The sequence below is a fragment of the Bufo gargarizans genome, chromosome 1 (genome assembly GCF_014858855.1).
Source record: "Bufo gargarizans isolate SCDJY-AF-19 chromosome 1, ASM1485885v1, whole genome shotgun sequence".
Classification (NCBI taxonomy): Eukaryota; Metazoa; Chordata; class Amphibia; order Anura; family Bufonidae; genus Bufo; species Bufo gargarizans.
The window spans coordinates 107,015,074-107,087,162 of record NC_058080.1 but is presented as its reverse complement, the minus strand read 5'-3'; positions in this window follow the sequence as shown (position 1 = coordinate 107,087,162).

Genomic DNA, 72,089 nt, shown 5'->3' with positions numbered 1-72,089 from the left:
GCACTAAAGTTTAAGGCCGCAGCTAATGGATATATACTATACTTTAGTAATAACTGGACTGGATTTCACTTTTTAAATTTAGTCAAATAGCATTATTGTTTCAGTAAAATTAAAGAGAACCTGTCATGAGATACAAAATGCAGTAGAGCAGCTTGTATTTCAGTGATTCTGGAGCTCATGATTCCACTGAAAATACACAATTCTGCCTGGAGCGTTAAAGAAAACCTGTCACCGCAAAATGCAATTCAATTTACATACAGCATGTAGTAGAGCAGAAGGAGCAGAGCAGATTTATAGTTTTGCAGAAAAAGATTCAGTAAAACTTATAATGTATACATGTAAATATTTTCTCTTTCTGACTTTATTGTACATGGAGGAGGGTGTTATCAGTGATAGCATTCTCTGTGTAACTGTGTATGCAGAGATATATGTCAGTCACTGAAAACTGCACACAGTGGAGGTGTTATCAGTGATAGCATTCTCTGTGTAAGTGTGTATACATAGATAGCTGCCAGCTGTACAAGGGGAGTTGTTTTCAGTAGATGATAACATTCTCAGTGTACCTGTATATACAGAGCTAGATGTCAGTCACTGATAGCAAGTTACAGGGGAGGTGTTATCAGTGATTGATAGCATTCTCTGTGTAAGTGAGTATACAGAGGTAGCTGTCAGTCACTAATAGTTGTACACAGGGGAGGTGTTTTCAGTAAATGATAGAATTATCTGTGTATGTGTGGATACATAGTGGTCAGTCAATGATAGTTGTACACAGGGGAGGTGTTATCAGTGATTTATAACATTCTCTGTGTAAGTGTGTATACAGAAATAGCTGTCAGTCACTGATAGCTGTTCACGGGGAGGGGTCATTAGTGATTGATAATATTCTCTGTTTAAGTGTGCATACAGAGATAGCTGTCAGTTGCTGATAGCTGTACACAGGGGAGGTGTTATCAGTAGTGTTGGGTGAGCATGCTCAGTTAAACAGTAATTTTACTCGAGCATCGCGATGCTTGGAACATCGCGGGGTTCGGCTGAATACTGCGTGTGCTTGAGCATGTTGCCTGAGTCTCATCCCTGCACATTTGTTGGCTGCTACGCAGCCAATAAATGTGCGGGCAAGTATTGCCATTCACTATAATGCCGTAGCCATGTTGGCTACTGGCTAGAGTTGAGCGGACACCTGGATGTTCGGGTTCGGCCGAACTTCACAAAAAAGTTTGAGTTCGGGACCTGAACTTGACCCTAACTTGACCCCGAACCCCATTAAAGTCAATGGGGACCCGAACTTTGGAGCACTAAAATGTCTCTAAAAAAGTCATGGAAAGGGCTAAGGGCTGCAAATGGCATCAAAATGTGGTTAAGAACATGGCAAGTGCTCTGCAAACAAATGTGGATAGCGATATGACTTAAAATAACATGATATGCAAAAATAAAAAATTATAAAAATTGAGTTAACTACAGGGGAGGGAGGGGGGCCCACTGGCCACCAATGAGTTAAAAACGGGGGGGGGTCTGCCCCCTGCTGCCTGGCAGCACCTGCCAGGCAGCAGGGAGCAGTCATGTACACAGTTTTTTAGTATATTCTAACCTGAAGCGTCCCCATCACCATGGGAATGCCTCTGTGTTAGAATATACTGTCGGATCTGAGTTTCACGATGTAACTCATATCCGACAGTATATTCTAACATAGAGGCGTTCCCATGGTGATGGGGACGCTTCAAGTTAAAATATACCATCGGATTGGAGAAAACTTCGATCCGATGGTATAAAGGGACTCCTGACTTTACATTAAAAGTCAATGGGGGATGCATCAGTTTGCAATTGCACCATATTGTGTCAACGTCAAACGGATCCATCCCATTGACTTGCATTGTAATTCAGGACGGATCCGTTTGGCTCCACACGGCCAGGCGGACACCAAAACGACTTTTTTTTCATGTCCGTGGATCCTCCAAAAATCAAGAAGACCCACGGACGAAAAAAACGGTCACGGATCACGGACCTACGGACCCCGTTTTTGCGGACCGTGAAAAAATACTGTAGTGTGCATGAGGCCTAAGGCTGAGGGTTCCTCAATTCTGTGTCAGCAATCTTGGTGTATGTTGTCTTGTCCTGCTCCTTGTTTGTACCCACTCTCCCATGCTGCTGATCCATGGGATCTGTGTCTGTCTGTGGGTTTCCCTACTTGTTCATTGATGTCCTCTTTCCTGTGTTTCTGTATCTGTTCTGCCAGTTATGTTTGTTACCTTGTATGTATTCATGTCTCTGTTCAGCAAGCCCTTGCTGCACCTTTCCTTGCAGCAGAGTGCCATGGGTAAGGCCATGCAGTTTACTACTGGTGGAGCAAGTCCTTCTCTGCTCATTGTCACTCCTGTTTCCTTGCTATGAACTCCTGCTTGTGTTATTAGTTGCCCTGTTTGTATTTGCCTGTCTATGTTATGTATGCCTATGTGCCGTCGGTACCTTCTGGTACCTGTTGTCCATTCGTTTCTGCTGTCACTGTCAAGTTCACGCTCCAGAGTGGACCCTGGCAACTTCCTGCCGCAAAGCCTAACCCTACCATCCGGGGCCCTAGTGAATACCAGGAGTTGCTTAGTCACGCCCCTCTGGAGTATTACTAGACAGTGGCGCAGTGGGGGTTTGCTCCCACTGTGCTGACGCTACATAGAGCTCATGTTTTGTCTGTGCTGCCTTCCCTGGTTTTTGTTTGTGCAATAAACTCTTGTGTGTCTGTACCTGATTTCCGTTTGTTTATTGTTTGACGACGCAGTGGTCTCTCCTGGGACCTCCAACTCGTGACACTCACTGATGTAATTGACGGTCTGTTCTTCCCCCCAGCCACGTACAACACCACGGGTCCCAGATAGGTGACATCAACGAGCACCCTGGGATGCCTGCTGTGGTTGGTCTTCCTCCTCCTCAAAGCCACATTCCTCCTCTGACTCCTCTTCCTCATACTCCTCTTGCAGTGTTGCCGCAGGTCCGGCAAGCGATGATGACAAGGCTGTTTCTGGTGGTGATGGTGACCACAACTCTTCCTCTTCACGCTCATCTACAGCCTAATCCAGCACTCTTCACAGGGCACGCTCCAGAAGAAAACAAATGAGATGAGGTCGCTGATGGTGCCTTTGGTACGACTGACTAGGTTTAACACCTCCTAAAAAGGACGCTTGAGCCTACAGGTATTGCACATGAGCGTCCAGTAACGTGGCAAAAAAATTCCCAGCTCCGCAGAGGCTGTCCTAGCACCCCTGTCATACAAATACTCGTTGAAGGCTTTTTCTTGTTGAAGCAGGCGGTCGAACATTAGGAGTGTTGAATTCCAACGTGTCGGGCTGTCGCAAATCAAGCGCCTCACTGGCATGTTGTTTCGGCGCTGAATGTCTGAAAAGTGCGCCATAGCCGTGTAGGAACGCCTGAAATGGCCACACACCTTCCTGGCCTGCTTGAGGACGTCCTGTAAGCTTGGGTACTTAGACACAGATTGTTGTACGATGAGATTCAACACATGTGCCATGCACGGCACATGTGACAACTTGCCCAAATTCAATGCCGCCAATAAATTGCTTCCATTGTCATGCACCACTTTGCCGATCTCCAGTTGGTGCAGGGTCAGCCACTGATCCATCTGTGCGTTCAGGGCGGAGAGGAGTTCTGGTCCGGTGTGGCTCTCTGCTTTCAGGCAAGTCAACCCCAAGACAGCGTGACGCTGTCGTATCCAGGATGTGGAATAGCCCCTGGGTAGCTGGGGGGATTCAGTTGATGTGCAGCCAGATGCCGCAGCAGAAGTGGACTCAGCCGAGGAGGCTATGGAAGAGGATGGAGTAGGAGGAGTAGAGAAGGTGGCAGTAGGCCTGCCTGCAAGTCGTGGCGGTGTCACCAACTCCGCTGCAGAGCCACGCATTCCATGCTTGGCAGCCGTCAGCAGGTTGACCCAATGCTCAGTGTAGGTGATATACCTGCCCTGACCGTGCTTTGCAGACCAGGTATCAGTGGTCAGATGGACCCTTGCACCAATACTGTATGCCAGAGTTGCCATGACTTCCTTTTCAATCACTGTGTAGAGGTTTGGGATTGCCTTATTAGAAAAAACAAATTTGTCCGGGTACCTTCCACTGTGGTGTCCCAATAGCGACAAATTTTTTGAAGGCCTCAGACTCCACCAGCTGGTATGGTAAAAGCTGGCGGGCTAAGAGTTCCGTCAAGCCAGCTGTCAGACGCCAGGCAAGGGGGTGACTCTGACATTGGCTTCTTATGCTCAAACATTTCCTTTACAGACACCTGACTGTGGGCAAATGAGATGGAACTGCTGAAGGTGAGAGGCGGAGTGGCGGGTGTTTGAGGCGGGGCAAGGAGGACAGCAGTGGTTGCCGTGGCTGAAGATACTGGACCAGGAGGAGGATGGTGGCTTTGAGCTTGTGTGCTTCTACTTGTCATCATGTGTTGATCCCATAGGCGTTTGTGATGTGCGATCATGTGCCTTCGCAAAGCAGTTGTACCTAGGTGGGTGTTGGATTTCCCACGACTCAGTTTCTTTTGGCACAGGTTGCAAATGGCATCTCTGTTGTCAGAGGCAGACACACAAAAAAAATGCCACACTGCTGAGCTTTGCAATGACTGCATTCTGGTGGTGGCAACAGCATGCGTTGATTGGCGTGCTGTCTGGCTGACCCCAGGTGCCGATACATGCTGTCTGACTGTGCCACTAGCTCCTTGCGACGACCTCCCCCTGCTTCCAACTCGTCTCCTCCTTCTCTCTGTCTCCCCTTCTGAACTTTCCCCCTCTTCTTCTCTTCGAGCAGGCACCCACGTGGCATCCACGGACACATCGTCATCATCAACCACTTCACTTGTATCTGACACCTCAGCAAAGGAAGCAGCAGCGGGTACAACATCATCATCATCACACTATACGTCCATGTGTGTAATGCTGCCTGACTGAGACATATCCCTGTTATCTACATCCCCTGGCAATAATGGTTGCACATCACTAATTTCATCCAACTGATGTTTAAATAACTTCTCTGAGAAATCAAGTGAAGCAGCTGTGGTGGCTGTGGTGGTAGTGGTGGTGGTGGCGGCGGCGGGAGAGTGGTAACTTGAGAGCAGGTGACCAAAGCTGAGCTGGAGGAGGATGGTGCATCAAGGTTCTTAGCGGAAGCTGTTGAAGATTAGGTTTCCTGTGTAAGCCAGTCAACAATTTTCTCTGAATTTTTTGGGTTCAGGGTACGTGGCCTCTGAACACTGGGCATTATTCCAGGGCCAGTGGAAATCACAGCACCACGACCATGACGGCCCCTGCGGGGTGGCCTGCCTCTGCCTTTTTTTTATGTCAAGTGGTACTATGCGTGCAAGGTTATGTGCCAACCTATATAAGTGGTGGGCAGTGGGCACAGTACAGTCTGTGTGAGCCTGACACACACGGGCTTGCAATTGTGAAACATTTTAAATATACACAGAAACATTTTAAATATTATTTTTTTATCTGCAAGGTATTTGAGTGAATGACACCCTGTAACAGTATGAGTGCAGACCTAGCCACTAGCAGTATACAGTATGTGTTGGCCTGACACACACGGGCTTGCAAATGTGATTATGTTACAGAAAAATATTAAATAGATTTTTTTTTTTATCTGCGAGGTATTTTCTGTCACACCCTGTATGAATGGTGCGCAGTGCACACAGTGCTGTCTGTGACTGAGCCTACAGCCTCTCACGCACGGGCAGCCAGGCAACTGCTATATATATATATTAAAAAAAAATAAGCACACTGATGTACCAGCCCTGAAAAGGGCTTTTTGGGGTGCTGTCGGAATGCTGTGCTTACAGCAGATGAGTCTGTGGACACAGAACAATGCCCTAGCTAACGCTTTCCCTATTGAATCAGCAGCAGCACTCTCCCTCATCTCACTGTGAATGCAGCTTCCGAATGAATTTAAAATGGATGCTGTCGAGGAGGTGGGAGGGTCTGGGAGGGAGGGTCTGCTGCTGATTGGCTGGAATGTGTCTGCTGACTGGGAGGTACAGGGTCAAAGTTTACTCAATGATGATGTATAGGGGGCGGACCGAACATCGCATATGTTCACCCGCAGCGGAGAACGCGAACAAGCTATGTTCGCCGGGAACTATTCGCTGGGGAATAGTTCGGGACATCACTATTTTGGAGGACGAGGTCCATATGGAGTAGGAGGCGGTGGATGTGGCAGTGTAGGTGGAGGAGGAGGTAGCCAACACAGTTTTTTTGTTAATTTTATTTTTTATATTTTGGGGGTTTAACCCCTTAAGGACTCGGCCCTAATTCACCTTAAAGGGAACCTGTCATGTGGATATTTGATTATAATCTAAATAATTATATACAATCATTAACTACTAAAAAGTACCTTAGATGTATTCACTTACTGGTGTGACAGATGGTTATCTCATAATATACACACAAAGAGGCCACATGCCATATGCTAATGAGCTGATTTGAGTCCAGCATGATGTCATTGAGTCCAGGTTTTTTTTTTATTCAGAGCTATAGCCACTCCCCTGCCCAACTGCTGCTGATTCTTATGGAAAAAGCAGCAGGTGGGCGGGGAGAGTCAGGAGCTCATAAATATTCATGACTCATCATTATCAGCTGGAGCTTTTCAATACAAGATGGTGGCAGATTGACTGGGTCAATTAAAGAAAGTGACCCAGCATTTTGCTAAGAGAATCAGTGACTTATTTATATTGCCCTTAGTTAGGACACCATAAAACTGGTGACAGGTTCCCTTTAAGGACTTGGCTATTTTTTGCAAATCTGACCAGTGTCACTTTAAGTGCTGATAAAATTAAAACGCTTTGACTTATCCAGGCCACATTGTACTTCATGACACTGGTAAAGTGAAGTAAAAAAATAATAATTTTTATTTATAAAAAAAAATACCAAATTTACCAAAAATTTGTAAAAAAATTGCACATTTCCAAGTTTCAATTCTCTACGTCTATAATACATAGTAATACCTCCAAAAATATCTATTACTTTACATTCCCCATATGTCTACTTTATGTTTGGATCTATTTGGGAATGATATTTTATTTTTTTAGGGATGTTACAAGGCTTAGAAGTTTAAAAACAAATCTTGAAAATTTTCTGAAATTTTCAAAAACCCAATTTTTAGGGACCAGTTCAGGTCTGAAGTCACTTTGCGAGGCTTACATAATAGAAACTACCCAAAAATGACCCCATTCTATAAACTACACCCCTCAAGGTATTCAAAACTGATTTTACAAACTTTGTTAACCCTTTAGGTGTTCCACAAGAATTAATGGAAAATAGAGATACAATTTCAAAATTTCCCTTTTTTGGCAGATTTTCCATTTTAATAATTTTTTTTCCAGTTACAAAGCAAGGGTTAACAGCCAAACCAAACTCCATATTTATGGCCCCGATTCTTTACTTTACAGAAACACCCCATATGTGGTTGTAAACTACTGTACGGGCACACAACAGGGCGCAGAATGAAAGTAATGCCTTATGGTTTTTGGAAGGCAGATTTTGCTGGACAGTTTTTTTTTGACACCATGTCCCATTTGAATCTCCCCTGATGCACCCCTAGAGAAGAAACTCCATAAAAGTGACCCCATCTAAGAAACTACACCCCTCAAGGTATTCAAAACTGATGTTACAAACGTCGTTAACCCTTTAGGTGTTCCACAAGAGTTAGTGGCAAATGGAGATGAAATTTCAGAATTACCGTATATACTCGAGTATAAGAAGAGTTTTTGGGCACATATTTTTGTGCTCAAAAAGCCCCCTCGTCTTATACTCGAGTCTAGGTCTTGATTGCGAAAATTTGCAAAAAAAAAAAAAAAAAAAAAAAACCGCATTCAAATTTTCGCATAAAAATTCGCATGAACTGGTATTTTCCCAAAAATCGAATATTCACTTTAGTTGGTTTTTGTACTGATAAAGTTATTATTGATACCATATTGTTTTTTTTTTAAAATAAATATTCAAAAACCTTTAACCTACTGATGCCTTAATTAATGTAATTTTATTGGTATGGTATCTATTTTTATTTTTGAAATTTACCAGTAGCTGCTGCATTTCCCACCCTAGTCTTATACTCGAGTTAATAATTTTTCCAATTTTTTTGCGGTAAAATTAGGGGCCTCGGCTTATATTCGGGTTGGCTTATACTCGAGTATATACAGTAACATTTTTTGGCAAATTTTCCATTTTAATCCATTTTTTCCAGTAACAAAACAAGGGTTAACAGCCAAACAAAACTCAATATTTATGGCCCTGATTCTGTAGTTTACAGAAACACCCCAAATGTGGTAGTAAACAGCTGTACGGGCACACGGCAGGGTGCAGAAGGAAAGGAATGCCATAAGGTTTTTGGAAGGCAGATTTTGCTGGACTAATTTTTTTGACACCATCTCACAGGCTCGTCACCTGAAGGCAGTGCAGATGCCTCAGGAAGGCATCGCTCTGCCTTTTATGCCATCGGGTCCCCCTTACACCCCAATGGGGACCCAATGGCACCACCGCCGCACCAGGTAAAAGCCGCAAACCGCAGGTCTGAATTGACCTACGGTTTGAGGCGATCGCAGACACGGGGTGGGGGGGGTCACGGTACCCCCCCATGCGTTTAGCTGAGATGCCTGTTCAATGATTTGAGCAGGCACCGGGTTCCGATCACCGCTCCCCCGTACCGGTACATCATGGGTCCTTAAGGACTTGGGAACCAAGCCATACCGGTACATCATGAGTCCATAAGGGGTTAAATTAGGGTACACCCCAAAACATTGGGAAATATAACCTGTGATAACCCCCTCCAGCTATGCTAAACAAACGTTCAGACAATACACTGGCTGCAGAGCAGGCCAGCACCTCCAAAGCGTAAAGGGCAAGTTCAGACCATATGCCCAATTTGGAGACCCAGAAGTTGAAGGGGGCAGACCAATTAGTCAGTACGTGTAGGCATGTGCACACATACTGCTCCATCATGTTGCACGTCCCCGTGATATCTACGATCCAATTAGATATCTGCTCTATCAACTTTTGATGTTCTTTTCTGCCCCTACCATGTTGATCACGGTTAGCAGCGAATCAGGGTTCCACGCAGGAGAGGGAGCGTGAGAAAGGGAGACGACATCCAAGGGAGGTCAATGGCTGCAATGTGATCAAGCTAAAATGTGGGACAAATTATTGAAGCCGAAGCTTCCAAGTAAAGGAGGGGGCGCAAGGCAATTTCCCACTCCCGACTCGGGGAGGTAGTAACGATAAATAACAATACAAGACTCTTAAGATGCCCTGTTATTGGAATGATTAATAAAAAATTATAGGGAATGTCACTGGAGTATTTTGAATTTGTAAACATTAGACAGGAGAGGCCCTGCTGCCGCTTTGTTGACTCTAGATAACTTCTGCCTGATCGCACGTCCCTGTGACATCCACCAGCCATTTGAATATCTTCTCTATCAACTTTCGATGTTCTTTTCTGCGCCTACCATGTTGATTACGGTTAACGGCGAATCAGGGTTCCACACTGGAGAGGGAGCGTGAGAAAGAGATACCACATCCAAGGGAGGTCAATGGCTCCAAAGTGATCGAGCGGAAATGTGGGAGAAGCATCGAATGAAAGGAGGGGGCGCGTGTCAATTAAAGAAGAATTTTAGAAATTTAATTATCTGTCACCTATGCAGAGCAGGGGTTTTTCATCGCCAAAAATGGGTTAATGTCACCCACCAATGGAACAGACGATTTAAAAAAAATTCGGTCCCTGTCGCTTCTGAAGAGCAGGTGTTTATTCATGGCAAAAATGTTAAAATGTCACCCAAGAATGTAACAGGTGAAATGTATTTCCTTGTCTACTAGCTAGAGCAGGGGTATATCACAGCCAAAAATTGGTGAATGTCACCCGACAATGTAACAGACAAATTAGTAAAATTTGTTTACCTGTCTACTAGGTAGAGCAGGGGTATATCACAGCCGAAAATTGAGAAATTTCACCCAAAAATGTAACAGACAAATTAGTGAAATTTGTTTACCTTTCTACAAGGTAGAGCAGGGGTATATCCCAGTCAAAAATTTGTGAATTTCACCCGAAAATGTAAGAGACAACTTATTGAAATGACATAAAATACGTACAAATTAAAAAAAAGAATCTTGATGTATTAAGTGGAGGTCCATATGGAGTAAGAGGTTGAGAAGGCGGTGGGCGAAGCGGTGTAGGTGAAGGCGGCGGTGGAGGAAGGCCAACACTAGCCAACACTGTTTTTGTTTTTGAATTTTATTTTTTTAAATTAGGGTACACCCTAAAAGAGTGGGAAATATCAAAAATACAACAATGAGCAATTGCGCTGTAGTATAACAATGGCTGGTAAGGCCGGTATACATGTCTTTTCTGCACAAGGTACAGACAAGTGCTGTGGGATCCATGACTGGTTCATTTTAATTAATGTGAGCTTGTCCACATTGGCTGTGGACAGGCGGCTGTGCTTGTGTGTAATAACGCCCCCCTGCCGTGCTAAACACACGTTCAGGCAATACACTGGCTGCAGGGCAGGCCTGCACCTCCAAGGCATAAAGGGCAAGCTCAGGCCTTGTGCCCAATATGGAGACCCAGGAGTTGAAGGGGGCAGACCTGTTATTCAGTACGTGTAGGCGTGTGCACACATACTGCTCCACCATGTTGCTGAAATGCTGCCTCCTGCTAAGATGTTCCATAGAAAGCTGGTGGTGCTGGTTGTTGTGGCATGCTGACAAAAGCTTTTCCACATTTCGGCCATGCTAACCCTGCCTTCTGAGGTGCTGGTGGTGCCCCAGCTGCGTTGGCGACCTCTTCCTCATCCTCTGCCTCGTGCTTCCACTGTGCCCCCGCTGTCAGGTGGGAATGCCCCCAGCAGCGCGTCTACCAGTGTGCGCTTGTACTCGCGCATCTTACGATCACGCTCTAGTGACGGAATTAAGGATAGTACATTGTCCTTGTAATGGGGATCCAGCAGCGCGGCCGCCCAGTAATCAGCACAAGTTAGAATGTGGGCAACTCGGCGGTCGTTGCGGAGACACTGCAGCATATAATCGTTCATGTGTGCCAGGCTGCCCAGAGGCAAGCTGTCGTCTGTGGGAGGTGTATCATTTGTGTCCTCTGTATCCCCCCAGCCACGCACCAGTGATGGCCATAAGCTGGGTTGGGTGCCACCCTGCTGTGAACACGGTTCCTCCTCCTCCATCTCCTCATCCTCCACCTTGTCATCCTCCAGAGCTGTGCCCTGGCTGGAAAATTGTGTACCTGGCGATTGTGGGTGCAGGAACCCACCCTCGGAGCTACTTGTGAATGACTGGCCGGAAACCCTATGAAATAATCCCTCTTCCTCTTCTTCCATCATCGCCCGAAGCATTTTTTCAAGGAGGCATAGAAGTGGCATAATAATGCTGAGAACGGCGTTATTGGCACTGGCCATGTTGGTGGAGTACTCGAAACAGCGCAACAAGGAACACAGGTCTCGCATAGAGATCCAGTCTTTGGTGGTGAAGTGGTGCTGTTCCGCAGAGCGACTCACCCATGCGTGCTGCAGCTGAAACTCCACTATCACCTGCTGCCGCTTGCACAGTCTGGCCAGCATGTGCAAGGTGAAGTTCCACCTTGTGGGCACGTCACATATGAGGCGGTGAGCAGGAAGGCCGAAGTTACGCTGCAGCGCTGACAGGCGAGCAGCAGCAGGGTGAGAATGCCAAAAGTGCGCACAGACTGTCCGCACTTTCTGCAACAGCTCTCACATAATAGGGTAATTTTTGAGGAACCTCTGCACCACCAAATTCAGCACATGCTCCATGCAAGGTATGTGCATCAAACCGGCTAGTCCCAGAGCTGCCACGAGATTTCACCAATTATCGCACACCAGGCTGGCTTTGAGGCTCACTGGCACCAACGACTCGTCGGTCTGTTTTTCCATGCCCGTCCATAGCTCCTGTGCTGTATGGGGTTTGTCCCCAAACAGATAAGTTTTAAAACTGCCTGCTGTCCTTTACCCCTGGCTGTGCTAAAGTTGGTGGTAAAGGTGTTACGCTGACCGGATGAGGAGGCGGTAGAGGATGAGGAAGCAGAGTAGGAGGAGGAAGCAACAGGAGGCAAACTGAAGCACCCTGCAATTCCCCGTAGTGGAAGGACATGCGCAAAACTGCTATCCGCCTCAGACCCAGCCGCCACTGCATTTACCCAGTGTGCTATTAGGGAGATATAATGTCCCTGACTGTGCTTATTGGTCCACGTATCTGTATTTAGTTGGACCTTGCCACAGATGGCATTGTGCAGTGCACACCTGATTTTGTCCCCCACTTGGTTGTGCATGGAAGGGATGGCTCACCTGGAAAAGTAGTGGCGGCTGGGCACAACGTACTGTGGGACAGCCACCTCCATAAGGCTTTTCAGAATTTCGGATTGACAGAATTTCAAAGGTCAGTAATTTTGAAATGCTGGCATTCAGGGCCAGGGATCGCGGTTGTGTAGGGAGGTACTTCCTCTTCCGCTCCAGTGTTTGGGAGATGGAGAGCTGAACACTTCCGTGGGACATTGTGGAGATTCTTGGTGACCCAGGTGGTGGTGTTGCTGGCAAATTCTCTGTTTGCGGGGTAGCAGGTGCCACTGTCACTCCAGAGATGGATGAAGAGGCCGAGACTGCAGCAGAAAAGGAAGCAGGAGGTGCCAGAGACCTTTCTTTGTTTTTGAGGTGTCTACTCCACTGCAGCTCGTGCTTTGCACTTAGATGCCTGGTCATGCAGGTTGTGCTCAGGTTGAGAACGTTTATGCCTCCGCTCAGGCTCTGATTGCACTGCGTGCAAACCACTCGGGTCTTGTCGTCAGCACATTGTCTAAAGAGCTGCTATGCCAGGGAACTCCTTGGAGCTGGCTTTGGTGTGCTTGGTCCCTTGCTGCATTGGGCAGTAGCAGGCATACTGTCTAGGAGACGGCCGCTCCGCTTTTGCACACTGCTCCCTTTTCTGCTATGCTGGTGGCTCTGTGCGACCACCGCCTCTTCCTCCGAACTAGACAGGTCACTCGCATGACCTTGATTTCATGTGGGGTAGAGGACCTCATTGTCCTCCACATCATCTTCCACCCAGTTTTTACCCCTGCCTTCCTTGTCAGTCTGCACACTGCAGAAAGCCACAGCAGTTGGCACCTGTGTTTCGTCATCATCCGAGACGTGCTGCGGTGATCCTCCCATGTACTCACCTTGAAACATAAGTGGTTGGGCATCGGTGCACTCAATCTCTTCCACTTCTGGGGCAGGGCTATGTGGATGGCCCTGGAAAACCAAGCTAGCAGAGTCATCAAAAAGCAGAAGAGACTGCTGCATGACTTGGAGCTCAGACTGCTTTGCTGATTTTCAAGGGGGTGAGGTGAAAGACTGATGGCCATTGGCTGTAGGTGCCAACTCTGATCTTTCAGCAGAAGACTGGGTGGGAGACAATGTGAAGGAACTGGAGGCACTGTCAGCCACCCAATCTACTATCGCCTGTACGTGTTCTGGCCTTACCATTCGTAGAGCCGCATTAGGCCCCACCAAATAAAGCTGAAAGTTCTGTCGCCTACTTGTACCTGACAGTGGGGCAGGCTGGCACCTCCAAGGTGGAGAGCACCAGTTCATGCCACGTGTCCAGCTTTGACACCCAATAGTTCTAAGGCACAGAGGGATCCCTGAGGACGCTGACACGGTCCTCCACCATCTTCCAAAATGTTTCCCTTCTGTGCTACATACCCTGTATAATGTTTAAGTATCCGAAATATCAGTGACAGCGACATTACTACGTGTGCGCATCCTAAATATCAGTGACATTCATTCAGTGTTCTAACAGAGGCAGGGCAACACTCTCCAAGGCCTGGGTCAGTTTTATGACACACCCTAAGCTCCCTCAACCTGATGTGCGGCCTAGTGTAACTAGAAGGGAAACATTTTGGAAGATGGTGAAGGAGTACGTAGCAAACAGTGTCAGCGTCCTCAGGGATCCCTCTGTGCCTTACAACTATTGGATGTCTAAGCTGGACACGTGGCATGAACTGGTGCTCTACACCTTGGAGGTGCCTGCCTGCCCCACTGTCAGCGTTTTGTTAGAGCATGTATTTAGTGCTGGGGGCATAATAACTGATAAGTGCATCCGCCTGTCAACTGAAAATGCTGATAAAAATGAACAAGGCCTGGATTACCCCTGACTTCTCTACTCCACCAGAGGAAAGCGGCTGAACATAAAGGCACTCTAAATATGGCTTTTATTGTGTATTAAATACACTGTATTCCCATACACCCCTTCCATTACTAAAAAGGGCATATGGTTCAATCTCCCTTTTCTAGTCCTCATTCTCCTCCATCATATCAACATGCTTATTAGGCTGCCCTCACTCCTAATGTTTTAGAGGGTCAGCTCAGCAGCAGGCCCTCACCCATAATGTTTTTGAGGGTCACCAGCAGGTCCTTTCCCATAATGTTTTTGAAGGTGAAAAGCAGGCCCTCAACCATAATGTTTTTGAGGGTCACCAGCAGGCCCTTACCCATAATGTTTTAGAGGGTAACCAGCAGGCCCCTAATGTTTTAGATGGTCAGATAAGCAGCAGGCTTTCGCCCCTAATGTTTTAAAGGGTCATCTCAGCAGCAGGCCCTCGCCCCTAACGTTTTAGAAGGTCAGATCAGCAGTGGGCACTCGTCCCTAATGTTTTGGTCAGATCAGCAGCAGGCACTCGTCCCTAATGTTTTGGTCAGATCAGCAGCAGGCACTCGCCCCTAATGTTTTGATCAGATCAGCAGCAGACACTTGCCCCTAATGTTTTAGATGTCAGCTCAGCAGCAGGCCGTCACCCCTAATGTTTTAGATGTTCAGATCAGCAGCAGGCACTCGCCACTAATGTTTTAGATGGTCAGATCAGCAGCAGGCTCTCGCCCCTAATGTTTTAGATGGTCAGATTAGCCTTTTGTGCCCTTTTCACTTTTCAAAAAGGGTGGGTGGAGTGGGCCTGGTGAGGGCAGGAACATTGCTCCGGGATTATTTATGCCAGTTTTCTTGTGTAAATTATGAGTAAAATCTATGGTAGCTACAATCTATCATAAGTAGCATTCTTGGTGTTTTTTGTAGCAAAAATTATGTAGTACCGCGTTAGCCAGAGAGCCATGATATCATTAAAATAGAGAAAGATCATCAACCCAGGGGATAAAGGTGGTTTTGTTGTGATTAAGAACACATCAGATTATGTTCAAGAAGCACAGATGACACTCAAAAGGATACCTAAGGATGACTTAGACATATTATAAAGAACTTCAGCTTGAAATCACCCACCCTACTGGACAATCCTAAATTATACTGGATATTCCTAAAATGGGAACTTTTTACATGTTACTGACAACAATTAAGTCAGGAGTCTGGACCTTAACCTATGACACCCTGGGCTGGATAGAGAATATTCCTAAACCCTTGATGACGACACCTAGTTATATACAGGACACCACAGATATGCTCTGCAATTTGTCAGCCCTTGGTCCGATAACAAAGGGCACAACATTGGTGACTATTGATATAAAGTCTCCCCATATACTTCTCCACAATTGCTTTTTCATTTGGGAAAGACATATTCCTACATTGTAGGGATAGCACAATGGGCAAAATAATGTTATTACAGAATACCAACCTGTTTGTGGCCAACTAAAAGAGGAGTTTCTATTGACCTGAACAACCAAACTAGCATAATTTTGGTATACTGATTAGTGATGGACAAACATCGTCCGGGACTATTCGCGAATGGGCGGGCCCCATTCACTTTATTGGCAGGTGAACCTGAAAAACCTTCAGGTCATATTTGCAGCCACCAAATACTTACTAGAAGTGCACAAATTGTCCCACAACATGGGCAGTAACATACCAGAGGGTTATCAATAGCAAAAATTCCCACAAAAAATATGTAATTTAATCTGGGGCCATTTTTATGCATCTTAAAGGGAAACTCTAAAAAATGTGCCCTGCTGGAGCCTGAAAAGGTTTTATTTTAGGCCAAGGGAGTACAGGCCCCAAACATTAGGCATTCACCGGACAGAAAAGATCAAGTGATTATGTGGCTGGAGGTATATTAGACAGTCATTGGATATCAATTTTACTGCAGGCCAGTGGAGTACAGGTAACAAACATTAGGCATTCACTGGACAGAAAACATCAAGTGATTATGTGGCTGGAGGTACAGTACAGACCAAAAGTTTGGACACACCTTCTCATTCAAAGAGTTTTCTTTATTTTTATGACTATGAAAATTGTAGATTCACACTGAAGGCATCAGAACTATGAATTAACACGTGGAATTATATACATAACAAAACAACTGAAAATATGTCATATTCTAGGTTCTTCAAAGTAGCCACCTTTTGCTTTGATTACTGCTTTGCACACTCTTGGCATTCTCTTGATGAGCTTCAAGAGGTAGTCACCTGAAATGGTTTTCACTTCACAGGTGTGCCCTGTCAGGTTTAATAAGTGGGATTTCTTGCCTTATAAATGGGGTTGGGACCATCAGTTGCGTTGTGGAGAAGTCAGGTGGATACACAGCTGATAGTCCTACTGAATAGACTGTTAGAATTTGTATTATGGCAAGAAAAAAAGCAGCTAAGTAAGGAAAAACGAGTGGCCATCATTACTTTAAGAAATGAAGGTCAGTCAGTCCAAAAAATTGGGAAAACTTTGAAAGTGTCCCCAAGTGCAGTCACAAAAACCATCAAGCGCTACAAAGAAACTGGCTCACATGCGGACCGCCCCAGGAAAGGAAGACCAAGAGTCACCTCTGCTGCGGAGGATAAGTTCATCCGAGTCACCAGCCTCAGAAATCGCAGGTTAACAGCAGCCACACAGAGTTCTAGCAGCAGACACATCTCTAGAACAACTGTTAAGAGGAGACTGTTTGAATCAGGCCTTCATGGTAGAATATCTGCTAGGAAACCACTGCTAAGGACAGGCAACAAGCAGAAGAGACTTGTTTGGGCTAAAGAACACAAGGAATGGACATTAGACCAGTGGAAATCTGTGCTTTGGTCTGATGAGTCCAAATTTGAGATATTTAGTTCCAACCACCGTGTCTTTGTGTGAAGCAGAAAAGGTGAACGGAATGACTCTACATGCCTGGTTCCCACCGTGAAGCATGGAGGAGGAGGTGTGATGGTGTGGGGGTGCTTTGCTGGTGACACTGTTGGGGATTTATTCAAAATTGAAGGCATACTGAACCAGTATGGCTACCACAGCATCTTGCAGCGGCATGCTATTCCATCCGGTTTGCGTTTAGTTAGACCATCATTTATTTTTCAACAGGACAATGACCCCAAACACACCTCCAGGCTGTGTAAGGGCTATTTGACCATGAAGTAGAGTGATGGGGTGTTGCGCCAGATGACCTGGCCTCCACAGTCACCGAACCTGAACCCAATCGAGATGGTTTGGGGTGAGCTGGACCGCAGAGTGAAGGCAAAAGGGCCAACAAGTGCTAAGCATCTCTGGGAAATCCTTCAAGACTGTTGGAAGCTCATTTCAGGTGACTACCTCTTGAAGCTCATTAAGAGAATGCCAAGAGTGTGCAAAGCAGTAATCAACGCAAAAGGTGGCTATTTTGAAGAACCTAGAATATGACATATTTTCTGTTTCACACTTTTTTTTGTTATGTATATAATTCCTCATGTGTTAATTCGTAATTTTGATGCCTTCAGTGTGAATCTACAATTGTAATAGTCATAAAAATAAAGAAAACTCTTTGAATGAGAAGGTGTGTCCAAACTTTTGGTCTGTACTGTATATTAGACGGTCATTGGATATCAGTTTTATTGCATGCTAGTGGACTACAGGCCCCAAAAGTTATTGATTCACCATTGTAGGGGGATTAGCTCTTTTCCAGAGGTTGCAAACACACGCTTCTTCACAGACACCAGGATTTAGGGGCCAAACTGTGCTTTATTGTGGCACACGGCATAAAGAAAAACACACAAAGCCAAAATAAAATACCTTGCCTGTCTGGGCCCTATCTAAACACATAGGTTTCCCTGACTCACCTAAAGCGTACCACAGTTCACACCCGTGATGAGATGCGGCTTTCCCAGCCCATCCTTCAGCAGCCTCCAGGCTGCTCTCACACCAGTGTCTCTTGGGGGATAGGGGTCTCTCAGCCTGTCCGCCCTCACAGAGCCACTCCAGCCTTCTGTGTTCAAGTCCCCCAAAGTCCAGGCTATTGCATAGCCTCGTGGCCCCTCAGCCTGGCTTATCTGAGACCACACTGACAGAGCCTCACCAGGCCTCTGTCTGCACACTCTCCAGAGTGAGACACACCCAAGATCCAGTAGCAGGATTAAATAGGATCCCTGGACATGAGCATGCCCTAAGTCCCGGACTGGAACCTGGGGAAAACACTTCAATGTTCACATTGCTACATACCCCCCCCCTCTGTTCAAACCTGTGGGGGTGAACACATGTACCAACTGGATGCTCGTGACAGGGCATCCACATTTTCTTGCCATCGCCTGGCTCAACCTTCCCCCTGGAAGATGTGGTCCGCGTCAGAGGCTTCCTTTTATTTTGCCAGACCCATGCCATCAGTGCTAGGTTTGTTACCCACACTGACATCTTGCCCAAGAGACATTGTCTGCAATGTTCCCATGTCCATGTGACAGGCAGACCCTCTCTTTTTATTTTTTTATCTTTCTCTCTCTTTGACTTACACAGCTGCTTCAGCCGAGCACGCTTTTTATGACTCGCCTCTTTTTGTCGTTTTATTTTAACAGCAGATCGTACATTTCTTTTTCCTTTACTCTTAGAATTTCGATCTTGGCTTCTGGAACTCCCATCAGAATATATTTTTATGCAAACGACAGACTCTCTGTTTGACTTTGCTGGCTCTTGCAGACGCTTAGGCCTTTTTTTCTTGTCTTTGCGAAGCTCCATCAGCAGAGCTGGCTTGCACCCGCTCGCTTCTTTTCCAGCAGTGGTTTTCTCAGATGGTGCCTCAGTTTCAGGGTCTTCTGCCTTTTCACTGCCTCTCCCCACTTCGGCTTTACCCTTGATCTTTGGAACATCCAAGGATTTCTCCCACTTCAAGAGCTCGGCCTTAGCTTCCATGGCCTTTACTTTATTAGCCTTCTCACCCTTCAGGGACATGGCATCATATCCTTGCTTTCTTAATTCCTCCTTCCCTTTCGCATCAAGGTTGGAGGCATTGGGGTCTTCAGCATACTTCTTGTCTTCTGGCGTTTTCTCCAGAGGCTCACCCAGGACACTGGTCTCCTTTTGGGGAGGAGTCAGGAGAGACAGCCCATCGTAATAGCCCGGATCTGCATACTGGTCATCCATCTCCTCATATATTTCTTCCCCAGCAGGCAGCTGGCTACTTGGAAGGCCTTGTAGGCGGAGGGGACGTCTTTTGCGACCTGGTCCTGGTTACACACTATCATGAGACTCTTGGCCTCTGCATCGACATCAGCCTCATCAACTGGTTCAGCCGATACCTTTTCCACCTTCTCTGCCTTGGCCAGTACCCTGGCACCACCATCTCCAGACCCACTCTTACCAGGCTCTGACTTCTTGGCACCTTCCAAAGGATCTTCCTTTTCCGGTCTCTCACTTCCTTCCACCTGCTGTGCAGGAGCACGCTTAGGCTTCTCCACCTCATAGATGGCATCTTTTGAGCTCATGAGAGCTTCCATCTCTACTCTGAGTTGCTTGTTCAGCCTCTCTAATTCATTTCGCTCCTCAAGCACTTCTTCAAGGGCTCTAGCCAAGGAGAGGGTCTTGGACTCTTTCTCCCAAGCATCAGCCTCCGCTCGGTCACGTTCGTCGGCATATCGAGCCGATATGTATTTCTCTTCAACCAAGAGCTGGTCAAACTTCTTTTGTCTCTTCTCCAATCTAGATACAGTTTGTCTCTGGTGGTCCAGGTCCACCATGCGATCACATAACTCTTGATAAAGTTGAGCCATCCTGGCTTCCAAATGTCTTTTCTCCTCCAAGAGAGCAGATTTTTCTGAGGCGTTGTTTAGAACCTCATCAGCCAGCTCATCTCTTTCCTGCTCTGCATGAAGTCTGGATTGCTCAGAAGCTGCTAGTTCCTCTTGAAGTTGGAGAATTTCCGCTTCTATTAGTGACTCTAGTTCCTTCAGTTCATTTATCTCTTTCTGTGACTCCTCTGGAGATTCCTGCAGTTGCTCTGTGAGAACCGCTAGCCCCATCTCTAGTGTATCTAGGGACTGTGCAGAGCGAGCGAAAACATCTTCAAGTTTGTAGCTGTACTGTCCTGTCAGGTCATCTACAACTGTCAGGATATGAGCTTCAGACACTAGGCTGTCACCTGACTGAACGCTTGTCTCATCAGATATAACAGTCACCTGGTTGCTACTAGTAACGACTTTAGTTTTGCTGGGTCTTGACATGGTAGCCTCACTCTCGGAGTTGTTAACTGTCACGGCACATAGGCCACTTATACCGCTCGTGTCATTATTAACCCTGGCCTCTAGGGGCACCCCTGAGTCAATCCCCACCTGGGACATTTTATTAATCATAGAAACCTGTGGAGACTGCACATCCACCTCTGGTCCGTGTGGTACACCCTCTAGCCCTGCCACATTGTCTACAATGGGGTCTCCTAGCGGTGTTTCTTCAACATTTATCAACACTTTTATATCAGACACATGTTGACCAACAGGGGGAGCTTTTTCCCCAATCACAGCCTGCAAAAGGAAAAGGCATGTCATTATTATCACATATTTCACATGACTTCACATTTCCATTATGCATTTCGGCAAACATGGTATCATCACTGTTTTCAATGGTCCTTTCCCTTACAGGTTCACTTATAGGTACAGGTACACGTTCTGCAGGAGTTTTTGCACTCTCTGCAGAAGTGTCTCCATTACTCCACAACTCCCAGCATAAGGGAAAAGTACACCCCAACACTCCCTCATGCATAAGCTTATCTGTAACATCAAGTTCATCAGTCTCTGTTCTCATTGGAGTCTCACGCTCCGTGAAAATCAGCGGATAGTCCTTCTCCGCACGACTGTCCAGCACCTTTATTATTTTACCAGTCTCAGGTTTCAATATTGTGCTACCTCTTACCCGGGCTAGCATGGGATCCCGGATCCTTGTCATCCCATGTCTAGCTTTGGTCATGGGCAACTGAGGTAAGACAGAAACCTTCTCCCCTGCAGGTTTCTGTGAGGGAGCAGTCACAGCAGGCTTATCCGCCTGTTCAGACACAGTTTTTTCTCTGTGTGACTTATTACCTACCGGCCCAGCAGGTATCAACTGCCGCCGGCTCACTGTCACTGGCTCTGCCACACAGTTAATAACAGGAACCGTCTTACCCTTTGAAGTCAACCATTCTGGTAAAGCAGTGACATCCTCTCCCGCGGACTCATCAAGGTTGTGGTTGCTCCTAGCAACAGCTTTACTGCACCTCCGCACTTCCTCTCTAGGACTCCGGGCACAGTCACAGGGAAGATATGCACTCCTGAGAACCGCACCGCTCTCCACCTCCTTTTCTTCCCGACGGTTGCCCTTGGCAACGGCATATCTTTGCTTTTTATCAGGAACTCCGCTCCACAACTGCCCAAACAATGGAAAGTCCTTGCCAAGCACAAACTCCACTTCCAGGGTCTTACATTTTATCAGCTCCCACTGCACAGAGCCATAGTCAGTCACAAAGGTCAGTGACACCGCAGTTTTTGTCTCTGGCCCCCTTGTTACAAAGTCCAGAATTTCAGGCAGGACCCGAGACACTTGCTGGCGAGAGTCTAGAATGACCCCCAGCGGGATTCCCCCGATCACTAAATCGCAGGATTTCTCCCATGGGCTATACCATTTTGTAGCCATTTCCACTGATCAGTCTCTTGTACTGGGCTTCTGGCCCTTTAAATCCTGCACTGTTTGCACCACAGAAAAAAAAAATGTCCAGATTAACACCAGCAGTCTCTGCTCCTGCAAACTAGCAGGCTTCCGGCACTTTAAATCACTGCACAGTAACACAGAAATTCCTTGGCAACATTCAGCAGCACCTGCTCTTTTCCGTCAGGTCGTTGCCCTTAGCAACCACGTTGGCTTTTTACTTTTCAGCACGGACGTGTGCCCGCATCCGACACCAATTGTAGGGGGATTAGCTCTTTTCCAGAGGTTGCAAACACACGCTTCTTCACAGACACCAGGATTTAGGGGCCAAACTGTGCTTTATTGTGGCACACGGCATAAAGAAAAACACACAAAGCCAAAATAAAATACCTTGCCCGTCTGGGCCCTATCTAAACACATAGGTTTCCCTGACTCACCTAAAGCGTACCACAGTTCACACCCGTGATGAGATGCGGCTTTCCCAGCCCATCCTTCAGCAGCCTCCAGGCTGCTCTCACACCAGTGTCTCTTGGGGGATAGGGGTCTCTCAGCCTGTCCGCCCTCACAGAGCCACTCCAGCCTTCTGTGTTCAAGTCCCCCAAAGTCCAGGCTATTGCATAGCCTCGTGGCCCCTCAGCCTGGCTTATCTGAGACCACACTGACAGAGCCTCACCAGGCCTCTGTCTGCACACTCTCCAGAGTGAGACACACCCAAGATCCAGTAGCAGGATTAAATAGGATCCCTGGACATGAGCATGCCCTAAGTCCCGGACTGGAACCTGGGGAAAACACTTCAATGTTCACATTGCTACACCGTACAGAAAATAACAATTGATAATGTGGCTGGAGGTACATTAGGCGGTGTTACAGGAAATATGGCTTTCAGCCAGAACCTCATCCTGATGACCACACAAATATGCCTAATAATTGGACCCAGTGGAATTCACCCTTTCAGTATGGCCAGTAGCATTGTGTCCCTTGTTAGCATATCTAAGACAGGAAGTAAAAGCAGTTGAACAACATTCTCTTAACCAAAAGATGGGGGAAGATATTTGGGTGGTCCCAGGGTGGAGTCTATGGTGGGGGGGGGGGAGGGGACTTGGACACAGGAACATATAGGTGAAAGTTGGGAGTGGGGCTTCTCTTCCTGGACACCCTTGGATGAACAGCATTTCAGGAGCAAGCTACGTTATATCTGTGCTTATGTGGGTATGTATATAAGTCTAATATCCCAGTCGACTTTATATGTGTACATATAGATATATGTAGTCTGCAATTGTATTATCAGTAGATATATATGCTGTTTATGCATGAGTCTCTATATGTACATGTACTAATGGTCAGGTACTGGATGTGAGTTGGTTAGAAGAGTAGATCCAGTAGACTGTATATTGGTGGACTCTGGATATACTGTATATACATGCACATTATTAGCCACATTTGCTTAGCATCCAGGGTGGGCAGGAACGGAGGTGACTGTGTGTTGTGGTGTCCTCTATTTATTGTGTTATCTGTATCTTTATGTATAATGTCCATTGCTTTGTCATCTCTATGTTATCAGTAATCTATTTTTATACATAACTATCAGCGAGTGTTGTGTGTTGCTCCTGGGGTATATGAAGGACTGGAAGAGGTGTAATTATACACAGAATAATCGGGTTATATGGGAAACAAAGGCAACATGCTAGGAATAGAATAGAAGGGATGGAAAACGGAGTTATACATAAATCTCCAATGCCCAAGAAGCAAAAATCCCCTCATCAGGTAGTCACCGTATAACAATTTTACTGTTGGCCAGTTAGATTACAGGCCCCAAAAATTTTGCATTTATCGTACATAAAAGATCAAGTGATTATGTGGCTGGAGGTATATTAGATGGTCATTAGATATCAATTTTACTGCAGGCAAGTGGTCTACAGGCCCCAAAAATTATTCATTCACCGGACAGAAAACATCAAGTGATTTTGTGGCTGGAGGTATATTAGACGGTCATTGGATATCAATTTTACTGCAGGCCAGTACAAATATATGTCAAACACATATGTTTAAAAGAACTAAAAATATAAAATTAGATTAAAAACATGGCTAACTAAATCCCCCCTCTTGAATAAATACCAAATGATAATAGGTGAAATTCAATAACACATGGTGGTCACAGGTGTTGAATTCCTCCGAGGCCCCAACAATTAGGCATTCACCGTACAGAAAAGATTAGTCGGTCAATGGATATCAATTTTACTGCAGGCCAGTAAACTACAGACCCCAAAAATTATTTATTCGCTGTACAGAAAAGACCAATTGATAATGTGGCTAGAGGTACATTAGGCGGTCACTGTATAACAATTTTACTGTTGGCCAGTTAGATTAAAGGCCCCAAAAATTATGCATTAGCCGTACAGAAAAGAACAAGTGATTATGTGGCTGGAGGTACATTAGGCGGTCACCGTATAACAATTTTACTTTTGGCCAGTTAGATTACATGCCCCCCCAAAAATTATGCATTCACTGTACAGAAAAGATCAAGTGATTAAGTGGCTGGAGGTACATTAGGTGGTCACTGTATAACAATTTTACTGTTGGACAGTTGCATTATAGGCCCCAGAAATTATGCATTAAACGTAAAAAAAAGATCAAGTCATTATGTGGCTGGAGGTACATTAGGTGGTCACTGTATAACAATTTTACTGTTGGCCAGTTAGATTTCAGGTAGAGATGTCCCAAACTATTTGCTGGCGAACAGTTCCTGACGAACATCGCTTGTTCGCGTTCGCCACGGCGGGCAAACATATGCGATGTTCGGTCCGCCCCCTATACGTCATCATTGAGCAAACTTTGACCCTGTACCTCACAGTCAGCAGACACATTCCAGCCAATCAGCATACTCTCCCTCCCAGACCCTCCTACCTCCTATCAAGAAGCAAGGACAGCAACCATCTTAGATTCATTCTGAAGCTGCAGTGTTAGTGAGAGCAGGGAGAGTGCTGCTGCTGCTGAATAAATAGGGAAATCGCTAGCTAGGCCAGTGTTCTGTGTCCACTCCAGTCCTCAAAGACTCATCTGCTGTAAGGACAGCGTCCTGACAGCACCCCAAAAAGCCCTTTTTAGGGCTAGTATATCAGTCTGCTTTTCTTATATATATATGTATATATATATATTGCAGTTGCCTGCCCGTGTGTGTCAGGCCCACTGACTGTACTGTGCCCACTGCCAGTGCCCACCACTCATATCTGGTGGCCCAGTACCTTGCAGATAAAAAAGTAATGCAATTTTTTCTGTGTAATATAATTGCAGTTGCCTGCCAGTGTGTGTGAGGCCCACAGACTGTACTGTGCCCACTGCCCACCACTCATATCTGGTGGCACAGTTCTTTGCAGATAAAAAGTAATGCATTTTTTTCTCTGTAATATAATTGCAGTTGCCTGCCAGTGTGTGTCAGGCCCACAGACTGTACTATGCGCACTGCCCACCACTCATATCTGGTGGCACAGTTACTTGCAGAAAAAAAAGTTATAGAATTTTTCTCTGTAATATAATTGCAGTTGCCTGCCAGTGTGTATCGAGCCCACAGACTGTACTGTGCCCACTGCCAGTGCCAGTGCTCATATCTGGTGGCACAGTACCTTGCAGATAAAAAAGTTATACAATTTTTACTCTGCAATATAATTGCAGTTGCCTGCCAGTGTGTGTCAGGCCCAAAGACTGTACTGTGCCCCCTGCCAGTGTCCACCACTCATATCTGATGGGACAGTACCTTGCAGATAAAAAAGTAATAAAATTTTTTCTCTGTAATATAATTGCAGTTGCCTGCCAGTGTTTGTCAGGCCCACAGACTGTACTATGCCCACTGCCCACCACTCATATCTGGTGGCACAGTACCTTGCAGATAAAAAAGTAATACCATTTTTTCTCTGTAATATAATTGCAGTTGCCTGCCAGTGAGTGTCAGGCCCACAGACTATACTGTGCTCACTGCCAGTGCCCACCACTCATATCTGATGGCACAGTACCTTGCAGATAAAAATGTAATACATTTTTTCTCTGTAATATACAAACCGGATTCCAAAAAAGTTGGGACACTAAACAAATTGTGAATAAAAACTGAATGCAATGATGTGGATGAGATGGAAAATGTCAATATTTTATTTGTAATAGAACGTAGATGACAGATCAAACGTTTAATCCGAGTAAATGTTTCATTTTAAAGGAAAAATACGTTGATTCAAATTTTCACGGTGTCAACAAATCTCAAAAAAGTTGGGACAAGTAGCAATAAGAGGCTGATAAAAGTAAATTTGAGCATAACGAAGAGTTGGAAGACCAATTAACACTAATTAGGTCAATTAGCAACATGATTGGTTATAAAAAGAGCTTCTCAGAGTGGCAGTGTCTCTCAGAAGCCAAGATGGGTAAAGGATCACCAATTCCCACAATGTTGCGCAGAAAAATAGTGGAGAAATATCAGAAAGGTGTTACCCAGCAAAAAATTGCAAAGACTTTGCATCTATCATCATCAACTGTACATAACATCATCCGAAGATTCAGACAATCTGGAACAATCTCTGTGCGTAAGGGTCAAGGCCGTAAAACCATACTGGATGCCAGTGATCTCCGGGCCCTTAAACTACACCATCAATACAGAAAAATATATTCAGGTTCTAGAACAGCATATGCTCCCATCCAGACGTCATCTCTTTCAGGGAAGACCCTGCATTTTTCAACAAGATAATGCCAGACCACATTCTGCATCAATCACAACATCATGGCTGCGTAGGAGAAGGATCCGGGTACTAAAATGGCCAGTCTGCAGTCCAGATCTTTCACCTATAGAGAACATTTGGCGCATCATAAAGAGGAAGGTGCAACAAAGAAGGCCCAAGACGATTGAACAGTTAGAGGCCTGTATTAGACATAAATGGGAGAGCATTCCTATTTCTAAACTTGAGAAACTGGTCTCCTCGGTCCCCAGACGTCTGTTAAGTGTTGTAAGAAGAAGGGGAGATGCCACACAGTGGTGAAAATGGCCTTGTCCCAACTTTTTGGGGATTTGTTGACACCATGAAATTCTGATTCAACATATTTTCCCCTTAAAATTGTACATTTTCTCAGTTTAAACTTTTGTTCCGTGATTTATGTTCTATTCTGAATAAAATATTAGAAGTTGGCACCTCCACATCATTGCATTCAGTTTTTATTCACAATTTTTTTGGAATCCGGTTGGAATCCGGTTTGTAATTGCAGTTGCCTGCCAGTTTGTGTCAGGCCCACATACTTTACTGTGCTCACTGCCCACCTCTCATATCTGATGGCACAGTACCTTACAGATAAAAAAGTAATAAAATTTTCTTCTCTGTAATATAATTGCAGTTGCCTGCCAGTGTGTGTCAGGCCCACAGACAGTACTGTGCCCACTGCCCACCACTCATATCGGGTGGCACAGTACCTTGCACACATAGTACCACTAATCTAGAAGAAAAAATAACAGGCAGAGGCAGGCCAACCTGCAGGGGCCATCGTTGTCGTGGTGCTGTGATTTCCTTTGGCCCTAGAATAATGCCCAGTGTTCAGAGGCGACGTACCCTGAACTCGAAAAGTTCTGAGGACATAGTTGACCGGCTAACACAGGTCACCAAATCTTCTTCAGCTTCTGCTCGGAACCTTGACGCACCATCCTCCTCCAGCTCAGCTTCGGGCACCTCTCAAGTTACCACTCACCCGACTGTCACCACCACCAACACTAGCACCACAGCTGCTTCACTTGATCTTTCAGAGGAGTTATTTACACATCATTCTGAAGAAATGAGTGATGCGCAACCATTATTGCCAGGGGATGTAGATAACAGGGATATGTCTCAGTCAGGCAGCATAACACACATGGATGTACGGTGTGATGATGATGATGTTGTACCCATTGCTGCTTCCTTTGCTGAGTTGTCAGATACAAGTGAAGCAGTTGATGATGACGATGTGTCCGTGGATGCCACATGGGTGCCTGCTCAAAGAGAAGAAGAACAGGGGGAAAGTTCAGATCTGAAGACAGACAGGAGGAGGAGACGAGTTGGAAGCAGGGGGATGTCGTTGCAAGGAGCTAGTGGCACGGTCAGACAGCATGTATCGGCACCCGGGGTCAGCCAGACAGCACGCCAATCAACGCATGCTGTTGCCACCACCAGAATGCCGTCATTGCAAAGCTCAGCAGTGTGGCATTTTTTGTGTGTGTCTGCCTCTGATAACAGCGATGCCATTTGCAACCTGTGCCAAAAGAAACTGAGTCGTGGGAAATCCAACACCCACCTAGGTACAACTGCTTTGTGAAAGCACAAGATCTCACATCACAAACGCCTATGGGATCAACACATGATGAGTACAAGCAGCACACAAACTCAAAGCCACCATCCTCCCCCTGGTCCAGCATCTTCAGCCACGTCAACCACTGCTATCCTCCTTGCCCCCTCTCAATCACCCGCCACTCCGCCTCTCACCTTCAGCAGTTCCTGCTTATCTGCCCACAGTCAGGTGTCTGTCACGGAAATGTTTGAGCGTAAGAAGCCAATGTCACAGAGTCACCCCCTTGCCCGGCGTCTGACAGCTGGCTTGTCAGAACTTTTAGCCCGACAGCTTTTACCATACAAGCTGGTGGAGTCTGAGGCCTTCAAAAAAAAAATCGCTATTGGGACACCACAGTGGAAGGTACCCGGCCAAATAATGTTTTCACAAAAGGCAATCCCCAACTTGTACTCTATTTTGGAAAAGGAAGTCATGGCATGTCTGGCACACAGTGTTGGGGCAAGGATCCATCTGACCACTGATACCTGGTCTGCAAAGCACGGTCAGGGCAGGTATATCACGTACACTGCACATTGGGTAAACCTGCTGATGGCTGCCAAGCATGGAATGCGTGACTATGTAGAGGAGTTGGTGACACCGCCACGACTTGCAGCAAGGCCTGCTGCCACCTCCTCTACTCCTCATACTCTATCCTCTTCGCTAACCTCCTCGGCTGAGTCCTCTTCTGCTGCTGCGTCTTGCTCCACATCAACTGCACTCCCTCAGCTCCCCAGGGGCTATTCCATATCCCGGATACGACAGTGTTGGGGTTGACTTGCCTTAAAGCAGAGAGTCACACCGGACCAGCACTCCTGTCCGCCCTGAACGCACAGGTGGATCGTTGGCTGACTCCGCACCAACTGGAGATCGGCAAAGTGGTGTGTGACAACGGAAGCAATTTGTTGGCGGCATTGAATTTGGGCAAGTTAACACATGTGCCGTGCATGGCACATTTGTTGAATCTGATCGTACAGCGCTTTGTGCATAAGTACCCAGGCTTACAGGACGTCCTCAAGCAGGCCAGGAAGGTGTGTGGCCATTTCAGGTGTTCCTACATGGCCATGGCGCACTTTTCTGATATTCAGCAGCAAAACAACATGCCAGTGAGGTGAGGCGCTTGATTTTCGACAGCCCGACACAATGGAATTCAACACTCAATGTTCGACCACCTGCTCCAACAAGAAAAAGCTGTCAACGAGTATTTGTATGACCGGGGTGCTAGGACAGCCTCTGCAGAGCATTTTTTTTTTCCCCACGTTACTGGATGCTCATGCGCAATGCCTGTAGGCTCATGCGTCCTTTTGAGGAGGTGACAAACCTAGTCAGTTGCACCGAAGGCACCATCAGCGACATCATCCCATTTGTTTTCTTCCTGGAGCATGCCCTGCGAAGAGTGCTGGATCAGGCCGTAGATGAGCGTGGAGAGGAAGATGAAAAGTTGTGGTCACCATCACCACCAGAAACAGCCTTATCAGCATTGCTTGCTGGACCTGCGGCAACGCTAGAAGAGAAGTCTGAGGAAGAGGAGTCAGAGGAGGAATGTGGCTTTGAGGAGGAGGAAGACCAACCACAGCAGGCATCCCAGGGTGCTCGTTGTCACCTATCTGGTACCTGTGGTGTTGTACGTACACCTTCAATGAGATCAGTGAGGACAAGGAATGGGACATGAGTAGGTCAGCATCCAACCTTGTGCAAATGGGGTCTTTCATGCTGTTATGCCTGTTGAGGGACCCTCATACAAAAAGGCTGAAGGAGAATAACCTGTACTGGGTGGCCACGCTACTAGACCCCCGGTATAAGCGAAAAGTTGTTGAAATGTTACCAAATTACTGGAAGTCGGAACGGATGCAGCAGTTCCAAAACAAGTTAAAAAGTATGCTTTACATGTATAAGGGTGATGTCACAGCACAACGGAAATCTAACAGGGGAAGAAGTGAAAGTAATCCTCCTCCTACCACGACCACTCCGGCAAGGACAGGACGCTTTACAGACGTGTTGTTGATGGAGGACATGCAGAGCTTTTTAAGTCCTACGCTTCGCCACAGCCCTTCGGGGTCCACCCTCAGAGAATGACTCGACCGACAGGTAGCAGACTACCTCGTCTTAACTGCAGATATCGACACTCTGAGGAGCGATGAACCCCTTGACTACTGGGTGTGCAGGCTTGACCTGTGGCCTGAGCTATCCCAATTTGCGATAGAACTTCTGGTCTGCCCCGCTTCAAGTGTCCTGTCAGAAAGGACCCTCAGCTCAGCAGGAGGTATTGTCACTGAGAAGAGAAGTCGCCTAGGTCAAAAAAGTCTAGATTACCTCACCTTTATTAAGATCAATGAAGCATGGATCCCGAAGGGACTCACAGTGGGGGATGCATTTGACTAAAAAAGGCCTGATGAGATGCCTTGGACTAAAAATGGTCCACACGCTGCTGTATTTCATCTCTGCATGCTGGATGACTTGTGTGACTTCTCCGCCACCAACTAGGGTTCAAGCCACAATGTTTTAGTGCACTTTCTGCCTGGAAAACATCAATACCTAGTTTTTCAGGCATGTGTACATGCCTAATTTTTCTGGCCTCTGGTGCTGCACTGTGGCTGCAAAAACAAAACAAAAACAAGGCACATACATGTGTCAATTCCCCTTTGTGATCGTTACCTTGTTGTGGTGAAGGGGCTTGCGTATCACAATGAAGCGATCACCTCTATGAATGTGTTGGCAATGTTGGCACACCCCAGATGATAAGCTTCATTGTGAACAGACCAAAAGCGATCGGCTGGATAATTTTGCATAGAAAAAACATAAATTTTCTTTGTGATCATCTAAGGTGATCATTAAAGTCTACTAAGCCAACAATGGGCCCACACTGCAGAATCATTGTTTTCTGGGTCACTTAATTGTCACTGAAGTACCTCAGCACGACCATAGGCTTTGAAAAAACCCCATCGCCTGCAATCTCCCAAACGTGCGCACGAGCACAGTCATCACTACACCAAGATTGACGCATAGAGGAATAAAATTTATGTCATGAGTGTGTCAACTATTGACAACTCTTTGCGAATGTCTAAAATCTATTCGATACACGTCCCCTGATAGGGGATGTAACAGGGATTAAACTGATAAGAATAGTACTACTTAACACACCACTCATATAGGGTGGAACAGTACATTGCACGACGCACGCGCAGTGCCCCAAATTGGAAGTAAGAGGACCAACCAAGCATCTTTTTCCATATCCCGGTTCCTAAAATCTATTCCATACACCGGCCCCTGATAGGGGACATAACAGGGATTAAACTGATAGGAATAGTACTACTTAACACACCACTCATATAGGGTGGCACAGTACATTGCAAGGCATACGCGCAGTGCCCCAAATTGGAAGTAAGAGGACCGACCAAGCATCTTTTTCCATCTCCCAGTTCCTAAAATCTATTCCATACACCGGCCCCTGATAGGGGACAAAACAGAGATTAAACTGGTAAGAACTGATTTTTTTAATAAAAAAAAAGAGGACAGCCTCTGCAGAGCTGGGTATTTTTTGGCCGCTTTACTGAACGCTCATGCACAATGGCTTTAGGCTCATGCGTCCTTTTGCGGAGGTGACAAACCTGGTCAGTGAAACCCAAGACAACATCATTGACCTCATCCTATATGCGTTTTTTATGGAGCATGCCCTGCGAAGAGTGCTGATCAGGCCGTAGATGAGCATGAAGAGGAAGAGTTGTGGTCACCATCACCACCAGAAGCAGCCTTGTCGTCGTTGATTGCTGGATCTGCGGCAACGCAGAGAGAGGAGTCTGAAGAAGAGGAGTCAGAGAAGGAAGGTGGCTTTGAGGAGGTCGAAGACCAACCACAGCACGCATCCCAGGGGGCTTGTTGTCACCTTTCGGGGACCCTTGGTGTTGTACGTGGCTGGGTGGAGGAAGAGACCTTTAATGACGTCAGTGAGGACAAGGAACGGGACATGGCTAGCTTGGTATCCAACCTTGTGCAAATGGGAAGTTTGCGGTTGTGCAAATGGACTGTTTGCGGTGCGTTAAACAGGGAGTTTGGTCTGTCACTGTGAAGCAGGTGTAACCCTTACACTACCTGATCGATACAACATCATACCTGATTGTATACACAAACTGGATGTTTTAAAGCACGTTATTCCAAACAATTTAGGAATGTTAGGTGATTTATGCCCTTTATGGATTAAAACCTGACTCTGCGTCAACTACGTAATTTTCCATGGGAGTTTTGCCATGGATCCCCCTCCGGCATGCCACAGTCCAGGTGTTAGTCTCCTTGAAACAACTTTTCCATCAATATTGTGGCCAGAAAGAGTCCCTGTGGTTTTTAAAATTCACTTGCCTATTGAAGTCTATGGCGGTTCGCCCGTTCGCGAACATTTGCGGAAATTCGTGTTCGCGAACGGATAATTTTATGTTCGTGACATCTATAATTACAGGCCCCAAAAAATAGGCATTCACCGTACAGAAAAGTTCAAGTGATTATGTGGCTGGAGGTAAAGTAGAAGGTCATTGGATATAAATTTTACTGCAGGCCAGTGGAGTATAGGCCCCAAACATTAGGCATTCACCGTACAGAAAACAAACACAATCATTATAAACTCATTTATGTTGCAATTTTGGCCAATCGGTTGATTCATCTTCTTGTGCATGGATGGTTCTGATGTTCATCTGGGATCATCTGGTGCCTTCATGATGGGTACAGATGTCTGGTCACCTTCTTAGATCAAGGGTAATCATTGTGTCTCTTGGCATTTCTCCACCTGAAATCATATTAAAACACAACAGTCTTGTCCTCGGGGGAGCACACCTCAACAGCTACAGTTCTGGAAATCCATCAGGATATATCATGGCCTCCCCCTGTTGACAGTATCTGTAGATAACACTTGGCACTCTTAGTAGGTACATTACAAACTGAGGCTATATATCACAACCCAGTGGAAGCTCCCACTTGCAACGGCTGCGCCCAAGTTCCGCGTCCGACTGGAGAGTTGAAATTTATGCAAAGAGCCTCTGCGGATCACTGTGGGGTCCACCCACTCCCTCGCAGAATCCCCAATAGGGAGAGCTATGCCCCACAACCTACTGGCTGCGCCGCAGACTTTGTGGGCTAGCACCCAAATTATACGCCATGTATCGATGGTAGTTAGTTACTATCGTTAATGGGACCAGTCAGTTTTGGCCTGACTAAACACCTACTTATAAGTGCCAGTGTCAGACAGGAAGATAGACTGCCATTTCTCCATAGTCTTTAGTGACCCAATTCAGAAGCTGACAGTACAGGGTTTACCTGAGTAAGACACACTAGAGATATGCAATGACATGCCCTTATGATGACACTCCGAGTAAAGTTTAGGGAGCAACAGACCTTGGCACCAAAAATTAGAACCATATATTATATGCCATCCTAGTGATATAGGCGAGGGCCGCCTCACACAACCAGACTTTGTTATATATTTTTTTTTTTTAAGGTACCTGCCCAACATGAAAAGAGCACTCCCAGACTGAACTGTCCTATTGTACAAGAAGTTATAGCAATCCTTTATGAACCAACAGTATTGCCTATTAGTGCAAGCAAAAGAGCTCTAAAATCCATTGTCTCGTCATGGTTGAGGGACAATACCATCTGTTTGTGAGGTGTATGGCCTTACCCCTACAATAAAGAGAGTCATAAATTCCTAACCACTCCCCCAACAGACACCTGGGTGTAGAGATTAAAGACAAGAACTTTATCACATTTGCATTACACTACTGAGGTCAAACGGTTCTGCAACAGTAAACCTAATCCCTCCCCCTGTGTTGGTGACCATGCACTGGGGCTATTATAGGTTTACATTGATTGCATGCTCTGGCCAGTATATGGGGGACCCCTGAGTTACATATTATGGCCAAATCCTTAGGGATCCCCACAACAAATCTATTATAACATATTTCCAGTAGGGATATCTGTTGTAATGGTGTCTTTTTGCAGCCCTGTTTCATGTGTAGTCTGTTGGCCCTCAAATGAAACAGGCCTCTGTCTTTGAAATTGGTGTGGTTGAAAGCCACCCCGCCTTACATCTCTGTGCAGACATTTTATGTGTCCAGATTGCAGACAATGGAAACACTGTATATTCTCCCACTTTCTTCTTTAAAGCGCACTAGAATATAAATATATTTTGTTAGCTGCCATCCCCTTTAACATGTAGCCATCTTGCATTTTTTTTATTAAATGCTACCTTCTTCCTGATTTTTATAGATTTGTGACTCTTTAGCGAATCCTGCCTGACCTGCTCTATTACCATTGCTGCTTCAATCAGTGATGTCTCCTTAGCTGGATTTAAACGAATTGTGGTATGGAAACTTCTCCACAAACATACGTATCATGCTTCGTGGTACACCATGATCCTTTGTCACCTTCCTATACATAGCTTCAAACCTTCCACAAAGCGACAGGGGCTCATCATGTATGGTAGGCCTGTTGGACACCAAAGCTTGAACAGTTTCATGCGATATTCTAGAGGGACAGAACATTTCTGGCAATGTCCCTCAAAAATATCACAGGAAGTAAAAGGATCTGCATCTGGATCATATGTAGGAATCAGTTTACATATCTTTAGCAGAAATTGCATCCTCTCCATGTTATGGAAAGAATGCAATTCTGTCGCATTGCTGTGACACGTCTGTAAGTCGGAAGTGGTCTGTAAATTTCCCATGCCACCTCCTAATCCACATATCAATCCCCTTAATCAGTATTTTGTGGAAGCAGGTATATAGAACCCCTCAATCAATAGTTGGTGGAAGCAGGTGTATCGCAGGCCTCAATCAATATTTGGTGAAAGCAGGTATATCAATCCCCTTAATCAATACTTTACGGAAGCAGGTATATTAATCCCCTTGATCAGTATTTTGTGGAAACAGGTATATCGCACCCCTCCATCAGTATTTTGTGGAAGCAGGTATATAGAACCCTATAATCAATATTTGGTGGAAGCAGGTATATTGCACCCCTCAATCTATATTTTGTGGAAGCAGGTATCTCAAACCCCTTATTCAGTATTTTGTGGAAGCAGCTATATCGCACCCCTCAATCTGTATTTTGTGAAAGCAGGTATATAGAACCCCTTAATCAATATTCGGTGGAAGCAGGTATACCAAACCCCTTAATCAATATTTTGTGGAAGCAGGTGTATCGTAGGCCTCAATCAATATTTGGTGAAAGCAGGTATATCAATCCCCTTAATCAGTACTTTACGGTAGAAGGTATATTAATCCCCTCAATCAGTATTTTGTGGAAGCAGGTATATAGAACCCCTTAATCAATATTTGGTGGAAGCAGGTATATCGCACCACTCAATCTATATTTTGTGGAAGCAGGTTTATCAAACCCCTTATTCAGTATTTTGTGGAAGCAGGTATATTGCACCACTCAATCAGTATTTTGTGGAAGCAGATATATAGAACCCCTTAATCAGTATTTTGTAGAAGCAGGTATATAGAACCTCTTAATATTTGGTGGAAGCAGGTATATCGCACCTCTCAATCAGTATTTTGTGGAAGCAGGTATATTGCAGGCCTCAATCAATATTTGGTGGAAGCAGGTATATCACACTCCTCATTCAGTATTTTGTGAAAGCAGGTATATCAAACCCCTTAATCAGTATTTTGTGGAAGCAAGTATATTGCACCCCTCAATCAGTTTTTTTGGGGCAGCAGGTAGAAAGTATATTAAGTATATCACACCCCTCAATAGAAATTTTTTGGGGCAACAGGTATATCACACCAGTTTCATTTAGTTCTTCCAATAGCGTTTGTCCCTCTATATAGCTGCGGTATCGTAGCAGACACGCACATAACTGCTGCACAATTTAAATGCACTATAATATACTTCCTATGTTAGAAAGTATATTATAAATATATCACATCCCTCATTACCAGTCCTTAAAAGTACCTTTGTGACCCTATTAGCTAGCGGTTGGTGTCCCTAACAGTCTGTCCCTGCTCCACAAAGCAACCTATCCCTACACTGGCAAAACACAGAATGTAAAATGGCTGCCAGATTGTGTTCTGTTATAGGGTGGCGGTGTGTCCATGTGCTGAAACGTCTCAATTGGCTGTCCTGTCCCATCTGATGGATGTGTCATGGGTCAAAATTTGGCGCAATGCTAAATAATATGGCACATTTGATCCTTGTTCCTTGCTGAGAGCACCGTAATAGAAAAAATAAAAATGCCTATTTTTGTCATTTCATCTTCCAAAATAGCTAAATAAAAAGTGATTAAAGCATATACACTGAACAAAAATATAAAAGCAACACTTTTGGTTTTGCTCCCATTTTGTATGAGCTGAACTCTAACATCTGAAACATTTTCTACAGATATAGCAGGGTTAGCACTCCAGCTCTTAACTCAAAGTTCTTAACTCATAGCATTATCTTGAGACAAAAACCATTGAAAAGCAATTGAATATGTTTGCTTAGATTAGATAACACAACTCAGAAATCTCAGAAAACAGGAGTGTTAACTCTATTCCATCCGTACATACACAAAAGACCTATTGCTCTCAAATATTGTTCGCAAATCTGTCTAAATCTGTGTTAGTGAGCACTTCTCCTTTGCTGAGATAATCTATCCCACCTCACAGGTGTGGCATATTAATGTGCTTATTGGACAGCATGAATATTGCACAGGTGTGCCTTAGACTGCCCACAATAAAAAGCCACCCTGAAATGTGCCTAGTTTTGCCTTACGGGGGCGGGCATCAGAAAACCAGTCAGTATCTGGTGTGGCCATCATTTGCCTCACGCAGTGCAACACATCTCTGTTGCAAAGAGTTGATCAGGTTGTTGATTGTGGCCTGTGGAATGTTGGTCCACTCCTCTTCAATAGCTGTGCGAAGTTGCAGAATATTGGCAGGAACTGGAATACGCTGTTGTATACACCGATCCAGAGCATCCAAAACATGCTCAATGGGTGACATGTCCAGTGAGTATGCTGGCCATGCAAGAACTGATATTTTTTCAGTTTCCAGGAATTGTGTACAGATCCTTGCAATATGTGGCCGTGCTTTATCGTGCTGCAACATGAGGTGATGGATGCAGATGAATGGCACAACAATGGGCCTCAGAATCTCGTCACGGTATGTGCTTTCTAAATGCTATAAAATGCACCTGTGTTCGTTGTCCATAACATACGCCTGCCCATACCATAACTCCAACCCCATAACCATACCATATGATGAGGAACTGCAGTCATGTCTAGACCCCGATGAGGACGATGAGCATGCAGATGAGCTTCCCTGAGATGGTTTCTGACAGGTTGTGCAGAAATTCTTTGGTTATGCAAACCGATTGTTGCTGCAGCTGTCTGGGTGGCTGGTCTCAGATGATTATGGACGTGAACATGCTGGATGTGGAGTTACTGGGCTGGTGTGGTTACACGTGGTTTGCGGTTGGATGTACTACCAAATTCTCTGAAACGCCTTTGGAGATGGTTTATGGTAGAGAAATGAACATTTATTGCATGGGCAATAGCTCTGGTAGACATTCCTGCAGTCAACATGCCAATTGCACACTCCCTTAAACGTTGCGACATCTGTGGCATTGTGCTGTGTGATAAAACAGCACATTTCAGAGTGGCCTTTTATTGTGGGCAGTCTAAGGCACACCTGTGCAATATTCATGCTGTCTAATCAGCACCTTGATATGCCACACCTGTTAGGTGGGATGGATTATATCGGCAAAGGAGAAGTGCTCACTAACACAGATTTAGACAGATTTGTGAACAATATTTGAGAGTAATGGGTCTTTAGTGTATGTAGAAAATGTTTCAGATCTTTGCGTTCAGCTCATGCAAAATGGGAGCAAAACCAAAAGTGTTGCATTTATATTTTTGTTCAGTGTATATTCCAAAATGCTATAATTAAAAACCCTGCCTACTTGGCTTGGCTACACTTTCTACCAGTTTGGCTCTGCCTACAACATGAGGCCACATTTTTTTCCAGGACCACTTTGAGTTCCCAATACTCCCTGCACAGAATTACAGCAAAATGCATCATAGAAATTACTGATGTGGCCGTTTTCAAAAAAATTCTTTAAAGCTTCACATGCAGTGTAATATTGCAAAGTCTAATAGATATTACACTGGCAGTGCAAAAAAATAAATCAAAACACATAGGTCAATTAATTAGTTCTGTATGTGGTTTGATGAAGTTTGTAGAAATGATATTCTCAATACTTTTCTTGGGCTATAAATAATATACTTTTACCATGCTACATCTTTCCTGACTTTCGGCTCTCCTCTGAATACTGCACATTCTGAAATGTTTAGGCAGTCCTTTCATGTGACTTGCATATTCTGTATTTATGCACTGCACACTTGGCATTTTACAAGGGATATAAAATAGTTCAGTGCATTTACATCTAGCCCTTTAACAAGGGAAACAATATTTTACTGCCAATGAAAAATGCACTTAGATCAGAAAAATAAGTACATTGTGAATGTTTCAAAAACAGAACATAATTGGTCAAAAAATATTTCAAACATGAGATTGACAGAAGCTCTTCTTTTATTATGTATGTATTTTCTTGCCTCTATAATTTGTTGCCTCCCTACTTTTACATAATTGTGCCCTGAACTAGGTTATGTAACCCTATACATCTCATTCAGATACAAGCTACTGTTTCAAAGTTCCATCTATAAAATAAAAATTAAACATACAAAATATGTTCAAAGCAAGAGATAAATATGCATGGGATACCGAAAAGTATTTGCATGTAGTTGTACAGTGGTTTCCTGCAGAACTTTTCCAGTAGAGTAAAAATACTCCTTTTAACATTTTGGAGATATACAAAATTAGACCATGCAGGGCTGTTTTATTTTGTTATGGCCCTAACTTTTTGTATTTTTCTGTTGTATGATGGCGTTTTATTTGCAGGGCATATCATATTATTAGTGACACCATTTGGGGGTAGATATAAGGTACATATAGTTTTTTTTTTACTTTTTAAAAACTTTTTTTAAATTACATGTTATCGTTTTATTATACAGGTTTTGGCAAACACTGTGTGATAGCGTATATGTGTGGATGTTTTTTTAACTAAATTTTTACAAAATAAAAACACTTTTTATGGAAAAAAAAATTTGTTTTACATTTATTAACATTTATTTTTTCTCTCTCACATTTATAATAAGCTGGGATACCTCCTATACCACTGTATTAGACTGTGTCTGCTGCACAGTTTAACAGGCATGCAGTAATGGCATCCCTGGGGCTTTTGTTAGGCCCTGGGCTGCCATGGCCATTGGTGGAAAAGGAAGCCCTCTCTCTTTAACTGCCTAGATGCCACTTTTGACCACAGCATCTAGGGAGTTAAGCGTCCAGCATTGGATTTAACTCTAATGCCAACCATTACAGCAGGATCCTAGCTTCAGTCAGTGCTCCCCTAACAGTGACAGCTATAGTCCCCCCCAACAGTGATAACTAGAGTTGAGTGGACACCTGGATGTTTGGGGTCGACGGGTTCAGCCGAACTTCATAAAAAGGTTCAAGTTTGGGACCAGAACTTGACCAGAACCTTGGAGCACTAAAATGGCTCTAAAAAAGTCATGGAAAGGGCTAGAGGGTTGAAAATGACAGCAAAATGTGATTAAGGGCATGGCAAGTGCTCTGCGAACAAATGTTGATCGGGAAATGACTTCAAATACCATAAAATATGTAAAAATAAAAAATAATCATGATCTAAGAGGAGGAGGTCCATGTGGAGTAGGAGGTTGAGGAGGCGGTGGATGTGGCGTTGTAGGTGGAAGCGGCGGTGGAGGAGGAGGGGGTAGCCAACACTGGTTTTTGTTTTTTATTTTATTTTATTTATTTTTTGTTTAAATTTGGGTAGACCCCAAAACATTGGGAGATATAAAAAATGAAACAAAAAGAAAGTGCACTGGAGTACAGCAATGGCTGGGTAAGGCCGGTTTGGCTGTGGACAGGCGGCTGCGCTTGTCTGTGATAACGCCCCCTGTCGTGCTAAACACACGTTCAGACAATACACTGGCTGCAGGGCAGGCCAGCACCTCCAAGGCATAAAGGGCAAGCTCAGGCCATGTGCCCAATTTGGAGACCCAGAAGTTGAAGGGGCAGACCCGTCATTCAGTACGTGTAGGCGTGTGCACACATACTGCTGCACCATGTTGCTAAAATGCTGCCTCCTGCTAAGACGCTCCATATCAGCTGGTGGTGCTGGTTGTTGTGGCGTGCTGACAAAGCTTTTCCACTTTTCGGCCATGCTAACCCTGCCTTCTCAGGTGCTGGCGGTGCCCCAGCTGCGTTGGCGACTTCTTCCTCCTCTTCTGCCTTCGCCTTGTGCTTCCACTGTGCCCCCACTGTCAGGTGGGAATGCCACCAGCAGCGCGTCTACCAGCATGCGCTTGTACTCGCGCATCTTACGATCACACTCCAATGACAGAATTTAGTATGGTATGTTGTCCTTGTAATGGGAATCCAGCAGCATGGCCACCCAGTAATCAGCACAAGTTAGAATGTGGCCAACTTGGCGGTCATTGTGGAGACATGTGCCAGGCTGCCCAGAGGCAACGACAAGCTATCCTCTGTGGGAGGTGTATCGTCTGTGTCCTCTGTATCCCCCCAGCCACGCACCAGTGATGGCCATGAACTGGTTTGGGTGCCACCCTGCTGTGAGCACGGTTCCTCCATCTCCTCCTCTTCACCCTCCACCTTCTCATCCTCCAGAACTGTGCCCTGGCTGGACAATTGTGTACCTGGCGTTTGTGAGTGCAGGAACCCACCCTCGGAGACTCTTGTGAATGACTAGCCTGAAACCCTTGGAAATGATCCCTCTTCCTCCTACTCCTCCTGTGCCACATACTCTTCCATCATCGCCCGAAGAGTTTTTTCAAGAAGGCATAGAAGTGGGATAGTAACGATAGTAACGCTGATAACGGCGTCATTGGCACTGACCATGTTGGTAGAGTACTCGAAACAGCAAGTGGTGTCCCGTGTGTGCTGCAGCTGAAACTCCACTATCGCCTGCTGCTGCTCGCACAGTCTGGCCAGCATGTGCAAGGTGGAGTTCCACCTTGTGGGCACGTCACATATGAGGCGGTGAGTGGGAAGGCTGAAGTTATGCTGCAGCACTGACAGGCGAGCATCAGCAGGGTGAGAACGCCGAAAGCGGCCACAGATGGCCCGCACTTTCTGCAGCAGCTCTGACATATCGGGGTAATATTTAAGGAATTTCTGCACCACCAAATTCAGCACATGCGCCAGGCAAGGGATGTGCATCAAACCGGTTAGGCATAGAGCTGCTACGAGATTTCACCCATTATCGCACATTATCGACTGCGCTGGCGATACGCGTTGGACACACTTTGTCCAGATACACTGCACCAGCTGCTTTCACAGGTTCTGGCTCTTACTCTTTGACCTCATTGTGGTCTGCTTTTATTCATTAGTGACCATACATTATGTAACGGACCGTTTCAGCAGACAAGGGGATAAGATCCGTTTAGGCGATATGCCCCTTTCCGAGAGACAGGCACAGCTACTGCAGAACACCAACCTCCCGAACTGGATACAAAATAGCACTCCAAACTGGAACCTCACAAATAGCTGTCAGCAGACGAACAGGAAAAGCGTATCAGTCAGCTTACACTCCTGGCAATCAGTCTCCAACAGCATACAGGGAATCCCCCCAATAACGAGACAAGGCTCCATCTTGAGGGTCAAGCAGTGCTCTGAAGTGCTGGCACACCCAGCCTGGTTTTTATTACAGTTTGTTGCAGATACAGGACAGATACAACACATCCCCACAATGCAACTCCGGGACAGAGGGTTTCCTCCCCTCTGTCCCGGAGACGACCGAAGACAATCCAATTATCTCTCAGGACAAAAGGGAGATCGCCAATACACATGTGGAGGCAACAAGACAGGCATCACCATTTAAACACACAATGGGACAATAGAAACACACCCACACAAAATCCTCCCCTCTGCCGATGATGACCATTGAACACAATGACGAATATAATTATCAAAGGCAGAGAAATACAGTTTTATAAAACATATCACAGGAACCCCAAAACATGCAATAACCCCATAACCAATATATCCTCGGAACCGGGGGATCTGGGTGAACCTCATATCCAAAATTCACCCACATCCGTTCAGTAGTTTGGAAGATACAGTTTTATGCCAGTTACACTGAAAATATACAAGTTATACAGAAAATAGTCACTAATAAATGTGTCCCCTGTTTGGTAGTTTCAAACTACTGAATGATGTCTCTGTGCACCAAATACAGGCAAGATAGCACCGTGTTGAAAAGTCAGAACAGTGTCTGTGAGTTAAAATGGCCGCTATCTATTGTTCTCCCCATGTGCTCCATCCAAGCAAGTAAGGCAAATGATGCAATCCAGGGACAGAGGGCTCCGTCCCAAGTGCCTTAAGACCCAATAACTTAAGGGACCATAATCCCAGGGCAGGAGGCTGGTAAACAGCCCCCTCCAAAACACAGTGGCAAGGTTGGTTTCGCCACACATCCCCCCCCCAGGGAAGACTAACCAGATACCTGACCTCACGCCGGTCGGTACCTGAGTTAGTCTGGTAGGCCACCCACAACCCAATACTGGACCTGCTGAATTTCGTAGCCTGTCTCTGTCCAGTGAATCCACCAAGATTATATTTGTAGCTGGTACTCCCGGTCTCTGAGTTGCTCCCTGGCTTGGAGTGGAGGTTGCTTTGTGGGCAGGGATCAGCGGTACTCTGCCCTGGTGCCAGCGTTACCACGGAAGAAGCCTGGTTGGAGTCTGGTTGTTGGAGGGGGAAACCGACTGTCTCCCCTTTGGCTAAACAGCCCTGTTGCTGGGGGACAGGACCGACTGTCCCTACCCCCTGTGCTGTAAGTGCAGAGACCACGGTCCCATCTGCACTGTTGTGGGGCTTACTGTCTCCCCCTGGTGCGTTAAGCTGCCGCTGGGAAGAGGGGGTAACGTGCTCCTCTCCCATACATACTTCCAGCCGCTGGGGAGGGTGAACGACCGCCTCCGCTCCCAATACAGTGTCCTGCTGCTGGGGAAAGGAGACTGGGCTCTCTATTCCCTGTAGGACACTCTGCCGCTGGGGGACAGGACCGACTGTCTCTGCCCCCTGTAACTCCGCCTGCCGCTGGGGAATGGAGACTGGGCTCCCAATTCCCTGTACATCACACGGCCGCTGGGGAGAGGGGGTAATAAGCTCCTCTCCCATACATACTTCCAGCCGCTGGGGAGGGCGACCGACCGCCTCCGCTCCCAATACAGTGTCCTGCTGCTGGGGAAAGGAGACTGGGCTCTCTATTCCCTGTAGGACACTCTGCCGCTGGGGGACAGGACCGACTGTCTCTGTCCCCTGTAACTCCGCCTGCCGCTGGGGAATGGAGACTGGGCTCCCAATTCTCAAAAAATCATGCTGCTGCTGGGAGGCAGGAACAACTACCTCTGCCCCCTGTAACTCAGCCTGCCGCTGGGGAGGGAGGACGTTGCTCTCCTCTCCCTGCATTTCACACTGCCTTCCCGGCATATCACTCTGCTGCTGGGGGGCAGGAACAACTACCTCTGCCCCCTGTAACTCAGCCTGCCGTTGGGGAGGGAGGCCGCTGCTCTCCCCTCCCTGCACTTCACACTGCCGCTGGAGAATGGAGACTAGGCTCCCAATTCCCAAAAAATCATGCTGCTGCTGGGGGGCAGGAACAACTACCTCTGCCCCCTGTAACTCAGCCTGCCGCTGGGGAGGGAGGCCGCTGCTCTCCCCTCCCTGCACTTCACACTGCCGCTGGGGAATGGAGACTGGGCTCCCACTGTCCCGCAACCGTAACTTCCGATGGAGGTCCACCCAACGTGGCAGCTGACCGTCACCTTCTGCTCGGTATAGTAGGGTCTTAGACACTAGACTCCTCCCGAACTTCACGTATTTCTCAGCTGGATTGGGTCCGAAGAAGTTCAGCCGCAACCAGATCATACGGTCAAATTCCTCCACAGAGTATCTGTACTCCACTGCTGGTTCCATCCTGGTGCTTTTAGGGTCACTGTACTGAGACATGCGTTGCCCTTAAATTGTAGAATCCACAGAAATGGTGTCTCCTGTAGCTGTCCTTCTGGCTGTAGGAACGATCCCGCTGCTTGCCACCAATGTAACGGACCGTTTCAGCAGACAAGGGGTTAAAATCCGTTTAGGCGATATGCCCCTTTCTGAGAGACAGGCACAGCTACTGCAGAACACCAACCTCCCGAACTGGATACAAAATAGCACTCCAAACTGGAACCTCACAAATAGCTGTCAGCAGACGAACAGGAAAAGCGTATCAGTCAGCTTACACTCCTGGCAATCAGTCTCCAACAGCATACAGGGAATCCCCCCAATAACGAGACAAGGCTCCGACTTGAGGGTCAAGCAGTGCTCTGAAGTGCTGGCACACCCAGCCTGGTTTTTATTACAGTTTGTTGCAGATACAGGACAGATACAACACATCCCCACAATGCAACTCCGGGACAGAGGGTTTCCTCCCCTCTGTCCCGGAGACGACCGAAGACAATCCAATTATCTCTCAGGACAAAAGGGAGATCGCCAATACACATGTGGAGACAACAAGACAGACATCACCATTTAAACACACAATGGGACAATAGAAACACACCCACACAAAATCCTCCCCTCTGCCGATGATGACCATTGAACACAATGACGAATATAATTATCAAAGGCAGAGAAATACAGTTTTATAAAACATATCACAGGAACCCCAAAACATGCAATAACCCCATAACCAATATATCCTCGGAACCGGGGGATCTGGGTGAACCACATATCCAAAATTCACCCACATCCGTTCAGTAGTTTGGAAGATACAGTTTTATGCCAGTTACACTGAAAATATACAAGTTATACAGAAAATAGTCACTAATAAATGTGTCCCCTGTTTGGTAGTTTCAAACTACTGAATGATGTCTCTGTGCACCAAATACAGGCAAGATAGCACCGTGTTGAAAAGTCGGAACAGTGTCTGTGAGTTAAAATGGCCGCTATCTATTGTTCTCCCCATGTGCTCCATCCAAGCAAGTAAGGCAAATGATGCAATCCAGGGACAGACGGCTCCGTCCCAAGTGCCTTAAGACCCAATAACTTAAGGGACCATAATCCCAGGGCAGGAGGCTGGTAAACAGCCCCCTCCAAAACACCGTGGCGAGGTTGGTTTCGCCACACCTTATTTAACATTTTCTATATGTAGCTTATATGTTGATATTGTGTATAGCTGGCATATATTTCATGTCCTGATTTTGTGGAAGTTCAGTGGATTCTGTATGGGTCGGTCTTATTTAGTTACCGACACGTTGTTCATATTGTATACAATTTTTCAATGTGTCTGTTTGTTTTAGTTGTCTAATAAACTTTATATATAAACTTTTATTACCTATGGTTATTGTTGGATGTGCATTCTTAGGGTGGTTCGTTTGGCTCTTCATTGAGTCTATTTGTTTCCGTATCATATTCTAAACCACTCTTTTGCACTCCCTGTATTATTTGTATTTATTGGTGTGCCCCCTCCATCCACATTTCATAACAGATGGTTTATGTCAGGAGACAATGTAACCACCAATAGTCAACAATTAAGTTCACTGACAGAAAGGCAGTGCTGTTGTCATAAAGAGGAAAAATTACTTGAGGTCACACAACAGTGTGACAGGCGACTTTTATAAAATTACTTCAGTCACAAAAAAAATTTCATTTGCCAACCAACAATGTAATAGCAGTGTTGACTGGTTGTACTGGACTGTCAAAAATGCAGCAATGGCCCCAAATGTACAAACCGGATTCCCAAAAAGTTGGGACACTATACAAATCGTGAATAAAAACTGAATGCAATGATGTAGAGGTGCCAACTTCTAATATTTTATTCAGAATAGAACATAAATCACGGAACAAAAGTTTAAACTGAGAAAATGTACCATTTTAAGGGAAAAATATATTGAATCAGAATTTCATGGTGTCAACAAATCCCCAAAAAGTTGGGACAAGGCCATTTTCACCACTGTGTGACATCTCCCCTTCTTCTTACAACACTCAACAAATGTCTGGGGACCGAGGAGACCAGTTTCTCAAGTTTAGAAATATGAATGCTCTCCCATTCTTGTCTAATACAGGCCTCTAACTGTTCAATCGTTTTGGACCTTCTTTGTTGCACCTTCCTCTTTATGATGCGCCAAATGTTCTCTATAGGTGAAAGATCTGGACTGCAGACTGGCCATTTCAGTACCCGGATCCTTCTCCTACGCAGAAAATGATGTTGTGATTGATGCAGAATGTGGTCTGGCATTATCTTGTTGAAAAATGCAGGGTCTTCCCTGAAAGAGATGACGTCTGGATGGGAGCATATGTTGTTCTAGAACCTGAATATATTTTTCTGCATTGATGGTGCCTTTCCAGACATGCAAGCTGCCCATGCCACACACACTCATGCAACCCCATACCATCAGAGATGCAGGCTTCTGAACTGAGCGTTTATAACAACTTGGGTTGTCCTTGTCCTCTTTGGTCCGGATGACATGGCGTCCCAGATTTCCAAAAAGAACTTTGAATCGTGACTCGTCTGACCACAGAACAGTCTTCCATTTTGCCACACTCCATTTTAAATGATCCCTGGCCCAGTGAAAACGCCTGAGCTTGTGGATCTTGCTTAGAAATGGCTTCTTCTTTGCACTGTAGAGTTTCAGCTGGCAACGGCGGATGGATTGTGTTCACTGACAATGTTTCTGGAAGTATTCCTGAGCCCATTCTGTGATTTCCTTTACAGTAGCATTCCTGTTTGTGGTGCAGTGTCGTTTAAGGGCCCAGAGATCACAGGCATCCAGTATGGTTTTACGGCCTTTACCCTTACTCACAGAGATTGTTCCAGATTCTCTGAATCTTCGGATGATGTTATGCACAGTTGATGATGATAGATGCAAAGTCTTTGCAATTTTTCGCTGAGTAACACCTTTCTGATATTGCTCCACTATCTTTCTGCGCAACATTGTGGGAATTGGTGATCCTCTACCCATCTTGGCTTCTGAGAGACACTGCCACTCTGAGAAGCTCTTTTTATACCCAATCATGTTGCCAATTGACCTAATTAGTGTTAATTGGTCTTCCAGCTCTTCGTTATGCTCAAATTTACTTTTTCCAGCCTCTTATTGCTACTTGTCCCAACTATTTGGGGATTTGTTGACACCGTGAAAATTTGAATCAACGTATTTTTCCTTTAAAATGATACATTTACTCGGATTAAACGTTTGATCTGTCATCTACGTTATATTACAAATAAAATATTGACATTTGCCATCTCCACATCATTGCATTCAGTTTTTATTCACAATTTTTTTAGTGTCCCAACTTTTTGGGAATCCGGTTTGTATTATCTTGCCACAAAATGGTTGTTTTTTTAATACGAGAATATAACAGCAGTATCTAACGCTTGTATTGGACTGTCAAAAATGCAGCAATGGCCGCAAATGTATTATCTTGCCCAAAATTGGTATTTTTTTTATACCAGAATATAACAGCAGTAGCTAATGATTGTATTTGACTGTCAGAAATGCAGCAAAGGCCGCAAATGTATTATCGTGCTACAAAATGGGTGTTATTTTTAGAACAGAATATAACAGTAGTATCTAACGCTTGTATTGGACTGTCAGAAATGCAGCTAAGGCCGCAAATGTATTATCTTGCCCAAAATGGGTGTTTTTTTATACCAAAATATAACAGCAGTATATTGGACAGTATTGGACTGTCAGAAATGCAGCAAAGTCAGCAAATGTATTATCTTGCCCAAAATGGATGTTTTTTTTATACCAGAATATAACAGCAGTATCTAAAGCTTGTATTGGACTGTTAGAAATGCAGCAAAGGCAGCAAATGTATTATCTTGCCACAAAATGGGTGGTTTTTTTATACCAAAATATAACAGAAGTATCTAATGCTTGTATTGGAATGTCAGAAATAAAGCAAAGGCTGCAAATGTATTATCTTGCCCAAAATAGGTGTTTTTTTTAATACCAGAATATAACAGCAGTATCTAACGCTTGTATTTGACAGTCACATTTGCAGCAAAGGCCGCAAATGTACTATCTTGCCCAAATTGGGAGTTTTTTTAAATGCCAAAATATATAACAGCAGTATCTAACGCTTGAATTGGACTGTGAGAAATGCAGCAAAGGCCGCAAATGTATTATCTTGCCACAAAATGGTTGTTTTTTTAATACCAGAATATAACCGCAATATCTAACGCTTGAATTTGACAGTCACAAATGCAGCAAAGGCCGCGAATGTATTATCTTGCCCAAAATAGTTTTTATTTTAAATGCTAGAATATAACAGCAGTATCTAACGCTTGTATTTGACAATCACAAATGCAGCAATGGGCGCAAATGTATTATCTTGCCCAAAATGGGTGTTTTTTTTAATACCAGAATATAACAGCAGTATCTAACGCTTGTATTGGACTGTCACAAATGCAGCAAAGGCGCCAGATGTAGGGTCTTGCACAAAATTGGTGTTTTTTTAATACCAGAATATAACAGCAGTATCTAACGCTTGTATTGGATTGTCAGAAATGCAGCAAAGGACCCAAAATGTAATAACTTTAAATAAAAATTTTGTTTTTTTAAACCCTGAATATAACTGCAGTATTTAAAGCTTGTATTTGACTGTCACAAATGTAGCAAAGGCCCCAAATGTAGGGTCTTGTAAAAAATGAGTGTTTTTTTAAACACAGAATGTAACTGCAGTATTTACAGCTTGTATTTGACTCTCACAAATTAAGCAAAGGACCCAAAATGTAGGGTCTTGCAAAAAATGTGTGTTTATTTTAACCCTAAAAATAACTGCATTATTTAAAGCTTGTATTTGACTGTCACAAATGCAGCAAAGGCCCCAAATGTAGAGTCTTGCAAAAACAATAGTGTTTCTTTAAACCCAGAATATTACTGCGGTATTTACAACTTGTATTTGACCGTCACAAATTCATCAAAGGACCCAAAATGTATTATTTTGCAAAAAATTGATGTTTTTTTTAACCCCTTAAGGACTAAGCCCTATGGATTTTTTGGAGCACAATATATGAAGGATATCCTGTAAAGATTCACAGTCTACTACTGAAAAGTCTCTGTTCGTATTACAATGATAGAATATTCTGTTTGTCCACTGCTTTACACACTGTCTGCGTTTAGTGTCTCAGTTTTCACAAAATGATTCTGATTGTATTTGACAATCTGATATACTGGTCAGTGGGCCATATTCAGTACTAGTGTCCATTCATATCGTATTGCGCATATAATCCAATTAGTGTTAGCTGGTTATAGTTTTGTATTACCGGTAATGCCGGTCTTTAAACGGGTTATGGAGGTAGTTTCTCCTTACCTTCCTCGTTCCTGTTGCAGGCCTTCCTCTAGTTTTGGTGAGGGCAGTGCGGGACACAGTTAGCGTGTCTCTGCGTGCTCCTTCGCTGACTCACCCGACTTTTCGCGGGAGTTGAGGCTCTGTTCCGGTTTGGTCCGCTCATGTGACTTGTATCCAGCGCAACAAGCAAAACAAAAGTCCGTCTTGATTCCAGGTCTTAGTTATGGTTGTTATAATTCTTGCATGGCCATGCAAGTTGTTGCGGAGGTATTTTCTTCTTTAATCAAGCAATCCAGCCCAGACGCGTTTCTATAGAGAGCTGTCTTGCATTATTGATAATCACAATATGAATTGTGGAATCAATGAAGCTGGAATCAAGACAGCTTCATACAAGTCACGTGAGCGGACCAAACTGGAACAGAGCCTCAACTCCTGCGCTGGATACAAGTCACGTGAGCGGACCAAACTGGAACAGAGCCTCAACTCCTGCGAGAAGTCGGGTGAGTCATCGAAGGAGCACTCAGAGACACGCCAACTGTGTCCCGCACTGCCCTCGCCAAAACTAGAGGAAGGCCTGCAACAGGAAAGAGGAAGGTAAGGAGAAACTACCTCCATAGCCCGTTTAAGGACCGGCATGACCGATAATACAAGACTATAACCAGCTAACACTAATTGGATTATATGCGCAATACGATATGAATGGACACTAGTACTGAATATGGGCCACTGACCAGTATATCAGATTGTCAAATACAATCAGAAGCATTCTGTGAAAACTGAGACACTAAACACAGACAGGGTGTAAAGCAGTGGACAAGCAGAATATTCTATCATTGCAATACGAACAGAGACTTTTCAGTAGTAGACTGTGAATCTTTACAGGCTATCCTTCATATATTGTGCTCCAATAGTGACTCTTCATCAATTCCTCCTATTTATGCGAATTGTTAGATGTATAGCATATGAAATTGTATTTTATGTTATTTTATCTTCTATATATGTGTGCATTTTAATAATACTTTTAGTGTTTAATTAAACTTTTAACCTCCAATAAGCCAGTTGTCGAGTGCTCACCCAATTTTGAGTTCTAATTTTATAAGATGACGTTTTTGTTTGTTTTTCCTTGAAACTTGTAATTTTTTGGGGGGGGGCTTTATTTTTTATAATTTTTGCAACTTTATTTTTGTCCCACTTTGGGACTTGAACTTTGGGGGGTATCTTCCTTTACAATGCATTCCAATACTTCTGTATTGGAATGCATTGGCTGTATGAGTAATACAGTGATTATTGCTCATACAGCTTCCGGGGCCTGTGAGATCCAGGGGGCTGGATCTCACAGGCTCTTCACCGGAAGGCAGCGCGATGCCTTCCTTATACATCGCTCTGCCTTCCATGCCATCGGGTCCCCCCCACAGCTGCATGGGGACCCGATGGCACCGCCCCGATCGCCGCCACAAACCGCAGGTAAAGCGATCGCCGATACGGTGGAAGGGGGGGGGGGGTCACAGGACCGCCCCTGGCATTGTGACAGGATGCCCGCTAAATGATTTCAGCTGGCATCCTGTCACAATTAACCCCCGCCGCGCAGCAATGTAAATTTAAACTTAGGACATACCGCTACGCCCTGAGTCCTTAAGGACTCGGGAAACAGGGCGTACCGATAAGTCCTTAAGGGGTTAAACCCTGAATATAACTGCAGTATTGAAAGCTTGTATTTAACTGTCATAAATTCAGCAAAGGACCCAAAATGTATTATCTTGCAAAAAATTAGTGTTTTTTTAAAACCCTGAATATAACTGCAGTATTTACAGCTTGTATTTGACTCTCACAAATTAAGTAAAGGACCCAAAATGTAGGGTCTTGCAAAAAATTGGTGTTTTTTTTTCAAACCCTGAATATAACTGGTGCACTGAACTTGCACAAAATGGCCGCCAACGCCCACCTAACTAACAGACGGAAAAAAGTTTTTTTTCTGTGTCACTGGGCTCAGGGCAGGGTAAAAAAATGGTGCACTACACCCACAAAACAAAACAAAGAGTTATCAAGCACTTCTGATAACAGATTCTTTCCTATTCTCTCCCTCACAGCAGCAGCATCCTATCCCTACACTAGTAAGAGCAGAGTGACGTGCAGCGCTACGTGACTCCAACTTATATAGAGGCTGGGTCACATGCTGCACTGGCCAATCACAGCCATGCCATTAGTAGGCATGGCTGTAATGGTTTCTAAGGGCAGAAGAGTTAAGTTCTTGTTGATTGGCTGCTCTGCAGCCTTTCAAAAAATAACATTAAATCACCGAACTCGAACCCAAACTTTTACTGAAAAGTTCGGGTTCAGGTCCGGGGTTAAAAAATCCTAAAGTTCGGTACGAACCCGAACTTTACAGTTTGGGTTCGCTCAACCCTAGTGATAACCAATGAACCCCAGCAGTGACAGCAGAAGCCCCCCAACACTAGGTACTTAAAGCCAGCATCCCAAGTTACACAAGAGTGCTACCCAAATAGTGACAGATAGTGTCTCACCAACAGTGACAACTAGTGTGTCTCCAACAATGACAGCTGGTGTCTCTACAACAGTGACAACCAGTTTCCCCCAACAGTGACAGAGTCCTCCCAACAGTGACACCCGAGTGCTCCTCCAACAGTGACAGCTAACGTTTCCCAACAGTGGCACCAGAATGCTCTCCCAACAGTGACACCAGAGTGCTCCCCCAACAGTGACAGCTAATGTCCCCCTAAAGTGACAGCCAGTGCCCCACCAGCAGTGACAGCAGAAGTGCTACCCAATAGTGACAGCCAGGGTCCCCCCCAACAGTGACAGCCAGAGTGCTCCCATCTGATGTTTCTAACTAGGTCCTCTCCAGCAGGATGTTGCTGGGGCCCCTCATTGTACAACTGATACAGTACAGATACTGATACGACTGAACGCCACCCAGTGACTACCTGAGCAGCCTTCTCATGGTGCTAGAAGACCAGACTGCTGTTGACACTGAGGAACTATGGAGGATATTACAGGCCAGGAGCACAGAGACTGGGGAGGAGGAGCCATGGCAGGAGAAATGGCAGGAAGCTGTGATGCTCCTGACAGCGGGAGCCTGGCTTCAGTCAGTGATCTGGAGCACTGCATCAGGGCAACCTGTGAGATCAAACAGGCTGTGCTGATACAGCTCTCTGAACCAAGGACAGTCTCATGTGTAAAAATATGCATGACACTTTTTTTTAATAGTAAAATTGCCTGTACATACGCCTATGATGCTGTCACAACCAGACAGCTGAGAAGCTCTGACAGAGGCCTTTCAGAACCTCCTCTTTGAGTTTCTGTGTTGTGGTATTCAGCTCCTCCTCTCCTTAGCCTCTCTCAGCTGTCATGTGTTGGACTAATTGCTTCCCTTTAAATTCTTCCCCAGAAGGCTTTTCTGGGCGGCTTATATTTCTTCCTGGAGTATGTGTGCATGCCCATCTGGTTCTCCTCTCCTCTACAAAGTTAAGTGTTGAACTGTTATCTGTTATTTTCTGTTTGCTGGATCCCAGGTGACCCTGACTCCCTCCGTGTCTGGTGTAGGGAGCCGGTGGTCGTGTCCCCTCACTATTGTAGGGTGCTCAGGGGTTAGATAGTCAAGGTACCTGGATATGCATACCTCCACCATTCGGATCTATGCATAGGCTAAGCAGCCAGGGAAAGTGCCAGGTCTTCTACAGGGGTCTCCCTTTTGTTCCTTAGCTGTTGGATCCAGCGAGTCATTTATGCATGTTGTTTTGCCTTGTTACCTGTACACATTCCGTGACAGATGCTTGTACAGGCATTATTGCACCTCTGGGCCACCCAGGATGACTTTCACTGGTGGGTCCTAAACACCCTAGTCCGACACCGAATATAGCATAGTAGCAACTACATTTTGGTGTGTAATTAAATATATTATGTAATGTAATGTAATTTTGCAGATTTTATGACAGATTCAAGGAAGCATAACTTGCAAATCAGGTGACATATAACTGTATAAGAGCTGTAACCGCAAAACATTAATGGAGCTATTTACCAACTGGTGTAAAGTAGAACAGGCTTGGTTGCCCACAGCAACCAATCAGATTTCACCTTTCATTTCCCAAAGGGCTGTTAAAAATGAAAGGTGAATTCTGATTGGTTGCTATGGGCAACTAAGCCAGTTCTGCTTTAAACCAGTTTGATAAATGACCTCATAAGATTTTTTTTTAATTCTGATTTAAAATGACAGGTGAATCAGTTACTATGAAATTGTGCTTCCATTACATTAGAATACAAAGCAAGGATTCCAAAGCAGTACCACCACTGTGCTACACTGTACATTGATAAATAGGCTACATCAATCCTAGAAACATGTATTGTTTGTATAACAATGCTTTCTATATTAGATTAATCAGCCTCCCTCCAGAAATGTTTCTGGAATGTAAAGCCACTTGACAAATGCATTTTAAATAGTGTTATAGCACTGCATTAGATCTTACTGGTTTTAAATAGGGAGTAGCAGTGGGACACATGAATTGAATGGCTAAACAACAGTAATTAAAGAGCACTTTGTTGCTTTAAACAGACAGGAAAAAAAACAAGACAATAAAGCGTTCTGTGGCTTAGTGCAGATGGTACCTTATCACGCTGTTCTCCAGCACACTACAAAGTGACATAGTTCTTTCATTCTAAAACCCTTAGGTGATCATGTTATTTAAAATATCAATATTTGAGAAAAAAAGATTTGTGTTCTTACTCATTTTGTAAACTTATTAAATATTCAATCATGCCAGTGAGCAGGGAGCATAGAATGTTGTGCAACAAAACAATATAACAATGTTTGTTTTGTGTATCATATGCATAGTTAAGTCAACAACCTCCCTATGAAGAATATACACTTCTCAACATTAAAACCACCAAGAAGGAAAAGTCATGGATTTATGGAAATCACAGAATCGATAGACAATTTAATGATATGCAAATGATAAATATTTAAACAAAATATTCAACACATTTCACCTTGTTCAGTATCAAGTTTAAATACATGCACTTTACACATCTTGTCATGCTATTAATCAGGTTATTAATGGTTATCTGAGGAATGTTCTGCCACGCTGAATGAGCGAAAATCATCATGATCCGCTGCTGGCAACTCCCTTGTCAATTGCTGATCACAACATCCTAGATGCGCCCAATGGAAATGCTGCAGGCTATGGTAGCATGTTTAGGCCATGCAAGATGCTCACAGTAACATGAGCAACATGGGGCCTGGAGTTGTCCTGTAGAAAAATGTCTCCTGGGACACTTTGGACAAATGGCTGTGCCACTGGTTCCATGACCAAATCAATGTAACACTGAGCTGTTACTGTACCTAAAATAAAGACAGGATGGGTCCAGCTAATGTACAATACCGCTCCACACCATAATCCCGTAAGAGTAAACACCTACAATAGTAAGCCAAAATCTATTATTGGGTATGTGAAGGTTCTCATTTAGCCGGGTCATGGTAAATCTGTAAAGAATAAATCAAGGCAACTGGACTTACTGTAGATTTCTTAAAAACGTTTCACTCGTTCTTCTAATGAGCTTTCTCAATTCTGAGTGACTGTACAATTATTCTCTGAGAATTCTTGTACAGTCACTCAGAATTAAGAAAGCTCGTTGGAAGAATGAGTGAAATGTTTTCAAGAAATCTACAGTAAGTCCAGTTGCCTTGATTTATTCTTTACAGATTTATTATTTGGTATCTCCACACAATTGAAGTTTTGGTGTGTGTGTGTGTGTGTGTGTTTGGGAAGGGGGACGGGGGACGGGGGGGCGGGGGGGTTGCAATACAAGGGAGCAACATGTGTTTTACAATCTAGTGAGTATGGTTTTAAATCTCTGAGCAAAATCACCTGAAATAATAGGTCGAAATCTGTTGCAGGCTATCTCCAGACAGTTCAAGGTGTGGGGAGGAATAATCTCATGGTAGGTTGACAACTTGTGTTTTACACTACAGAAAGCCTTTTTTATGAATCTGCATATTTGAACGCACATAAGATATTAGGTCCAAATCTATTACTGGCGACAGGGTTTCATTATTCCCAAACAAAAAGGCAATATCAATTTCTCTAAGTTTCAGAAGACTGACTTGCAAACTGTTCCTTATATTTTGTCTCTGTGTACATTAGGCCAGATGTCTGGAATATGTAAGTGTTCCTAATAAAAGATCTCCCAGAGCCAGAATGTGGTTATTAGCAGCAGCGGTCATCCAGGCAGTAGTAGTACTGTTATGACTAGAGTTGAGCGAATTTCTCATAAATTTGTTTCGGCCACTTCGCCAAATTTTTCGAAAAGATTTACTTCGATCTGAATATATACGAATTACATTTAAAAAAATGCTATTTCCAGGCTGCAGAGAGCCTTTATAGGGGTGTAGAACACTGTGCCTTGCAGTAACACGCATAGTGAGTCACTGCATACTTCACTTATTTGGGCAGTCATGGGGCCAAAACTGACCAAAAAACTGAAGTATCAACTCAGACTAAGGCTCCATTCACACGTCCGCAATGTGTTTTGCGGATACACGGAGACACGGATCCGCAAAACACGGAAAGCGGCAATGTGCGTTCCGCATTTTGCGGACCGCACATTGCCGACATAATAGAATATGCCTGTTCTTGTCCGCAATTGCGGACAAGAATAGGACATGTTCTATTTTTTTGCGGAAACGGAATCACGGATGCGGAAGTGCGGATCCGCAAATGTGGATGCGGACAGCACATTCCGTCCCCATAGAGAATGAATGGGTCCGCACCCTTTCCGCAAAATTGCGGAAAGGATGCGGACCCATTTTGCGGACGTGTGAATGGAGCCTTACAGGTCGATGTTAGCTCCAAGAAGAAGCGCATTCCTTTTACACCCTCGTCAGCTGATTCCACACAGATGTCTACAGAACCTGTTCTATTAAAAGCTTATACAAGTAGAGCCCCCCTGACAAAGTGGAGAGAGTGTCAGCAGTAAGTTTGTGTTGACGTCACTGATTAATTTGATGATTAATTTGCCCTGCTTCTGATCTGTCAGAACAATTACCCACAAAAAGCAGATCCTGTCTGTGGAGCATACACCTTCACTCGGTCAACATTTGCTCAATAATCCATCAGTATTGCTAATGAGAAAAAAAACAGGAGTAGATCTAAAACAGAGATGACATGTGAATGGAATATTTGCATGTCTTCTGTGTTTTGTACCCACTCCTGCTTTTGGCTACCAAATCATAAGCCAATTCTGATGGGACCATACAGGCCTTACAGCTGCTACACAGACAGGATCCGTTGTGCATCTCATTTTTCCTTCCTTCTGACAGATCAGAAGAAAGGTCAAATAAATGATGATGTCAGCCAGGCTAAAAGCCAAAATAGTGGACCAGTCATGAAGTGGGGAGGATAGAAACAGCATGAGAAGTCCACAGAGTAGACCTATCACATAGTGGTGAGGTGGAAGCAGCATGAGGAGACTAGTGTTGATCAGGAATATTCGAATTTTGAATTTTTATTGCAAATATAGGTACTTTGAAAATTTGCGAATATTTCGAATATAGTTATATATATTCGTAATTTCGAATATTCGATTTATTTTAATTTTTTTTATCAGTACACATGATCCCTCCCTGCTTCTAGCTTGTGGGCCAATAAGAAGGCTGCAATATACTTTACTTTAGGAGTAGTGTTGTTTGCGAATTTTGCTCTATATTCATTTTTTTTCGAATATTCGCTATATTGCTATATAGTCTTATTTTAGAATATTACGAATATTCGAAAAAACAAAGTTACAGCAATATAGCGAATATTCGGAAAAAAAAACTAATATAGAGCAATTTAGCTAATATAGTGCTATAATTTTTTTTTATAGTTGTAATTTTTTTCCCAATCTGAACTTCAGATGAGAAAAAAAATTACAAGTATTAGACAAAGAAGATTATAGCACTATAATAGCTAAATTGCTCTATATTAGTTTTTTTCGAATATTCGCTATATTGCTATATATTCTTGTTTTAGAATATTATGAATATTCGAAAAAACAAAGTTATAGCAATATAGCGAATATTTGAAAAAAAAACATAAAGATAGAGCAATTTAGCTATTATAGTGCTATAATATTCTTTGTCTAAAAGTTGAAAAATTCGCAATAAAAATTCGCATTACGAAAATTCATATTACGAAAATTCGCATATTACACGATCATTACCTTGCCGAATTTTCAAGTAAAAAAATCATAGAATATAATGAATATTCGAATTTGCGAATATTTGATGAATATTCAACGAAATATTCGCGGAATAGCGCGAATTCGAATATGACCCCTGACGCTCATCACTAGAGGAGACCATAGAGTGGCCCAATGACAGGGTCTGGAGGTGGAAGCAGTATGAGGAGGCCACCGAGTGGCACAATGACAGAGTCTTGAGGTGGCAGCAGTATGAGGAGGTCACCAAGTGGCACAATGACAGAGTCTGGAGGTGGAAGCAGTATGAAAAGGCCAACGAGTGGCACAATAACAGAGTCTGGAGGTGGAAGCAGTATGAAAAGGCCAACGAGTGGCACAATAACAGAGTCTGGAGGTGGCGGCAGCAGGAGCATCAGGAGAAGGCCGCCGAGTGGCACAATGACAGAGTCTGGAGTTGGCAGCATCAGGAGAAGGCCACCAATTGGCACAATGACAAAGTCTGTAGGTAGCAGCAGCATGAGGTGACCACAGAGTGGCACAATGACAGAGTATGGAGGTGGCAGCAGCATGAGGAGGCCACAGAGTGGCACAATGACAGTGATTGCAGGTGGCGGCAGCAGCATTAGGAGGACCCCACCAAGTGGCACAATGACAGAGTCTGGAGTTGGCAGCATAAGGCAACCAAGTGGCACAATGACAGAGTCTGTAGGTGGCAGCAGCATAAGGAGACCACAGAGTGGCACAATGACTGAGTGTGGAATTGGCAGAAGCATAAGGAGACCACAGAGTGGCACAATGACAGAGTATGGAGGCGGCAGCGGAATCAGGAGGCCTCAGAGCAGCACAATGACAGAGTGTGGAGGTGGCAGAAGCATGAGTAGGCCACAGAGAGGCACAATGACAGAGTGTGGAGATGGCAGCAGCATAAGGAGACCAAAGAGTGGCACAATGACAGAGTCTGGAGGTGGCAGCAGAATCAGGAGGCCATAGAGTGGCACAATGACAGAGTGTGGAGGTGACAGTAGCATGAGTAGGCCACAGAGTGGAACAATGACAGAGTGTGGAGGTGAAAGCAGCATGAGTAGGCCACAGAGTGGCACAATGACCGAGTGTAGAGGTAGCAGCAGCATGAGGAGACCACAGAGTGGCGCAATGACAAAATCTGGAAGTGACAGCATCAGCAGCAGGAGGAGACCACAAAGTGGCACAATGACAGAGTTTGGAGGTGGCGGCAGCAGCATCAGGAAGCCACAGAGTGGCACAATGACCGAGTGTGGAGGTGGCAGCAGCATGAGGAGACCACAGAGCGGCACAATGACAGAGTCTGAAGGTGACAGCAGAATAAGAAGTCCACAGAGTGGCACAATAACAGAGTTTGGAGGTGGCAGCAGCATAAGTAGGCCACAGAGTGGTGCAATGACTGAGTATGCACAATGACAGAATAGACCACAGAGTAGCACAACGACAGAATCTGAAGGTGGCGGCAGCAGCAGCATTAGGAGGAGGCCACAGAGTTGCACAATTACAGAGTCTGGAGCTTGCAGCAGAACCAGGAGGCCACAGAGTGACACAATGACAGAGTGTGGAGGTGGCAGCAGCATGAGTAGGCCACAGAGTGGTACAATGACCGAGTATGGAGGTGGCTGCAGCATGGGGAGACCACAGAGCGGCACAATGACAGAGTCTAGAAGTGGTGGCAGCATCAGCATCAGGAGCGGGCAACAGAGTGGGACAATGACCGAGTGTGGAGGTGGCGGCAGCAGCATGAGGAGACCACAGAGTGTCCCAATGACAGAGTGTGGAGGTGGAAGAAGCATAAATAGGCCACAGAGTGGTACAATGACCAAGTCTGGAAGTAGCAGCAGAATGAGGAATACACAGAGTGGCACAATGACCGAGTCTGGAGGTGGCGGCAGCATGAGGAGACCAAAGAGCGGCACAATGACATAGTGTGAAGGTGGTGGCAGCAGCAGCATCAAGAGAAGGCCACAGAGTGGCAAAATGACATAGTGTGGAATTGGCAGCAGAGCAGTGGGTGTAAAAAAGGCCCCCATTTTGGACAAGTAGCGAAGGTCCAACAAGTTGGAGAGCCAAAAATCACCCCTCTGCCGAATGGTGACAATTCGGCTGTTACTACGCAAGCAAGTAAGCATACATCTGGCCATTTGTGCAAGTGACTCGGAGGAACTCCTGCCTCAATCTCCACTTCATACTACCAAGGTGTGTCTGGGTCCTCTGTCTCGTCTTTCTCATTGCCCTGTAGCTCCTCTTCCCCCTCCTCCTCATCTTCCAGTTTCATCTCCACAGGGCTCATGTAACCGTGAGATCTAGGTGCCACATCTCCAGTCCCCTGACCAGCCATTGTTACCACTATCTGTTCCAGGACATGAAGCAGTGGAATTACGTTGTTCATCCCGTAGTCCTGGCGACTGACAAATAACGTGGCATCCTCTAAGGGCCTGAGCAAATGGCAGGTGTCATGCATTAGCTGCCACTGGCTGACATCAAAGTTACACAGGGGAGTACTCCTATCCGCTTGCATCATCAAGAAATCGTTTCTCTGTTCGTATAGTCGGTCCAACATATAGTAACATAGTAACATAGTATATAAGGCCGAAAAAAGAAATTTGTCCATCTAGTTCGGCCTGTTATCCTGCAAGTTGATCCAGAGGAAGGCAAAAAAAAACCTGTGAGGTACAAGTTAATTTTTCCCACTTAAGGGGGGGGGGGGCTGGGGAATTCCTTCCCGATTCCAATAAGGCAATCAGAATAATTTCCTGGATCATCAACCCCTCCCTAGTAGCTATAGCCTGTAATATTATTACACTCCAGAAATTCATCCAAGCCCCTCTTTTATTGTACTCACCATCACCACCTCCTCAGGCAGAGATGTTCCATAGTCTCACTGCTCTTACCGTAAAGAATCCTTTTCTATGTTTATGTACAAACCTTCTTTCCTCCAGATGCAGAGGGTGTCCCCTCGTGACAGTTACAGTCCTGGGGATAAATAGATGATGGGAGAGATCTCTGTACTGCCCCCTGATATATTTATACATAGTAATTAGATCTCCTCTCAGTCATCTTTTTTTTAAAGTGAATAACCCTAATGTTGATAATCTTTCAGGGTACTGTAGTTGCCCCATTCCAGTTACTTTAGTTGCCCTCCTCTAAACCCTCTCTAGCTCTGCTATGTCTGCCTTGTTCACAGGAGCCCAGAACTGTACACAGTACTCCATGTGTGGTCTGACTAGTGATTTGTAAAGTGGTAGGACTATGTTCTCATCACGGACATCTATGCCCTTTTGATGCAACCCATTATCTTATTAGCCTTGGCAGCAGCTGCCTGACACTGGTTTTTACTGCTTAGTTTGCTGTTTATTAAAATTCATAGGACCTTTTCCATGTCAGTGTTACCCAGTGTTTTAGCATTTAGTGTGTACGGGTGTTTGGCATTATTCCTTCCCATGTGCATATCCTTACATTTGCCATTGTTAACCCTCATCTGCCACTTCTCTGCCCAAGCCTCTAATCGATCCAGATCCATCTGTAGCTGTATAGTGTCCTTTTCAGTGTTAATTGCTTTACACAGTTCAGTGTCATCTACAAAAAAATTACATTTTACTGTGCAAGCCTTCTACAAGATTATTAAAAAATATATTGAAGAGAATAGGGCCCAATACTGACAGTGATCTGAGTGTGTACCATTAATAACCACCCTCTGTCTTCTATCATTGAGCCAGTTACTTATCCACATACAGATGTTTTCTCCCAGTCCGAGCATTCTCATTTTATATACTAACTTTTTATGTGGTACAGTGTCAAATGCTTTGGAGAAGTCCAGATATATAACATCCATTGATTCGCCGCTGTCAAGTCTACAACTTACCTCTTCATAGAAACTGATTAAATTAGTTTGACATGACCGATCCCTCATGAAGCCATGCTGATATGATGTTATTTGCTTCTTTTTATTGAGATCCTCCAAGATAGCATCTCTTAGAAAACAGTTTACCCACGACAGATGTCAGACTTACCGACCTATACTTTCCAGGGTCTGTTTTTGCACCCTTTTTAAATATTGGCACCACATTTGCTATGCGCCAATCCTGTGGAACACTCCCTGTCAGTCTAGAGTCTGTAAATATCAGAAATAAGGGTCTGGCTATGACATTACTTAATTCTCTTAGGCCCCTTTCACACAGGCAAGTATTCCGCGCGGGTGCAACGTGTGATGCGAACGCATTGCACCCACACTGAATCCGGACCCATTTATTTCTATGGGGCTGTGCACATGAGCTGTGATTTTAACGCATCACTTGTGCATTGCGTGAAAATCGCAGCATGCTCTATATTCAGCGTTTTTCATGCAACGCAGGCACCATAGAAGTGAATGGGGCCGCGTGAAAATCGCAAGCATCCGCAAGCAAGTGCGGATGCAGTGCGATTTTCACGCATGGTTGCTAGGTGACGATTGGGCTGGGGACCTGATCTGTATTATTTTCCCTTATAACATGGTTATAAGGGAATATAATAGCACTCTGAATACAGAATGCAAAGTAAAATAGTGATGGAGGGGTTAAAAATAAAAAATAAAAACTCACCGAGTCCACTTGATGGTGTAGTTGCGGATCTCTGTCTTCTGTAATGTTGAGCTGTTGGCTAAGGACCTGTGGTGACGTCACATCACATGGTCCAATCACATGGTCCCTCACCATGGTGATGAACCATGTGATTGGACCATGTGATGAGCACAATGACGTCACCACAGGTCTTTTGCCAGGTCCTGAAGATAGAACAGAGACCAGCAGCTATGGAGCAGGTAAGTTAACTTTACATTTTTTTTTAACCCCTCCATCCCTAATTTACTTTGCATTCTGTATTAAGAATGCTATTATTTTACCTTATAACCATGTTATAAGGGAAAATAATAAAATCTACACAACATCTTACCCAAACCTGAACTTCAGTGATGAAGTCCGGGTTTGGGTCTGGGTACCAAACATGGCGGTTTTTCTCACACGCGTGCAAAATGCATTAAAACGCTTTGCACTCACGTGGAAAAATCGCGCATTTTACCGCAACGCACCCGCATCTTATCGGGCCCTCACATGCCACGCTCGTGTGAAAGAGGCCTTAGGATACGGGGGTGTATGCCATCTGGACCTGGCGATTTGTCTATTTTAATCTTTTAATGTCGCTGTTGTATTTCTTCTTGGGTCAGACAGGGCACTTTTAATGGGGAATTTACTTTTACATTCTGCATTTCATCTGACAGTTTATTTTCCTTAGTGAATACAGTGGAGAGAAAAAATATTTAATAGCTTTGCTTTCTCCTCGTTGCTCTCTGCAACTCCCCCTCACTGATTTATACTTTTTACCAGTTATATAATTGAGGAACATTTTAGGGTTAGCTTTGCTTTCTTTGGCAATTAATCTCTCAGCCTTTAGTTTGGCTGCTTTTATTTGTTTTCTACATATTCAATTTTTTTCCTTATAGTTTTTCAGTGCTTCCTCGCTACCTTCCTTTTTTAGTGATTTAAATGCTTTATTTTTGTAATGTATTGCCTTCTTTACAGTTCTATTTATCCACATTGGTTTCTTCTTGTTCCTTAAGCTTTTATTCCCATACGGTATGTACCTCTCACAATTAGATTTTAGGATGCTTTTAAAAATATCCCATTTTGTGGCTGTATTTTTATTTTTGAGGACTTGAGTCCCAGTTGGTTAGTCCCATGTCCTGTCTTAGTTGGCTAAAGTTTGCTTTTTTAAGGTTTGGTATTTGTATTGCTCTCTGCTAAATGTTGCTCCCTCTTTTGAAGGATAATTGGAAGGTTATTACTTTATGGTCACTATTTCCCAGGTGTCCCCCAACCTGCACATCTGTTGTTCTGTCAGGTCTATTGGTTAATACTAAGTCCAGTATGGCCGTCCCTCTAGTCGGGTCCTGAACCAGTTGGGAAAGGTAATTGTTTTTGGCTATTGCCAAGAACCTGTTTCCTTTATAAGATGTACCGCTTTCAGTTTCCCAGTCTATATCTGGTTATTTGAAGTCCCCCATAATAACCACCTCATTATGATTTGCCGCCTTGTCTATCTCATTTAGCAGTAGATTTTCTGTGGTACATTAGGTGGTTTATAATAAACTCCTATTAGTAATTTATTATAATTTTTGCCTGCATGTATTTCTACCCACAATGACTCCACTGTTCATGTTGCTTACTTATATCTTCTCGGACTATGGGCTTTAGACAGGACTTTACATCAAGGTGGACCCCTCCCCCTCTCTGGTTTTGGTGATCCATTCTAAACAGACTGTAACCTTGTACATTAACTGCCCGGTCATAGCTATCATCCAGCCATGTCTCAGTTATTTCCACTATGTCATAGTCCTCTTCACACATCACTAATTCCAGTTCACCAGTTTTATTAGTCAGGCTTTTGGCATTAGTATACATACAATTAAGAGGTTTATGTATATTTTTTATCCTACACCTTTCCTTCTGAACTGTTCTAGTCCCTCCTTCCATTCCTCCCCCAGTCCCACTACCTTGCCCCCAGTCTCTATCTGCACTATGTTCTTATCCTATAACATAATTACCCTCCCCCCAATTTCAACGTTGTGGAAACGGGTGGAAACGTTGCATATATCAGCATATGTTGGGGGGTGCCGTTATGCTCAAGCTCAGCTCAAGGAGGGTGTGCTTTGCAGTGTAGGAGTGGTTGAAGTGCATGCAAAGCTTCTTACCCATTTTTAGGATGTTTTGCAGATGGGTGGAAGACTTCAGGAACCTCTTGAAAACCAGATTGAACACGTGTGCCATGCAGTGCACATGGCTCAGCCTTCCTTGATGCAGCACCGACACCATGTTCTTCAGTCACCATGGTTTTGATTTTCAGCTGTCGTGGAGAAAGCCAGAATTTGATTTCTTGCTGAATCACACGGAGCAGTTCCTCCCTTGTGAAACTCAGTTTACCAAGGCAAACAGAGTGCAGAACAGCATGACACCGCCGTGCCCTCCACATGGAATGCTGGAGGAGCATTGTGCAATGTCCCTGCAGTGGAGGCTGAGGACATGGTGGTGGATGAGGAGGCAGAGGCTGACATTGTCGCAGGACCAACGGCGTGACAACGTGGAGGTGGAAGCGGCACCACTCAGCCAAGTTGCTGATGTGGCTGTGAGGGAACCAGACTTTAAAATAAAGGAAATGGTGTTATTCTCTCGTGCTAGCTCTTAAGCTGCAGTACCAAAAAGGAAGGTAGGTCCTCACTTCCTATAAAACAAGTAAAAAGTATATATACATATATATACAAGAAAAAGCTTGAGGAAGGCTCATGTGAGCCGAAACGTTGTCGGAATATTTATGCTGTCTCCGATTGACAGTCTATATGATTTATGTGAATAAATTAAAATCGGCAATAAAGGAGATTCTAACTTATTATCATAAATATCAAGCTAAAACAAGCTCGTGATCTGCGTTGAATTGAAGACAAAACCCAGTTACAGACAAAATATATATGTAATTTATTAATACAATTTATAGTGCAAAATAATATATATAATAAAATTGGCGGTAATAAAATTCACTCAATGATATGCAAAATAGTGGTAAAGACAAAAATAATTGAGAACATATATCTATATATACACAATTATGCCTTCTTATAATAATACCCCTCACTTATATTAAAAGTCAATTTAATACTTGATTTCTCTCAGCCGACAAATGTCCGATTAAACCCAAATCTGGTTTATCTTTTATCTATATAAATATATATATATATTATCAACCATACTGGTCTAGAACTGAATTCAGTTCCTTGGAGATAATACCGTGTTTTCACTAGTATATTTTTAATCTCCCTGTATTGGATTAATTTTCAGGATGATGCTGCAGGTACACCCCCAATCTTATTCCAAAACAGATACTATACACAAAGTATGGTTAATTGAATATATCTATAGATATGTATTATATTAATTAATTATCCTATAAAATATAGGTAAGGTTATACTATACCAAAATGTCAGCTAGCAGAAATCAGTTTCAATGGTTCTAAGATGGCTGCCTCCAATGACTGGCAAGATGGTCAAGATGATGTTCAGAGAGAGAGTCAGATCCCCCTTCTGTCAGCCCATACGATCTTTTTATCCTATCTTAGAAAGGGCTTGGCCAAGTTTTATCATTAACTAGTGACCTCACTTTATAATTAATAGAACCATCCTCTAGGGAAAAATATACCCTAGATCTTTGTTACCCTAACACTAGATGGCACTAGTATTCCATACAAAAAAATCGAAGCATTCATTTATTTCTCTTATTCATATAATAGCACTAAAATGTAATCTAAGGTTTCAGACAAACCTTGAGAAGATCTTAAAGAGACAATGAGTTTTATACTTGGTCAACTAACTTTGTATCCTTAAGTCTTTTGACCAGACTTGATTAAATCAAAATAAATATGGCTATCTCAATTCATTGTTCTTGGATGAGACAGGGTTTGTTCATGATCACCTGTGTCCACATTTTCCCATTCCAGGAAAGAAATAATTAATTTGTGTGTTCCACTGAGACAGATTCTAAACATGACAGAGGAGTTTATACCTCATTTCTAATCTTACAATTGAATATATCTATGAGGACTATACTCTTATATATATACTATATATTCAGCACACCTATTAAAATTGATAATATAAAATCAATCTACTCCTATATTGATTAATATAAAAACCACAAAGAAAGATTAGAGTCTTTCTATTCACTAAAATCATCAAAATTCAAATACATTGTCTTATCTTGGCCATCACATTTCATTAGACTTTGGGACATCTCCTTCTCACAAAACAGACTTAGGTAAACACTTTGGTATATATCGTAAACCTTAGGTTAGCAATTTCAGAGTAAAAAAAAAATCCTGAATTCACTCTGCCTTAAAATAAGACAAAATGGTTGTCCCTTAGGCTCATGTCCATACACTTATATAGGCCTTATAATTATGGACTTTATTCATACTCAATAGTTCTGACAAATCCCCCCCCTTCTTCCCACGTTAGTCAAGGATCCCCTTATGACCTAACTGGGAGAAGGTCGGAAGAATTTTCATGTTCATCAATATTGTATCTGAGTCTTTTATCGCATCATAACGTCAATCCTGGAAAAGTATATTATCACAGAAATTCTGTGTCCAATGGTTTTAGCATGTGAGAAAAATGCAAAACTTGGCACCAATCATGCCATTATTGCTGTGACTTTGTTCTCATGCATAATGTACCAATTTGGTTCCTTTCCCAAGCTAAAATGGTGATATCCGGTATCTTCATCCAATGAATGTCCTTGGATCCAGTTTCGCAAAGATTCCTGAAATATAATCTTCTTAGCCATCATTCACAATCCTGGGACATCTGAAACACGACTGTAGATTCGGGTTGATGATTAGTTCCGTCTTTAATTGGACCTCTTGAATCAACACCATCTGCACGATATCTGTATCTTTGTTGTCATCATCATCGCCAGGAATCACGTCTGGTTCCGCCCGTCCTTTTTCTATAAAGGAAAATAAAAGTATGAATACAGTATATATATATATATTTTTTTTTTTTTCTTTTGATATACAGTTTCCCTAGCGTTGCTATGTAAAATGCTTTATATGGAAACCCCAGAATTGGAACATCTGTGAACTGAGAGAAATCAGATTAACGCATCCTTATTCATTCTCTTATTCAGCGTCATCTTCTATGATTCTCAGTTCTGATCTTGGATGACATACTCGCAATTGATTTACATGGACCCATTTCTCGATGAAACCATCTTTGGTATTAATTTTCACCTTATAAACTACAGGTGATATTTTATCAATTACATCATACGGACCTTTCCATGATGGGAGAAATTTTCTTTCTTTTACCCGATCCCGGGCAAAGTTATAGAGATACACTCTATCTCCTACCTCATATTCTTTTTTGGTCGTTTTTAAGTCATAATAAGTTTTGTTACTTACGGCGGCTTTCTCAAGATTCTTCTGCGCGAAAGCAAACGCGTGTTGAAGATACTTACGAAGGTCTTCCACATACTGATGTGTCGTGGCTGCATTGATCAGGTTATGATCTGATGTGCGATACAACAGATGTTGAGGAAGTACCATTCTTCTTCCTGTCATCAGCTCAAAAGGTGACATCTGGGTAGCCGTACTTGGAGTAGCTCTAATGGCCATGAGTACTAATGGTAACCTTATATCCCAGTCTTTACCCGACTCCTTAACATATTTCTTAAGGATGTTGACAATAGACTGGTTATAGCGCTCAACGGATCCGCTAGATGCTGGACGATAGGCAATGTGTAATTTTCTCTTCACACCCAACATCTTCCACATCTTCGCCATTACCTCACTTACAAAGTGTGATCCACGGTCTGAATCAATCCTTAACGGTAACCCAAATCTGGAAAATACATGGTTAATCAACAAAAATGCACAGGTCTCGGCTGTGTTATTGCGGGCCGGTAAACACTCTACCCATTTTGTAAACACACAAGTGACGGTTAACATGTATTTATTTCCTCGGGATGACCGGGTAACAGGACCAATAAAATCGATTTGGATGTCAGACCATGGTAATGAAAAACCTTTCTTCTGAAGTGGAGCACGATGTTTAGGACCTTGCGGTTGAAATTGCGCACATACCAAACAACCTTGACAATAACTCTGGACATCCTTTAACATATGAGGCCAGTAGGCATAATCACGTAGTGACTCATATGTAATCTTTTCTCCACGATGACCAGCTGTAGGTGCATCATGGGCATGCTGTAACATTAAACCTCTAAATGTAGTAGGAACTACCCACTGCTGAATACCATTTTTAGAGGTTCTCATTAATAACCCATCCTGAATACTAAATTGAGATTTGGATTTCATAAGTAATCGGAGGTCTTCTTTTTGGGTAAAATTATCCTCCGATATGGGATTATTATTAGGATCCTCAATATGTTTATAGAAGATTCCCAATATAACATCTTCCTTCTGGCTTTTGATCAGATCCTCACTAGAAGATTCTTGGCTCCATTGAACTATACTATTTTCAGTTTGGGCCTTAGCCTGTTGTCTAGTGATAGCGTCAATGGGAATCATCTCTAGTAGATGATCTATATTCACATGATCACCATTTATGGCTCCTTGTTTGGCTAGTTTGTCAGCTAGGTCATTACCCTCTTTATCTTTATTTTGGGTTTTGGAATGACCTTTAGTCTTTTTCCAATAAATGGTTAGATCATTATGTCGGACTAGCTCATCTATGGCACAAAACAACTTGGCGTGTTTCACTGGTTTGTTATTGGACCGTAACATATGACTCCTCTTCCATGTGGGCATATATTCTACAAAGCTGTTCCGCACATAATTTGAATCAGTAACAATGACGAATTCCTTTATATTGTGCTCTATAGCAATTTTAACGGTTTGGTAGACAGCTGCTAATTCGGCTACCTGGCTACTCTTAGCACCAATACTATAACCTATTGAAATACTCGGGCACCCATCTATCCACGTGATACCAATTCCTGCCACTAGTTTTCTTTCGTCCCCTACAATGGTGTGGTAAGCACAACCATCTATGTACGCACAAGGGAGTAGAGAGCAATAGTCGTCTTCATACGCTTTGTAAGGGGAAGATTTTTGTTCCTCTAGAAAATCATCTATCAGTTCTTCCATTTGAGAATTAGCAGCGCAATTATGCAGTTCAGCAAGTCCTTGGGCTACTGGACACTTTTTATTTTGCTTATACTGAACTTCCAACGGCCATCCTTGTAAAGACAAGGTCCAAGCAGTGATCCTGCTGTTAGACAAGTTACCATCCCTAATTTTATCACTCTGTAGATATTGTAGGGGTTGATGGGCCGTTTCAACAATGATTTTCTCACCCTGTACAAAACTTCTAAAGTTTTGAAGCGCCCAGACTGTGGCTAGTAAAGCTTTTTCACAGTTGCTAAACTTTATTTCTACTGGTGACAGTGATTTACTTGCATAAGCTATAACTTTATGCAATTTATCCTGTTTTTGGCATAGGACGGCACTAATACTAAGATTTGTAAAACCAGTTTCCAGATAAAAGGGTTTACCCCCCCTCGGGATAAGCTAGACATGGGGCTTGGGTGAGTCTCTTTTTAAGCTCAGACATAGCTTGTTCCTGATCCTCCCCCCATGTCCAGGGTACACCTTTCTTTAACAATGTCAGCAATGGTTTACTAATCTCAGCATAGTTATCAATGAATTTACGGGAGTAATTCATCATACCCAGAAATGATCTTAACTCACTAATGTTGGTAGGCGTTTTAGATTTCATAACAGCCTCCACCTTTTTCTTCTGGGGATTCAGGCCTTCACAGGTAACCTCATGTCCAAGGAAATTTACCTTAGTTCGACACCACTGGGCTTTCTGTAAAGAAATTTTCACACCTGCTTCTTTCAACTGATTCAGTACATGCCTAATTTCTTGGATATGCTGGTCAAATGAAGTACTTTTCATCAAAATGTCATCTACATAAGTTAAATTCCCTCTTTCTGTGGCATCAGGCATAGCCTTATGTAAAAATACCGCAAATTCATGACCTGAATTTATGTACCCAAACGGTAGTCTAGTCCAGGCAAACTGTTCTTTACCAAAAGTAAAGGCTAATTTGTATTGATCTTCAGGGCTTACTTTGATGGTCCAATATCCCTGAGCGCAATCTAAGGTGGTAAAGATCCTAGCGCCTTGCATTTGTACCAAGCATTGGTCTATATACGGCACGGGCCAGCCGGACATATATACACGTTTATTTAGCTGACGAAGATCAGCACATAAACGCCATTGACCATTCGGTTTAAGAATTCCAAGAATAGGATTGTTATAAGAACTGTGTACTGGTCTTATAATACCTCTCTCCTTGAGATTTTGGATTATTTCCGCTAGCGAGTCGTAACAAGCTAGTGGAAGACGATATTGCTTGATATAAACGGGAGGTGCCTCAGGATCAGTCTGGATCCTGGCAATGTGTATGTCAGTCAGACCACAATCAAAGGAATCTTTAGCAAAGATATCCTTGAATTCTAAGAGAACTTCCTTTAGTTGTTGTCGCTCTGGGTCATTGGAGCATCCATCAGCTAATGAGATTTGTTGCTGGACCATTTCCATAAACCCTGGAAAAACTTCTGGTTGACCTATTTCATAGGTTTCCTCCAACCTGTCAGTGAGGTCATGATTTGACTTACCTGCTTTTTCAGCAAACTCATGATATTCCTGGGCTTCCTGCTCATTGATTGTATGATCAAAGGTAAGAGAGGATTCCTCTACCTTACAGGTACCTTCTTCAAGATTAAAAGGATATACTGAACTAATGGTGAACAATCCTTCAGGAGAAGAATAAAATGTTTGTTCAACCAATTGTTCTTCTGTTAGATACGATTCAGGTATTAGGCCAATAATTATATTCTGAAACCCAAAAGTATAATAATCTGAATCTAATGCCATACCAATAATAGTGTCTTTAGACAAATGAACTTCATTTGGCATACCATTATTCACAATTATTTGGGTTTTAAAGGTTTGTAAATTCACCATAGGGGTATGATTTACTGAAATACCTAATTGTTGCATTCTGTTTGATAGGCATATCAATGCATCACCATTCTTTAATTTTTGGCCTTTTGATACCTGAATGGGTAACAGGAAATTATTAGTACCTGGAGGGATGATTATATCTCGTGGCACTAATACACTGACTGCATAAGGCAGTATCTGGGATGACTTGAGTGCTTCATGTTCATCCATAAAACCTTCAGGATTCCCTTTTAATCTTGTCCACAATGTGGAATTCACTATATCCACATGGATAGCAAAACGATGTAAAATATCGTTGCCAATGTACATAGGATATCTGGGTTCATCAAGCACCAGGAATAAATGAGTAGCCGATTTTCCTGCAATAGAAATGGTTAATATACATTTCGCAATTATATTATGATCATCAGAATCATTATCTAAGTCATGTATCCAATTATCTTGTGGATTTGGATATCGAATCACTTTAGAATTGACCACTTGATTTAGTAGATCCCTACTAATATAACTGTTTTCATGGCGCAAATCCAATTTAGCCCTCTTAGTTCTTCCTAAGTCATTCACCTGTACTAGGAAGAACATCTCATCATCCACCTTTTCCATTCCCACTAGGAATTGTTCGTGAGCATTAAACCCCATAGGGTCAATAGTTTCTGGGTGTAGGTGGATTGTAAGAACATCCCCTTCCAAACATACATCTTTTACTCG